This window comes from Myotis yumanensis, unplaced genomic scaffold (assembly GCF_028538775.1).
Source record: "Myotis yumanensis isolate MYYU_CA2020_CCGP unplaced genomic scaffold, mMyoYum1.0.hap1 SCAF_1, whole genome shotgun sequence".
Taxonomy (NCBI): domain Eukaryota; kingdom Metazoa; phylum Chordata; class Mammalia; order Chiroptera; family Vespertilionidae; genus Myotis; species Myotis yumanensis.
Window position 1 is genome coordinate 138,760,941 of NW_027223752.1, and position 71,840 is coordinate 138,832,780.

The 71,840-nt window shown below is 47.5% G+C and overlaps 1 protein-coding gene across 1 annotated transcript; it reads left to right on the top strand.

Moving 5' to 3' along the window:
* The first annotated feature begins 7,837 nt into the window (after window positions 1–7,837).
* On the top strand, window positions 7,838–45,283 carry LOC139017399 (cyclin-Y-like protein 1). Its single transcript, XM_070425804.1, has 9 exons — window positions 7,838–8,033; window positions 20,783–20,982; window positions 28,179–28,276; window positions 31,225–31,260; window positions 33,823–33,874; window positions 36,311–36,430; window positions 40,680–40,846; window positions 43,862–44,027; window positions 45,173–45,283. Exons 1-9 carry the CDS (start codon window positions 7,838–7,840, stop codon window positions 45,281–45,283), a joined length of 1,146 nt encoding a protein of 381 aa, XP_070281905.1.
* The last annotated feature ends 26,557 nt before the right edge of the window (window positions 45,284–71,840 follow it).

The window sequence follows — 71,840 nt, forward strand, 5'->3', positions numbered from 1 at the left end:
GCCATACCCCCTGCCCAGCAGGGCTTGACGGGGGACCTCAGGCTGCACCACCCACCCGGTGCTGGTTCGGGGGATCTCAGACCTTGCCCCCCACCCTGGCACTGGGCCAGGGGACCTGAGGTTGCACACCCCATCCAGTGGGACTTGACAGGGGATCTCAAGATACACCCCCTGCCCAGATGCTGGGCTGGGAATCCTCCGGCTGCTCCCCGTGCCCTGGGCTGGGAGACCTGAGACTGCACCCTCCACCAGGCAGGGCTTGATGGGATCCTGAGGCTGTGGCCCCCCACCAGGCAGGGCATGACGAGGTACCTCAGGCCATGCCACCCGCACTGGTGCCAGGCCAAGGGACCTCAGGACATGCCCCCTGGTCTGCTGCTGGGCCAAGGGACATGAGTGTGCGCTTGGGGACCTGAGGATGCACCCCCTGCCTGGTTCCAGGCCAGGGGACTTGAGGCTGCACCCCCCCCACCTGGTGGGGCTTGACAAAGGTGGGGCTGGCTGGGTCTGGATCTCACCCAATGGTGGTGGGGCTGGCGGGGTCTGAGTCTGGGTTTCTGGCGATTTTGGTAGGCGGGGACTTGACTCAGTCCCACGGTGCACCCCAGACTCTCATAGGAGAAAGACTTTCATATACATTTTACTAATTGTCTTTTATCTCTGACAATGCTATTATAGAGAAAGGGCAAATAGCAATATTAAATTATTTCTTCTAATTAATCCCCTTTTAATGTGCATGAATTTTGTGCACCAGGCCCTTAGTTTCATTATAATCACCTTTAGAATGAAAGTGGTGAGAATTTCTGCCTCCCAAGTTGGTTGTTAGATTTAAAATATAAAGGACTGTAGAGGTAGCACAGGCAGGGACATTTTGAAGCTCTTATTCTTGCCTGGGCAGGGGAGGAGGGTGACTGTACTCAAACTTTCATCTTGCTGTCAATCTTCCTCTTGTTCTCTGTAATCACCCTGTATAATACAGCGGTTCTCAACCTGTAGTCGCGACCCCATTGGTGGTCAAACAACCATATCACAGGGGTCGCCAAAGACCATCCTGCATATCTGATATTTACATTACGATTCGTAATAGTAGCAACACTACAGTTATGAAGTAGCAACGATAATAATTTTATGGATGCGTCACAACATGAGGAACTGAATTTAAAGGGCCAGAAGGTTGAGAACCACTGGATACAACCCAAATTAGAAAGATATGAGGAAACTTGTTACTACATAGCTTTTTCTCAAAGCTTGATTCATGATTGCTTTATTTTTTCCAAAGCCCATAACTTGCTCTACTAACAAGACAAAAGATGTCCAAATGCCTAGCAACCCATTTCCCACTTTTATTTTATAAATAAAAGGTGCACCTTTTATTTATTGTTTCATTGGTTGTTTTTTTTTTCCTTTCTTTTTCTTTATTTCTTTTCATTAAATTTTTTGAGGTGACATTAGTTAACATGCACATTTAGGTTTAACGTGTGGATTACTAAGTTGGTGCACCTTTTAGTAGTGACCAGTCAAGGACTCACCATCAAGGACTCACCATGCGGGAAAGGCTTTTCTCCAGGAGCAAGTGGGAGATACTGCTTTTGAACATCAGTTTCAGTTCAAGGTTTCCAGACACTCAATGCCAAATCTTCTAGCCAGAGATGTCCTCGCAAGTTCCTATAGGTACAACCATGTTGAAAATCAGTGAGCTCCTGCATTTTCCATTCCAACTTAGCCATAATGCCCTGACGTAGCCAGGCAGACCAAGAGATGACAATGGGGCAAGGGAGAGAGAACCCAGACTGTCTCTGCAAAGTCAGAAGCACTGCTTAGAGTTCACGCAAACGGGTCCCGTCAGCATTAATGTGCTGGGTATTTATTTCCTTGTTGGAAACTCAGCTCCCTCATCTATAAGCTGAGGCCATTGGAATGGATTCCCTATATATCTATTTCAGAGCTAATCTCCGGTGTCCTGCATTGAACATTCATCCAAGTGACAGCACTGTGTCTGAAGGTTCTCCTCAGCCTTCTGCTTTATTAACGTTGTAGTTTGTGTTTTAAGAAAAGAATGTCTCCAGTTTGCCTGGGGCCTGTGGACAGCCATGGATGATGGGGACGAATGTGTTAGGGTTGGGGGAGGCCAGGTCCTGGTTTAGTGGCCTAGCTACAGCAAGTAACCAGTGGTGCCGCTCAATTAATCGCTTTGCTGGTCTGAGTGCCATTTTCCTTCACTGTCAGATAAGCCAGAGGACACATAAGGATCGATAACCTTAGTTGCCCCTAGACAGAGCTTTGTTAGCTGGAGAGCGGTTTTAGGTTTCCGCTGTACCCTTGTAACTCTCGTATCCTGTGAGTTTTACACACACACTTGTACCACCTTGTCATTAAGCAAATACATGTTTAAAAATCTGTAACCTAGGAGTTGACGTATTTCCTTCCATTGGCAAAACCTGCGGTTGTATTCCTAGCCCACGATCTATATGCTTCCGAGGGTGTATAGGGCCCCCTTCATTTATTGTCGTCATGATTTTATGAACAAAACTTGAATCTGGCTCTAAGAAAACTAAGTAAAATGACAAAGAAAGCAGCCCATTCTGATGCAGGTCATAAGCAGGAATGAGGAGGCCCAAAGCTGTTCCCCAGCTTGGAGCACTCATTCCACAGCTGGCAGCACAAAGCACAGTGACACTGCCATGTAACCGCACCTTCTTAATTGGGAGTGTTCTTGCAGGGGCAGCCAAGATGTTCCTGTTGAAGGAATGCTGCCGCCACAAAGACAGCCAGGCTGCCAGACAGAATTTTCACTGTCATCGCATGGAAATTGGTTTAGTTAATATAATAAATTCCATCCCCAACTTCATTTTACAGGAAATGCCTACTATCTGGAACCTGTGCACTAATGCCTGGTGATTTTCCACAGGGGTTTGAGCTTCATTTTGTGGGAAAATGTAATGTATGTATGTGTCATATATATATTCTCTCAGATGTGTATGTCTGAGAGTACGGAGGATAGAGGAAACAGAATTTGGAAACTTGGCAGCAACATCTCAGAAGCAAGATGTGCAAAAGATTCTATCTAGATGATAATTTCCCAAGTCTAACACAGTCAATTTCCAGAAACATGGCCCACCTTTCATGTTGACAGGAAGATGGCTCTTTCACTGCAGGCTGTTTTATGTGAATCTTTTTGACCCCTGACCTTGGCGCATCCTCTGCGTGTCTATCTTCGAGATTTGAAACCTGAGTGCCAGAGACATGCTGGCTGTTCACAATCGGCAAAAGCAAAGCGATGTGCAGGATTCCAGGGATAAGTTTTTGTTTTGTTTTGCTTGATTTTTAGAGAGTGGAGGGGAGAGAGATAGAGAGATAGAAACATTGAGGAGAGAGGAACATCACTGGTCAGCTGCCTCCTACATGCCCCACACTGGGGATTGTGTCCACAACCCAGGCATGTGCCTCAACCGGAATCAAACAGACAACCTTCTGGTTCCTGGGACTATGCTCAACCACTGAGCGACACTGGCAGGACAAAGTTTTGTTTAATCGCTTGGTGTAGGCAGGAAGAAAGCATCTCAGAGAGGTTGGGCACTCCCCTGTGGTCACACAGCCAGCAGGGGAAAAGCAGGAACTACAATGCTTTCAATACCTTTGATGGCTCCCAAGCGCTTCCCATCTCTGGCAGGTGAACATGTGACTTTTCCAGGTCGGGAAGAGAAGTTGGGCAGCTGTTAAAGGTAGGGTCTTCCCCAAAGAAGTGACCATAGAAACAGCATGCAGTGGAGGATTTGTCCGGGCCATTCATGGTTTCTGAATTGTGTCATCTGAATCTTTATCCTTTTTAACAAGTGTTAGATTCCAAGAAGGACTGTTGCTGTAGACCCTGCTCTCCGAATGCACCAGCAAGGCAATAATTTTGCAGCGCTGGCAGCTGTACTGAGGGCTCTGTGTTTTACCCCGTCTCTGACCTACCAAGGATTGTGAGGTGGCCAGATGCTCTGCGCTTCCATGGGAAAGACTAAGCAGACCCATTATTTCAATGAAACTCTTGAGTGAAGTAATCACCTTCAAAAAACAGACACAGGATGGGAAGAGGGGATACGGCCATGCAGGTAAGGACCCTGACTGGGCCCAGGCCAGGTGTGGTGAAGGCATGCTCAGTGAGCACAGTGATACCCTGGGCCCTGTGAGGACCCGGGTGGGTGTGACACTGCAGTTCCCAGTGCAGCAGGATAAAGAGGAGAGCAAATAGCCATACGCAGGTTGTGGGCAGTGCCTATCCCAGCAGTGAGGATGTTCTAATGCTAACCTATCTTGAGGGTTCTGGGTGGCAGGTCTAACCCAGTTACAGACCTACTGTGTATCTGTGTGGGCCCCTGGAGGCACTGTGAAGGTGGGAACAGGCTGAGAGGTGGGTCTGAGGGCAGGAGGGAGAAGCTGGGGCAGGTGGGAGATGCTGGGGCAGGAGGGAGAAGCTGGAGCAGGAGGGAGGCCTGAGAGACCACCCCGACACTCCTACCCCCCATCCCATCCCCTGCAGCAGGAATCCAGTTTCCTCCAGGGAACAGGACTGCACACAGGGGGCTGGAAAGGACAGGCGGCCTCTGAGAGAACAGGGCACACCCCTGTCCAGGTGCCCTGCTTGCCCAAGTCCACCAAGCTGGTGCACCCGCAGGTGCAGATCCCATGGCCTCCCCCAGGCTCAGTAGCAGGTCCACCTCAGCCCCCAAGACAAGTGGTGCAGGACCAGCCTCCCCTCCCCAGCATACCCAACAGGCACAGACATCACTCCTGTGGACAGACAGCTTCACTCCTGCGGGGCAACCGAGCCATGGCTTCTGACAAATGGGAGAAAGAGACCCACAGGGACGCCTGGAGTGAGACCTTCGTCCTTTCACCCACACTGGTGGTGGTAGCTCCCCTGGGGCTCTGCTTACCTGCAGGTCCCCGCAGGGCAGGGTGGTCACAGCCACCCCCAGGAGCCTTCCGCCTGGAATAAAGGGAGCACAGGGACCACAGGGTGTCACCACGTGCACAGGCCTCCCTGACCCAAGTGCTCCACTCCCGCAGCTCCTGCCCAGGAGGTCCAGAGCAAGTGCCCAGGGCATCAGACCACATGCTCTGTGCGTCAATACGCGTTCCCTGTGCATCAGAGAGCGTGTTCCCAGTGTCAAAGTGCATGCCCCCAGCGTGGACAGCGTGTGCCCCTGATGTCAAGAGCGCATGTGGCTTCCCCACACCACCAGGCATCTAGAGCAGAACAGAGGTCGCTTCCGCAGGACCCCTTTCAGGACAACATACCAGAGACAGTAGAGAAAGCTGTTGAGCCGGGGGAGCTCCCAGGGCGGAGGGGCCACTGAGCACTGCAGTCCAGGCGCTGGGCCCTTTCTGGGGGCTGGCGGCGAGGGTGGGAAAGGCTTGCACGGTGTGGCGGGCTTGAGCCACCTGGTGGACAGGTCAGGGGTTAGGGAAGAGAAACAGCGGAAAGGGCCATGCAGCATGCAGCAAATTTTCCTGGCTAAAGATTCACGTCTAGAAAACGCGAATTTTGAGGATTATGTCTGCCAAAGTCAGCTGGAAAGCTGGTCAAACCCCACACGGAGGGAGAACCAGGGCGTCCAGGTCTCACATGGAGATTTCCAGTCCCGTCCGCGGGAAATGGGAACTTGGTTCTTACTGAGGAGATGGGATGGTCAGCTCCAGCCTCCAGAGATCACAGGGGCCCTATGGGGCTGGGCCTGCCCACCAGGTGTGCACTCACCTGCCTTCCAGCTCAGGCACAGCTGTGTCCCCACCTGCCAGCCAGGCTCCCCAAGGCTGCCCAGTCCCCCAGCCATCACATGCCTGCCTTCCTGGGGTGCTGGGCCCCTGCCCAGTCTGCCTTGTGCTGTGGGAAGACCAGCGAGGGTTACACTGAGTCCTCCCTGGGGAAGGGGGTCCTAGGCTCAGGGCGTCTGGTCCTTGTGGATTCAGAATTCAGGGAAGGCTGCAGACCCTGGCCCTGGAGGCCGGGCATGTTCTCTGGGCGGTGGCAGGGTCCAAGCTGCTGACTCCTGGCTGGGTGGTTTGCTGCAGGGCTAGGCTCTTCGGGGTGCTATGCACAATGGGAGGAGTCTGGCAGATGTGGATGTGGCAGGGATGTGCCCTTTCTCCAGCCCACAAGCAGATTCTATGGATACCCCCTCTCCTGGATGGAGGTGCGGAGACCTTCCTTCCCAGGTCTGTGTCCACCTGGATCCATGGAGCCTGCCTGTCCAGGAGAAGCCTCAGACACTATGGCAACAGGACGCCTTACCCTGAGCGCCAGGCCCTGGCTCCCTGGGATCTGGCAGCAGTGTTTGGGGCACTGTCAGAAAGTAGAAGGGGGTGGGGAGAGTGGGCTCCAGGTGCTGTAGGGACAGGCTTATGCCCTCTGGCACAGGCTTTCTCCTTGCTGATCCTGGGAAGGGAAGGTGGGAGGAAGGGCGCAGTCTGCAGAAAGAGCACGTGTTCTTAGGTTTCTGGGGCCTGGAGGGAAAACCTTAAATGTCTGGCAATTGAAGTCTGAGTTTTGTTGTGCGCGTCTCTGGCGTTAAGTGCAGGCACTGTTTACAACATAATCTTCAGTGTTGTCTCAAGCTTCCAAGAGCCATCCAAAATGCTATCTAATGACATTCCTAGGACTTTAGACAATAATATTATTAATAGCATCCAGTTAAATCCAGGTTCTAAGGACGTAACTAGATGCTATTTAAAAGAAACTGAAATTCATCAGGTCATTTCCCATTCCACTGTGGTCTCCACATGTTAACATCTTGCTCATTCTTTTTTTTTTTTTTTTTTAATATATTTTATTGATTTTTTACAGAGAGGAAGGGAGAGAGATAGTTAGAAACATCGATGAGAGAGAAACATCGACCAGCTGCCTCCTGCACATCTCCTACTGGGGATGTGCCCGCAACCCAGGTACATGCCCTTGACCGGAATCGAACCTGGGACCTTTCAGTCCGCAGGCCTACGCTCTATCCACTGAGCCAAACCGGTTTCGGCAACATCTTGCTCATTCTTGTCACCAGACATATCTCTTATACTGTTGAATATTAATAATCTCTGTTTCCCTGATTTTTTGAGGTGACCTTTTTCTCCTATTCTTTTAATAAAGGAAAACACTCCCTCTGGCCCTTTGGGGGGGCAACTATTTGATTGAAGGGTTTCTAAATGTCTGTACATTTTGCAATTACTGTACACGTCTTTTTCTTCTTGATTTTTTTCTGTTTTTCTCCAAAACGTGTACAGTAACTGAAAAATGTATTCACTTCTTGGCCATCGCCAAGGGCATTTGCAGGTTTCCTGCCCTCCTGACAACATTTGAGTGTGTTTAGGAAATGCTGTTTGGAGCCCGAGGCTGGGCCACATGAGTGCGCTGGGAGAGGGGATAGAGGGCCTACAGGGCAGGGAGACCAGCATTCTGACCCACTGCCTTCCCTGCCAGGTGGGCACATGGAGGGAACGCTGCCGTGATTGGTCCCTCGTAACCAGGTGACCACAGAATGTGTTCTGGTTGGCTGGGGCCCGCCAGGAGCTCTGCCTTCAGTTGAGAAGCAGTTGTGGCAGGCGGTGGAGCTTTGGCTGTGCTCTCTTCTTGCAGTGGTTGTGATTCTCAGCAGTTGCCTGATCAGCACACCTTTTAAATACTTGAGACTGCTGGCTGTCCTCACAGACTAGTCAACTCTGTGGAGGCGGCAGCAGCTGACAGCTGGGCGGGGGCGGCGGGGGCCCCTGGCTTTGCCCTTTTGGGGGTTGGGCGGGGCGGGGGGTGGTTAGGGGGACTGTTGAGTGAAGGCAGTGACAGCAGCGCGAGTAGAGGTTCCTCATGGGGAACAAATTCAGCTGCTGCCTGAAGCCCAATGCCAGCCCCAAGGTGGGCCAGAGCTTGGAGTGGGTGAATCCGCACCCTGAGTCTGATGCCTGTGAGGTGACTCAAGCTGCCTGGGCACATGAGGACTTGGGTCTCCTGTTCTGCAAATGCCACCCTGTGCTGCGCCTCAGTAACCGGCAAACGCCCAAAGGTAAGGAGTGACAGGGGTTCGCTGATCTCAGTCACACCTCTGGGCTCTGCTGACCCCAGGACCCCCTAGATGGGCACCACCTCAGACTCCTCCTTGCCTTCTTTCTGGCATCCCGAACCTTTATTTCCCCACCCCCGTCATGTCTGGCCAGTTTCTTTCCCTGTTCAGTACCCAACTACCCAGTTCTTTCTTCCATCCCCATTCAGCCTGAGACACTCCAGTTGGCCCATCCTGTTCCTGGCTTTCTGTAGTGTCTCCTGGGACTCCAGGAAGAATTGTGGGTATATTTTCTCCTTTTTCTCAGTGAAAACTTTAACATCCCAACTTCCAAGGTTCCATCTCATCTCCCTATCCTTACCTAGCCTTTTGGTTCTTAGTGAAGGAATCAGGTAGGGCCCAGTGATACCCTTGTTTCCACCTGTTAAGACAGTTGATACTCTGAACAGTTCTGCTGCAAAGATTTTAGGGGTTGTTAGGTAAACTCAAAATCGATAACCGACAGAGAACCTATATAGTGTTATTACATTGGCTGTTTTCAGTTGCCTGGATAGAAGCTATTTATTCCTTCCAACTTATAATTTGAACACAGAAGGAAATGGTGGGAGAGGGAACTCAAAATTTCTCGAATCATGTGAAATGTTACTGCCAGTCCTACAGAGAATAGTTGCCTGTTTGTTTTTTTACTTATAGCAGAACCCAGGGAGTTCTGATTACTTTGATATGTCCACGTTGACACAAAATTTCCTCAGTCTTCCTTCAGTGACCTAACAGACTTCCCTGTCACATTGTTTGTCCCAAAGGAGCGGGTATGGTTCACAATAGTGTTGGTCAAAAGTTTCTAAAGAGAACACACATATGTAGACTTTAGTTTGTAACATAAAGTCTTGGCAGTTAAGATGTAAAATTGTATGCAAGAATGTTTGTCCTCATCCTCTCCCGTACTGCCAGTAGGTTCCTGTTTAACTGTAAGAATGTTGAGGTCAAAGTTCTGAAGACCAGATGCCTGAAGAGGGGTTTGGGGAGTGGAGAAGTGGGAGGAGAGAGGGAGAAGAGTGGAAATATGGTACTTGGTTTAAAATAATTCTGGGTAACAAATATAGCTAATGAAGACTGTGATTTGTGAAGTAGGAAACATACATTTACAAAGATGTTAAAGCCTCTTTGGTCCTTTTTTTTTTTTCATTTAAATGGTAGAGATTATTTCATAGAGAAAACACATCATAGCTCTTATTCTATTTAAACTCTAGTTTAGCTTTTAATTTCTTTAAAAGTTAGAAAAATTAAGCCTAGGGTTTCACCTGGATGGTGGCTATGTCTTTATAACTGAAAAGTACTCCCTGTTCAGTATATTAAAATAGTATGAAAAAACAAGCAACTTATGTGACTTAATGAATTGTACCTTTAAACACAAAACAAGTGAGAACCTGTGAAATTTTCTGTTCACTCTGTTTGGTGCTATAAGGTAAGCCTCTGTCTGAGTGGTTTTATAAACCAGTTAGTAGATGGGTAGTGTTGGATGAGAGACCAAAATAGGACCTTTATATATTTAGGATTTACAGCTCACTCCCATGTATAGCCCATTTGGTCCTTCTAACTGCAAACAAGTCCCGTGTATATTCTTCTATTGCTGATGAAGAAACTGAGACTTAGAGATGTGAACGGATGTGTAACCAGCTGCTGAACAGGACAGGCTGACATGCTGGTGATAGATGTGCCAAATTCAATTTGTTGATGCACACAGCGCTCCTTAGAATGCAGCCTATATGTTATAAACTCTCCACAAAGTGAGCCTATTTAACTTGCTCCAGTCTTGATTATTTCCATTTGATATTATTGTATACAACTCAGAAACAACAATTACCACTCCATCTATGTCTAAAACATCAACAACAACAAACTGATGAACAAAATAGATCCAGAGACATAGAAATATGAAACAGCTGATGAATCTCAGAGGGAAGGCTGGAGTGGGTGGGTGGGTAGGACTAGATCAAGCAAAGAATGCAAGTGAAAACTTTCACATATATGCATAACCCATGGACACAGACAATAGGGGGGTGACGGCCTGGGCGTGGGCTAGAAGGGGACAATTGTGGAAAATAGGGGACATCTGTAATACTTTGAACAATAAAGATTGAAAAAAATCACTTTGATGAAAGTATAAAAAGTCACTGTCGTGAAAGTTTCCCTGTAGATTAAAACATTGAGCTTTTATACTACCCTTTTAAACGTGCCACGATGAATAGCCCCAAGTAAGCCACAGCTAACTAAATAAGTTCATTTTGTGAATGGAGTTAGAATTAGCCAAATGGTAAAGAACATTTGCCAAATATAGCTCATGCCTTGGGCATATTTGATGTAATAGCAGGTACCTGACAGTAATTGGCCACAGTTTAATTTGTTTCTTAACACGGTTTCTGAAATGGGCTGGTAATATCAGCGTGAAAGAGACTGACTATATTTCTAATTGATAAGTAGAAGTGGGGAAACACATAAATAATCCATAGATTATTTAGGTGCAAGTTAGAAAAAAAAGTCTAAGACATAGCCGGGTTTTACTGCACATGTATAGCAAGATTCTGCAATTTTGAATTTTCTGAGTAGAATTTTTATATTGTTGCCTTTACTAAAATCGGCTGATTACCATTACTTAAAATGTCTTCCCATGCCCTAACCGGTTTCCCTCAGTGGATAGAGTGTTGGCTTGTGGATTCAAGGGTCCCAGGTTCAATTCCTGTCAAGGGCATGTACCTTGGTTGCGGGCACATCCCCAGGAGGGGATGTGCAGGAGGCAGCTGGTCGATGTTTCTCTCTCATCAATGTTTCTAACTCTCTTTCCCTCTCCCTTACTCTCTGTAAAAAATCAATAAAATATATTTTTAAAAAAGTCTTCCCAACAGGAAGTGATACAAGTTGATGTGTAGCTATTTTTTAAATTACCAATTTTTCTACTCAGCAAAATTGTATGCCTTTTCTCTTCTTCCTTCAGGTTTAATCCCTTCTGGCCATCCTGGGGCTGGCACAATTTTCCGGAAGAAATGTCAAATGATTGGTAAGTCAAGATAGGATTGAGGTCACAGGTTTTTGTTTGAACAAATAAAAAACATTTCAGTTGTTTACATATGAGGATTGAATTTGTGATCTTACATAGTGCTCAAGCACAGGATCCTGTCCCATATTAGAATTTGAAGCTATTCAAACTCTCTCCCCTATGTAATGCTGCCAGAGTACCTCAGAGGAACAGAGCCCTATGGGGTTCCCAGAAGCCAAGCAGGAGCACCTACAACTATGTCAATTTCCTGTGTCCTGTTTGTTTGAGGATAAGAACCAGAACTGTAGGACTTTAATGCTTCTGCTTGCCTGCTTATTTCCTTAATGTTATGTTCTATCGAGTTTACTTGCTTAAAAAGGCACAAGGATCGAGTCTCAGTTGATTGTGACAGCAGAAGTACAGGCAGGGAAGGGTCCATCTTATTTGCATCCATGCAGCTCAATACAAAGTGGGGGTTTTAACATGCGTTTTCATGGCATGTGTGCATGACTGTCTGGAGCTGATCATTTTGCTTAGGATTGCTGCATTTCTCAGTTTCTTCCAGAGCCAGGGGCTGCTCAGCTGTAGAGACAGGGTGAGAGACTAAAGGAAGTGCTATCCCATGCCCCTCTCCTCAGTCCTAAGGAATGTATGCCTATGATGCCCCTGCCACGTTAAAGGAGGCAGAGTGGGAAGCAGAGTTAAGCCCAAGACCCTCTTTGGAGCTTTTATTTTTCTTCAGATCTTTATTGGAGCAAAATGATTTTGTGTGTTGTACACTTGTTTACTTAGCTTAGCCCCATCATTTTAAAGTTTAAATTGGATTGGTTACTTTGCAGTTGAGTAGAGATGCATTTAATTTCTTAGTAAGATATTCTAGGTGGTTACCTAAGTGGTTCAGGATGCTTGCAGGTGCCTGGCCAGAAACTGGTTCTTAGAGCCCTCAACTGTTAGATCCTGGTGGGTCAAGTACAGAGGGTATCCGTGTAGAATTGGAAACTACGACTGAGTAGTGGCTCAGAGGCACAACAGATAAGTTTTTTTATTAGCCAAGTTTCTCCCCTGGCTTTGCTCTTTGTCCTTTCCTTCTGGACATGAGAGACTTTTATTTGTACCTAAAACAGAATATCCATTAAGTCAAAAGTATAAAACTTAGTTTTAAGATACTGCTTATGCGATTCATCTTGCCAGCTGCTTTAAATTTTAAATTTTGTTGGAAGTTATAAAAGAAATGGAATAAAATTTGGTCTTATCTATATATATAAAAAGCCAGCGACTAGAACACCATAATGGGTGGGATCAGGCCAGTCGTTTTGACACCCACTGTGGCCAGTGAACTGACCAGATTGTGGGGGGGCTGGCTGGCCAACCTCCTGCAGCCCCTACCCCAGGCCCACACCACCCCTGCTGGGCCCCCACCACTCCCTGTGGCCCACAACTCCTCCCCCAGGATGGTCCTGCCCCTGATTGCTCCCCCTCCCCAATAGGGTAAAGGGCTGGCCAGCCAACCTCCTGCAGCTCTAATCCCCAGTCAGCCCACTCCTGATCACCCACCACCACCCTGATCGCCCATGGCCCCTCCCCACAGCCAGCTCTGCCCCTGATCACCGCCCCCCACACATCCAGCCCCTCCCCACAGCTGGCCCTGCCTTCAATCTGCCTCCCCCACCCCAATTAGGGGCGGGCCTTCTGGTCAATCACCCATGGCCCCTCCCCGCACCCAGCTTGGCCCTAATCAGGCCCCAGTCTGGGCAGGCTGGCTGGCCAACCTTCTGCCATTTCCTCCTCTCAACAGGCCCGCGCACATCTGTCCTGATTAGGGCCTGGCCAGCCAGACTCCACCCTTGCACGAATTCCTTCACTGGGCCTCTAGTTTTGTATATTAATAATCTTTCAGAAAATCAGTAACTTCTGTTTTTCTGTGGCATTTGTATCAGTATTGATCAGTTCATTCTTTGTATTCTTAGTGGGAGAAAAGAGGAAGAACAACTATTTCTACCATGTAAGTACATACTCAAAAAGTTATGTAAGAAATTAATAATTTGAATTAAAAATTGTCTGCCATAATTGTTAAAAATCTATTATGAGTCCAGTATCATTAGCATGAACCTGTTTTGGAAGATTTTCTTAATCACTTCTGTTACCTTAATTAACAAGTTTACATATTCAGGAAAGTTTTGGTTTAGTAATGGTCATTTTTAAGGGGTTCTGACCTTTAAGTTAAATGTCAGTAACATGGTTGTGATAAAAAGATCTACCTTAATTTTTTGCCTTAACTTTTAATTTTGTTTTTTTAACAAAAGTAACAACCATATCATAGCTACGGCAATTTTTGTGTTATCTATTGATTTGTTGTTTTAGCAGCTGACAGCTTAGCTTTCTCCCTCCAGTGTGGTGTTCTTTCCCTCCTTCTGTTCTCCCAACATGTATCATGGTTGTTAGTAAATCTGAATCAGTGTTTCTGTTATCATGACTATGCAAATGTTTGTTACCGTTGAGCCCTCTAGTTCTGTGGCTGTGCCTTTTCCTTGTATACCCTTCATTCTTTTGATCAAAAAATGTATACGCACTCTGCATGATTATGTTGGTGTTTATTAACTTACTTGAGGCCCCATGCCTGTGATTCAGGCCCTGGTGGGGGGTGAGGCCTGTGGGGATTGGCCCGCTGTGGGAGCCGCCAAGCGGCACTCCCACTGTGGGAGTGCAGTGACCACCAGGGGGCAGCTCCTGCATTGAGCGCCTGCCCCCCACTGGTCAGTGCACATCATAGCGACTGGTCATTCCACCGTTTGGTCGTTTTCCACATTATGCTTTTATTATATAGGATAGTTCATTTTCAAAATTTGAAAGAATCTTCAGAAGTGAATAATTTTGTGATTACCTGTTTTCAAACTGATGGCCATTCTGGTCCAGGCACTGCTAACAAAACTAAGCAGTGGAATTGCAAATGTCAAGAATTAATATTTTAGTCGATATTTGTGTGCCCTCAATTTGTCACCTATTGCTGGTTTTCTATCTCCCTCTTAAAAAAAAGTCTAGTCAGAGATTAGAATAAGTTTTCTTTATTCAAAGCATAGTCTGACTTTACCTATTATTTTGAATCAATTAAACCTGAAAAGGAGTGAAAATTGAGTTATCATCTGTTAAAATGTGTATTCATTTTTGGGACCCCCTGGATTACTGAAATTTGAGCACTGCTACTCTTCTTCAGAATAATCCAAACCCCTCTCCCTCATCAACATGATCTCAGGTAGTCAAAGGCAGCAGGTAGGCTGGTCTCTCTGATTTCAGAAATAACTGCTTTATATCTAACAATCTAGTAACTTGGCAGAGAAAGATAACTGTTGGACAAAAACTCTACATTTATGCTACATTAACATAATACCTAGTAAGTTTTCATTTTTATGTAGTGAAATTAATTTTTTTAGTGTATTCACTTCTTCTTTTCTATTTTTTTTCCCAAACATGCTGTGACATTTGTCACAGGCCTGTCAAAAATATTTTCCACGTACTGACCACATTTGTTCCATTTGTCATTGGAAGCCATCTCCCTAGCCTTTTTTTATCCTCCTCTACTATGCACTTGTTCTCTGAAGGCCTGCTCTGTGTCTGCTTTGAAGCATATTTCTTTAAAGTCATCTGGGATCTCACATACTGCTCTCTTATGTTGGATCCCCGATTTCTTAGATCAGCGATTTTCAACCTTTTTCATCTCATGGAATGCATAAACTAATGACTAAAATTCTGTGACACTCCAAAAAAATATGTGTCTTACCAATCTAAAAAAAAAATGTATAATTGTGATTCATTCACTTTTGGCATCTATCGTGGTGTTGGTTGTTGTCATTTTGTTATTTGACAATGTAAGGGAAAAGGTCAATGCCCCTGCCCAAATAGTCAGGTATTCCATTTTGTAAATATTCTTGCCACACACCAGTGTGCTGGGTGGTACACTGGTTGAAAATCTTTGTCCCGTGTTTATGTTTTCCTCTGTGTTGTTATTCTCCTTTGTTTCACTGAAGCACTTTTTGCTGGGAAAGGATACATGGGCAGAAATTGTTTGAAGATCTAGCCCCTCTGAAATGCCTCCTACTTAACAAAGCAGAGAATTCTAGGTTGAAATTAATTTTTGCAGTTCTAAAGACATTTCTACTGTTTTCTCATTATAGTGTTGCTCTTAAATATATTGGCAATGTATGATACACTGTATATTTGCAATTTCAATAATTTCCTCCACCCTTTCTTCTCTGGAAATGTTTAGAAGCTTATCTATTCCTGGGATTATGAAATTTGATGGTATGTTTTGGTATGCACCTTTTCATTTAATTGTGGCCATCAAGACTCCAGGTCTTATCTACTTTCAGGGGATATTTTTGTTTCTTTTATACATTCTTTACTCCTTCTTTTTCCTAACAGTCCCATTACTCAGACATTGGAACTCTTAGACCAGTATTCCTGGACAAAGCTCTAAATATTTCCCCCCTCTTATTTCCCATTTTGTCTTTTTCTGCTTCCTGGAGGTTTCCTTGACTTTGTTCACCAACCTCCTTTTTAAAAAATTTTTATTGATTTCAGAGAGGAATGGAAAAATAGAAACATCAATGATAAAAGATAATCATTGATTGGCTGCTTTCTGCACGACCCCTACTGGGGATTGAGCCCGCCACCTGGGCATGTGCCCTTAACCAGAATCAAGCCCGGGACCCTTCGGTCTGCGGGCCAATTCTCTATCCACCAAACCAAATTGGCTAGGGCCACCAATACTTTATAATTCTGTTTTGTTTATCTAGTTTTTAATTGATAGTGTTCTCTTATACCCTGTCATTTTTTATAGCATTTCATTCTTTTACCAATGCAATGTTTTGCTTTTCTGAAGTTTATTTATTTATTTGTTTTTTTGTTTACTAGAGAGCTGGTGTACAAAGTCGTGCTCAGGTGGGGTCCCTCGGTGTTTGGGACGGATGGGGGGTGCGGCTAGCAGGAGGGAGGGACCTTGGGAAGTTGGCCAGCCAGCCCCCCCTTATTGCCAGCAGCAAGCAAGGCACGGTTAAGGCACGGCCAATTCCATGAGGAATCGGGCTCCCTCCTCCCTCCTGTCTGGGTCCGGGGTGAGGGTGAACCAGATTTGAGGATGTCAGGGCCCCAGCTGCAAGGCCTGGGTCAGTGCGCATCATAGCTACAGGATAGTGGTCCAGTTGTTCCGGTTGTTGGGCTTTTATATAGAAAATTTTAATCTTGACCTGAAGATACTTTTCTATTGCTTTTCAGAGAGAGTAGAAGAATGGAGGTAGGAAGCGGGAGAGGGGAGAGAGAGAGAGAGAGAGAGAGAGAGAGAGAGAGAGAAACATCTATGTGAGAAATACATCCACTGACTGCCTCTCAAATGCTCCCCAACCAGGGGAAGGGAGTGAATCTAAAACCCAGGTACTTGCCCTTGACTAGGAACCAAACCCTAGACCTTTTGGTGCAAAGGACAATGCTCTAACTACTGAACATCACTGGCCAAAGGAAGACTGGATCAGGGTGGGGGAAGCCTGCAGGGTGGAAGGGCCCCTGGGGCAGGGGCTGTGGGGTTTGCAAACTGGCCCTGTCCCCAAACTGAGTGGAGGTCCCCAATGGGGGCAGGGCTGACCTGGGCGAGGGGTCGGGGGCAGTTTGCAGGCTGACCTTGCCCCCAATTGGGGTGGGGGTCCGTGCTTGGCAGCGGGACTGGTCTGGGTGAGGGGCTGAGGGTAGTTTTCAGGCCAGCCACAATCCCAATTGGGTTGGGGTCCCCACTGGGGGCGGAGCCGGCCTGGGTGAGGGGCCTAGGTGGTTTGCAAGCTGACGTCATCTCCAATCAGGGTGGGGGGGTCCCTGCTGGGGGTGGGGCTGGCCTAGGCGGGTCCTGGGGTAGTTTACAGGCCATCCAAGTCCCCTGCCTTGTCAGGACAGTCCTGTGGAAGATGCCCGGTCTAATTAGCATATTACTCTTTTATTAGTATAGACTAGAGGCCCAGTGCACAAAAATTTGTGCACTCGGGGGAGATGGGGGGGGTCCCTTAGCCCGGCCTGTGCCCTCTTGCTGTCTGGGACCCCTCGAGAGATAACGACCTGCTGGCTTAGGCCTGCTCCCGGGTGGCAGAGGGCAGGACCAATCCCTAGGTGCAGGCCCTGGTCTGGCTCAGAGCAGGGCTGATTGGGGAGTTGGAGCGCTGCCCCCTGTCATGCACAGAGCAGGGCGGATCAGGGGGTTGGGGCGCCATACCCTGTCACACTCAGGGCAGTTCCGATGGGGAGGTTATGGCTCTACACTGTTAGACAAAGAGCAGGACCCGTGGGGGGTGGGGTTTGGGCGCTGCACCCTGTCACACACAGAGCAGGGCCGATCAGGGGGTTAGGGCGCCGCACCCTGTTACACACAGAGCCGCAGGGCAATCAGGCGGTTGGGGAGCTCCCCCCTATCAGGCACAGAGCAGGGCTGATCAGGGGGTTGGGGCACCTTCCCCTGTCACAAACAGAGCAGGGCGATCAGGGGTTTTGGGCGCTGCCCCCTGTCACGCTGATCCCATTGCCTGGAGGCCTCGCGGCGCCACTGATCCCGGTGCTGGGAGACATATTACCCTTTTACTATATAGGATAGAGGCCTGGTGCATGGGTGGGGGCCAGCTGGTTTGCCCTGAACGGTGTCCTGGATCAGCGTGGGGATCCACACTGGGGTTCCTGGCCAGTCTGGGTGAGGGGCTGAGGGCTCTTTTCAGGCTGGCGGGTGACTGAAGCTCCCAACCGCTCCTTTTTTTCTTTTTCTTTTTTTTTTTTTTTCTATTCTGGGCCAGCTTTAGCTCTGAGGCTTGGCTCCAGCTCTTAGACCTCAGCTGTTGAAAGCAGATATCTGGCTTGTTTGTGTTCTATGATCGAAACACTGTTTCAACTCCAGCTCTGAGATCCCGGCTGGCTGAAAGTAGGTTCCTGGAGTTTGTTTAGCTTCTATATTTGTAACAATGTTTCAAACTGCAAGCTCAGAGGCCGGCAGCAGCAGGAGGGGAACGTTGGAGTCCTCCATCACTGAAGCAAGCAAGCCTAATGTTTGCTTCAAGATGCCTGGCTGCCGGCCACCATCTTGGCTGGCCGTTAATTTGCACATCGCCCTGATTTGCCAATGGGAAGGGTAGCGGAGGTACGGCTAATTACCATGTTTCTCTTTTATTAGATAGGATAGGACAACCCATTTGCTGATACCACAGATTCTAAATTGTTCTATGAAAGTAATAACTAAGAAATATGATGTTCTTAGCATGTAGATTTTAGGAAATGCTTTCAATCTGCTTTTTGTTTATAAGTTCAGATTTTTTAAATTAAATTCATTGGGGTGACATTGGTTAAAATCCTTATTTAGATTTCAAGTGTACATGTCTCTGATACATGATCGCTACATTGCATTGTGTGTCCACCACCTAAAGTCAAATAATCTTCCCTCAGCATATATTTGGTCCCCTTTACCCTTTACTTACCCCCACACCCCTTCCCTCTGGTAAACACCATACTGTTGTCTATGTCTATGAGTTTTAGTTTTATTTTCCACATATGAGTGAGTGCATATGCTCCTTAGCTTTTTCTGTCTGACTTCATTTAGCATATAATACCCATGTTGTGACAAATGGCAGTTCTTCCTCCTTTCTTATGGCTGAGTAGTAGCATCATACACACACACACACACACGCACACACACGCACACCACATCTTCTTTATCCAAACATTTACTGAAGGACACTTTATTTTCATGTTTTGGCCATCAGGAATAATGTTACAATGAACATATACCTTTGCAAATAAATGTTTTTTCAATTTTTCTGGTAGATAACCAAAAGAGGGGTTGTTGGATCATATGGTAATTCTATTCTTGTTTTTGTGAGGTAATTACATACACTTTTCCATAGTGGATGTACAGTTTATGTTCCTACCAGCAGTGAATGAAGGTTCCTTTTTCTCCATAACTTCTACAACACTTGTGATTACCATTCTGCTTTGGTCTGTCTTTCTTGTTGGCTTCCTTCAGATGTGTGGTGGTCCCTGGCTGTCTTTTTATATCTAACAAGAGGCTCAGTACACAAAATTCGTGCACTGGGGGGTGGCGGGGGTTGTCCCTGAGCCTGGCTGCACCCTCTCCAATCTGGGACTTCCCCCTCATCACAATCCAGTACTGCTGGCTCCTAACCAATTGCCTGCCTGCCTGCCTGCCTGATTGCCCCTAACCACTTCTGCCTGCCAGCCTTATCACTCCCTAACCACTCTCCTGCCAGCCTGATTGCCCCCTAACCGCTCCCGTGCCGACCTGATTGATACCTAACTGCTCCCCTTACAGCCCGATCACCCCCAACTGCCCTCCCCTGCTGGCCCAATCGCCCCCAACTGCCCTACAGGCCTGGTCAGCTCCAATTGCCCTCCCCTGCAGGCCTGGTCACCCCTAACACCCTCCCCTGCAGGCTTGGTCACCCCTAACTGCCCTCTCCTGCCTGCCTGTTTGACCCCGAATGCCCACCCTGCCAGCCTGATCGCCTGCAACTGCTGTCCCCTGCCAGCCATCTTGTGACTTCCATCTTGTGACAGCCATCTTGTGACAACGTCGCGTGACACTACCTAGGCTTTTATTATATAGGATATGTTAAGATGAGGCAGTAGGCAGGATTTCAACAGGTACTTGATACTAAGGTTTGAGTTGTCACTTAGACTCTTAGGCATGATAATTTTTCTAGCCTTTGCTATTGAACTTAAATCTGAGGAACCCTGGGTTCTCTGTTCTATTCCATTAGTCTATTTGTCTTTTCTTGTCCCAGTACCAGGCAGTTGTGAGAACCATGTCTTGCTGTTATAGCTTCATTTCTGGTATTGTGATCCCTCCAACTTTGTTCTTCTTTCTCAGCATTGCTGTGGTTATTCAGGGTCTTTTTTTATTCTACATAAATTTTAGAAAAGTTTGTTAAAGATCTTTGAAATGTGCAGTTGGTATTTTAATGGGGATTGCATTGAATCTGTAGATTGCTTTGGGTAGTATGGACATTTTAATGATGTTGATTCTACCAATCCATGTGCATAATATGTTCTTCCATTTGTTTAGATCTTCCTCTATCTCTTTTTTCAATGTCCTGTAGTTTTCTGAGTAGAGGTCTTTTACCTCCTTAGTTAAATTTATTCCTAGTTATCTTAATTTTTTTGGTGCACTGATAAATGGGATTTTTTTTTCATTTCTCTTTCTGTGAGTTCATTAACCTATATAATAAGAGAGAAACATGCAAATTAACCATCTCTCTGCTATGCCCAAGCCACGCCCACAAGCCAATCCGAGTGACTATGCAAATTATCCAACAAGGATGGCGGTTAATTTGCATACGCAGGTGTCAAGTGCCCCAGAAGGCAACGGTGGCCGCAGCCACGGGCTCCTGGGACCTTCACCAGCCCCAGGAGGCACGCCAAGCCACACCATGGGCTCCCAGGACTTTCACCAACTCTGGGACCATCACTTCTGCTATGCTCACCAGCCAATCAGGATGAGTATGCAAATTAACCCAACAAAGATGGCAGGCCTGTGGGCAGCGTGCATGTGCATAGGCACCGAGTGCCTTCGGGCAGGTGTCTCACCCTGGCCGCTCCGTGTCAGTGTGCAATGCGTGGAGGCATGGAGCGGCCGGCCACAGCAGGGCGGGATGCCTGGCTTCCACTCCATCCCAGCCGTTGTGGGTAGGTGAGCAGCACACGCCAGCGTCCCGCCCCGCCCAGACTGCTCTGGGCCTGTGGTCAGTGCGTAAGAAGAGCCTCTGGACAGGGAAGGGCGGCCAGTACTCCCCACATGGTGGCAATGGCAGCTGTGAGCGTGCCATCCGGAGCCTGTGGGTCGAGGTGAAGTGCCAAGAAGTGGCTGCACAAGTCCCACCTCCTGGCCCAGTAGGTGTGTGATCACAAGGACAGCCACCATGGAGGGCCAGATTGATGTCCTCCTGGCCACACCCTGGAGGTTTGCATATCTGCAAAGCCATAGGCCTCCGGTATACATATCCTCTCCTCCCCCCCTTGCATGCGAACATCCCCCAAGGTGTTGTCACCCTTGTGTGCCTGCAACAGTCCTGGAACAAGGCGGACTCAAGTTCTCCCCACCCCTCCACTGCACTTCCATCAACCCTAGCATGCCTAAGACCCCACAGGATGTGCACTCGTCCCCTCCGACACGCTCACGTCCTTTGGAGAGTGGCTGAGTGTTCTGGGTGCTGAGGGTGCGCGCCTGTGAGATGACAGTGAGAGGGTGGAGTGGTGATGCCCTGTTCCCGTGGAGGCCAGTGCAGCTTGAAATCACCTCTGTGGGGCTAATGCAGGTGCCTAGGTGGGAGCAGGTGCAGACAGACACACCTGGTGGGCACGGGCGGCCCTCACTGAGGTGCCTTTGGTCAGCATTCAAGATCAAGAACCCAGAGGAGGCGAAGAGGTCCGTCCTCTCACTGAAACAGTGGGATAGTCGGGGTGATTGCAGAGGAGGAATGTGCACTTTGGGTGCCAGCACCCATGAGCAAAGGCTGGCCTGACTGAGCCTCGCTCGTATGGGTCCTAGCGCACACCTGCCAGGGGGCGGGTGACAGAATGTGCTTTTCTGAGTTAATGAGAGAAAACATTGATTCTCCCGCTCCCCGTGAAGGTGGAAAGTGAAGTGGGGAGACATGTGGAGAGTGAGCGTGGTTCCCTGTCTGGGGGTTCCAAATCCGCTGTTGGTTCCTTTCACCGCTGACTAGAGATAGACAGAGTGTCCTCCCAAAATGTATACACACTTTGAATACCTACTAATTCCAATTGTTTTAAGCATGAGAAGAAAGAAACAACAGTGGAGCTGTCATCTGTTAAAAGTGTAGGAACAAACAGGCAGTCCGACATTCCCCGAGGTCTCCTGGATTGGAGACGGTGTAGGCCATACTGAGGGTCCCCCTTTCCCTCCCACCCCCATGCATGAATTTTTGCACCGGGCTACTAGTCTATACATACAAAGAGCCAGGGTCCATAATACAAAACAGCTGAAGGGACAACCGAACACCACACTTCACATGCAGCAGGCTCGGGTGAGCAGGGACTGGCGAGCGGGTTGAACTGCTGACCTCTCAGAAAACGGGAGAGACAGGGCTGATCAGCTGCTGTAGGTTCTGGTGAGGCCCAGAGAGAGAAGCAGGGTCTGATCCGCAGCCTCCGTGGCAGCTGCTGATCAGCCCTTGCCTCTCTCTCTCTCTGGGCCTCACCAGCAGCCGCAGCTCGCTCTCTCTGAGAGGTCAGCAGTTCAGCCTGCTTGCCAGAAGCCTGGGGTGGCTGCTGTTCAGCCACGCCTCTCTGGTCAGGCCCAGAGATAGGCCCAGAGATGCTGACTGGCATAGAAACTGACCAATCAACCAAATCTGGGTGAACTGAGAAGAGCCAATGGCTGCCTAGGAGGCAGAGCTTTTGATGCTGACTGGCATAGAAATTGGCCAATCAAAACCTAATCTGGGTGAACTGTGAAGGCAGAACTTAAGGTGGGGGCTGAGGAGAGGTTTTAAGGGCAAAGGTTGTTTGGTGTAAGGTGTAAAGTGTAAAAAAGCGGTTCAATTTTTTAATGATAAGTTTGGCTGTACAGTGCATAGGGCTGGCTCTCAATCAAGATACAGTGATTATGTATTTTTGTCTGCCAAGTGCATCTCCTCCTGCTGAAAAAGGCTTCCCTCCCCCCTTTAAGCAATCCTATCCTATATAATTTATTTATACTAATAAAAGGGTAATATGTTAATTAGACTGAGTTGACCCACCATCTTCTGGATGTCCAACTTCCTTCTGGACAAAGCCATGGTGGTAGGGGCCAAGGCAGATGCAGTTAGGGGTAATCAGGCTGGTAGGGGAGTGCAGTTGGGGGTGAGATTACGCTGGCAGGGGAGAGCAGTTGGACGAAACCAGGCCAGCAGGGGAGGGCCATTGAGGGCAAGATCAGCCCATCAGGGGAGGGCAGTTGGGGGCAATTGGGCCAGCAGGCAGAAGCAGTTAGGGGCAATCAGGCAGGCAAGCAGGCGAGTGGTTAGGAGCCAGCAGTCCCAGATTGTGAAAGGGATGTCCAACTGCCGGTGTATGGATTGGGCTTAAACGAGCAGTCGGATAACCCCTAGGGTTTCCAGATTGGAGAGGGTGCAGGCTGGGCTGAGGGACACCACCCCCAGTGCACAAATTTCATGCACCGTGCCTCTAGGGCTGCTATAAAAAAGAAGGAACTTTTACCATTTGCAACAGCACAGATGGAACTGGAGAGCATTATGCTAAGCGAAATAAGCCAGTCAGAGAAAGATAAATATCACATGATCTCACTCATATGTATGATATAATGATGAACATAATTTGATAAACAAGAATAGATCCAGAGACAAATGGCAGCGGGGGCGGAGGGGTGGTAAGAAGAGAAACCAAAAGACTTGTATGCATACATATTAGCATAACCAATGGACACAGACACTGGGGCTGTAGGGGCTTGCCCACCCGGGGTGGGAATGGCAGGGGCAGTCAATTGAGGAAAAAGTAGACATGAAAAAATTTAGACAATAAAAAAGAACCATAATAATAAATAAGTAAATCTAAGGAACCGCTTCCCTTTCTTGAAAAGATTGTAAAAGTCAATCTATTCTACCATTTGTTCTGAATGAGTGAACATACAGTAGGATTTTTGCCTTGTGTATTCTAGTGACCTACTGAAATACCTACAAAGACTATCTTGTCATTAGCATTTAGGTTCTTTGATTCTTTTTTAGTATTTGCATTTTTATCTCTATGGTTTTCTGTGGAGTTTATTGAGTTTATTGAGGTTGTAAGCCAGCAACAGTAAAGTTTTAACCATAAAGAACAATTGTTTTACATATTCAAGCAAGATGAGAGGAACATAATCATCTGGCAGCCAGTATATCCAGGATTTGCTATGAGATTTAATTCTGCCACCATAGTGGGTACTAGATACTTGGTACTGGAAATTTTGAAAAATTGGGAGTAGACCTGGACTGATGGGGAAGTACTCAGTGTTGCTCTGATTGGATCTAACAGTACTATAATGTAAAGTGTTGCTTTACTAAATGAACCCCCATAGACCTGTGAGCCCATGTCTGATTAAAAGTTTTCAGTGTTTTAGCACTATTTTCAAATAGAACACAATGTACATTTATAATGGAAAAAAATTTAAATAGAGGAAATGGAAACAAATATCACCCAAAGTTTTACTAACTAGTCTATATTTTGGTGCATTTATTCCTATACTTTTTACTCCCCCCTATATAGGTTTCTGGTCATAATTGACTTTATTATGGTGTATTATATGCCATATTGCAGCTGTATAGTAGTAAACCTTCCATTTAGTAAAAAAGTATTTGGATGAGTTTTCATATTTTAAGCTGTATTTGTCTGATGAGATCCGAAAAGTAAAGTATATGTTAACGGCATGGCTTAAGAAACATATCAGAGTTTTAGCTATAGTTAAGATATTTCTAGCTTGAAGGAGAATTTATTCCTCCAAATAATGATTGTTTTCAAATTATGCCATCTGGAGCTTCTGGTTACTGAGGAGTCAGTGGCTTTAAAGGGAAGCATCTGAAACAGGCAAATTGATATTTTATCTATAATAATAAAAGTATAATATACTAATTTGACCCCACATCCTCCTGGACAACCAACTTCCAGATGAAGCCAGGGCTGCGAGGGAAGCCTGGGTCCCGGGTGCCAGAGGGAAGCTGGTGCTGGCAGCAAGGGAAAGGAAGGCCTACTCCTGCATGAATTTTGTGTATCTGGCCTCTAGTATAATATAAAGATATTTCTGATTATTGGATACTGGCAGTTTTTAAATGCTCTGTATTTTAAAAGATATCAACCGGATAATCTCCCTTCCTGTCTTTTGTGTATATGAGGGGCACACTGGTGGGAAAGTGTGACAGCATGATGAAAGCTATTTTACAGGAATATGAGGAAGGAAGGCTTATCTGAATTAGTTTATAATAACACAAGAAAACTGATTCAGTAGGCAGTGAGGCAGACACGAACAGAGTAGGAACGATAGGCCAAGTATGTCACCAAAGTAGAAAGCTGTTGGTGCCTAGCAATGGGCAAAACTGGGAAACCAAGTATTGTAGGGTGGGACCTCACCCAATGGTGACCTTTCCTCCCTTAGCATATCACGGGTCATGCAGTTTACAACCCCTGAACTTTCATATCTCTGGTCCCCTCACCTTTCCGCCCCAGCATATGGACACCCTTAAAGAGAAACAAAGGGCCCAGAGAATAGCCTCATACAACTTCCATGCATGCCCTTGCATCCTGACTCCCGTAGCATTAAGCCCTGAGGACAAAAGAGGTTCTGGCCTGATTCTAAAAATCTTAGTAACAAAGCCTCCAGTCTGCTGAGCTTAGAGACAGAGTTTTGGTCAAAGTAGAAGTAATATCTAGGCCTCAGTTGGTTTCAGCTTCAGGCCCAGCTTAGGTCCCCTAAGACCATCCCTAAAATTTCTGCCTTTAGGTAAAAGCCCTTAAGATGAAGGACCCAGCACCTGTGCTCTCTCCCTTGAGCATGCCTGTAGTTTTCCCCGCCCTCTTCTCAGGTGCTCTCACTCTGGAGCATGCCCTTGCCTTCCCCGTCTTGTTCCCCCGGTCGTGTATATTCTTCCTTCCTTACTTCTAAGTTCCAGGAGCCCTTCTTCTGCCTCTGTAACTTGTGTGTTGAGCCCACGCAGCAACAATGGCTCACTTCTACCTCTGTGACTTTCTAAATATACTTTCTCTTATAATTTAAGTTCTTGGCTCTAAATTCTTCCTCAGCAAAACTCAACGACAAAAGTCAAACCTCTGGTGCCATTTTGCCACTAACAAAATGAAGCTTATTAAAATTGTTGGTATTCTGTCATATTAATGAATACTACTATTACTTTCAACTACTTACAGTGACTAGAATTGGGTTTTGGTTTTACTCTAAGAGGATTTTTGTAACATCGTTTGGGCTATTTCCGTATTTGATTATTGCTGTATTGTTGGGCTCTTAAATTAATGGGTACTTCTAAAAGACATGAATATTTCTAGTGTTTTAAAGATAATTTATTCTCTAGCATATCTCAAAAAATCATTGTCATATGTCTGACACCACTGCAGGTAAATTCTAATTTGTATCAGTAGGAGGATTTGCCTTCCAGTTGCAATTGATTTTAGACAATTGGTCAAACACTTGTGGCACGCTTAATTTGCCCCAGATTCTGTGCTGAGAAGGTTGGAGTTATAAGAGGAGTGAAAGTCCTGTCTTCCCTAGAGAAGCTCACTTTTTATGAGAGGGATGCCCTGGAAGCAGTTGATACCATGTAACAAGTAGTAACTCAGGTGTGTGAGTGCAGAGAAAGGGACAGTTGTTTCGTGTGGCTACTGGCAGAGGTGTCCTGGAGGTAGATGGGAAGTGGGGTTAACCTTGCTGAGAAACAGTGGAAGAAAAAGGCCTTGTAGTCAGAGAGAGCATCTGAGTGAGGCAGGGTCCTGATAAGTATCATGTAGCTTAGGAAATCTATATATATAAAAGCCTAACCAACCGAACAACCAGTAGCTATGATGCATACTGACCACCAGGGGACAGACACTCAATGCAGGAGCTGCCCCCTGGTGGTCAATGTGCTTCCACAGCCAACGTCCCACAAACCCTCCCCCCACCAGCCAGCCAGCCTGATGGCCCCGATGGCCTGGCCAATCTCCCGCAGTCTCTCCCTTGGGCCGGGCAAACTCCCATAGCCCCTCCCCCCACGTGACTGGCCAACCCTTTGAAGCACCTCCCGCTGACCAACCAACTTCCCATGGCCGTAACCCAAGGCTGGTTGACCAACATCCCACGTTTCCTCCCTCCAGCTGGCCCCAATGGTCCTGATTGAAACCTCCAATGACCCCTCCCCTGGTCAGCTGGCCCCAATGGCCCTGATCAGGCTGGCTGGCCAACCTTTCATGTCCCGTCCCGCCTGCCAACCTCCCACAGCCCCAATCAGCCCTGATTGAGGTACCCTACTCGTACATGAACTCATGCATTGGATCTAGTATATATATATATATATATATATATATATATATATATATATATATATATAAATAAAAGCCTAAAAGACCGTTACAACCAGTCAACCTGTCGCTATGATGCCCACTGACCACCAGGGGGCAGACACTCAATGCAGGAGCTGCCCCTGGTGGTAAGTGTGCTCCCAAAGCCAACCTCCCACGGCCGGCCAACCTCCCATAGTCCCTTCCCCTGGCTGGTTGGCCCTGATCAGCCCGGATCAGGACTGGGCAAGACAGCCCCAATGGGCCCTAATTGGCGGGCAGGCCAAGGGACCCCCTACCTGTGCATAAATTTGTGCACCAGGCCTCTAGTAGAATTTGTAATATCATGTTAAGTACCGTATTATCTGAGGTTCTCTTTTGAGTAATGTAATAATAGTCTTATTTCAACATGAGGAGAGAGTTAAATTCTCAGAGTTGTTTGATCTATTTTTGGATGTGAGAGAATCTTAAAACAATACTTCTTAATTCTCAAGGTAAGGAAACTGAGGCCCAGAGAGAACTCTGGTCCCTAACTTGTGAGCCGCAGGCCAGCCCCAGCACACACACACCTCTGCCTCAGATACATGTATTTTGTCACACTGTCTCCTGAACTAACATTTATCATTGGCTTTTATGTACTTCAGTAAAAGCTCTTGCTTCAATATTATAGAAGGCAGTATGTCTTAATGTAGAAAATAAATAGTAGAAATAGAAATCTTGGCAGGATTCATTTCTCAAGGAAAAAACACTAAAATCTTATTTTAAATGTTTTACATTGTTATAAAGGGAATTAATCATAGGTGTTTGCCAAGTTGGATTATAGGTAGTATGTCAAGGGCAGCATTTGATGACCCCCTCGTCAATTCTCATCATTGGAAGAGAGAGCATGCAGTGTGTTTACCGTAGAGCTGCACATGGTATTGCACTGAAGCAGTTCATAGGGTATGAGAACAATTGTAATGCTTAATTGTCTGACATTTTAACCAAGGAAAAACACACTTTTATAGGTTTAACATACTGTGATATTTTCCTCTCTTCCCCTTCCCCTTCAGGTGTCCCCTGGTCACCTTAGGGAAAAGTACAGCTCGTGTGCTACAGTATTTGTAGACAGCACTATTTCTCAGTCTGATTTGAAAATCACCTTGCAGTGGTGAGTACAAATAGGGGACAGAACCCTTATCCTGCCCATATGTACTTTCATTTGATTGTCCTTTTCAGTGCTCAGGTTAAAAAACTGGTGTTAATTATATATTGATTTCCACTTCCATTTTAATCTTAGAGTGACTGGAAGAAGGGAAACCCACTTAACAATTAAAAAATCCCCCCAAAAGTGTTTATCTTTACTTGAGGCATTACTGTTCCTGAGACATTGTTGAACCAATGAAAGGAGAGGTGCGTTTTACTGAATGTTTCTGGAATAGAGTATTTCTTCATGAGATACAGGCCTAAAACCATGTGTACTACCCTGGAAGCTGCTCTTGGAAGAAGGGACAGCTTGTCCCCTACTGGCACCAGAGTGTATCTGCAATTACAGTTCATTGGATTGTGTCAGGTTTCCCCCATCCTACTTTCTTTTTTCCTGCACCATTTCTATATTGAAATGCATTCTCCTTCCAGGAAAAATGCATCAAAGCAGTCTAACGGAACAACTTTTCAAAATAATTTCTTTGAGGGTTAAATTTGTTCAACTGAGGTTTTAATTTCATAGATGAATTAAATTTAGTTATATATATATATATATATATATATATATATATAGATATATATTTACACATCTTCAAGAAACTACATTATATCGATCCATATGTAACAAAATCAAAGCAAAATCATGAGAGAGGTGAAGTTTGGGAAACATAGTCACAGTCAGGTTTACGCTTAAGCAAACATAACAGTGTCATGATGATGAAAACTATTCATTAAATTCTGTGAGTTCATAGTCCACAATTGGAGATGCACTTTAAAAACACCCTAATATGAAACTCTCAAGCTTACTTAAGAGCAAACTAAAACCAAAACTTGGATGTAGAGCTTCCTGAATCCCATTGGCGCTGTCCAAGGATCATTATTGGTGTCTCTCCAGGATGAGAGGGTTGACTTTCCAGAACACAGTTTGAGAAATTCTACCTGAAAATATTAAAATCCTCATTCCTGATTTTATTTTTCAGTCCTAAGAAATAATTTATTTATAAACTTAATTTTGTTTATATTGTATCAGCTTTTTGGCTAATTAAATTCTCAGTAACTTCTACTTTAATTATAACAGCCAGTTCACAATCATAATAATGTAAGTTTCTTCTCTCATAACAACAGTTGAGATCAAATTGAGTTTCAGCAAAACTGGAGCCCGTCTCTCTCTAAAGTCCTGAGCTTTGGCACCCAACTCACAATCACTGAGTCTTTTTCTTCAGTCTGGCCACTAAATCCGGGAGTAAAAACCAGTCCTTTCTGGCTGCATTTCATAGCTTCTTTTGAATTAGATGATTCTGGTGTTACAATATATAATTCAAGAGTTGTTTTGAAGATTAGCCTTACTTAGACAAGTGGGTGTTACGCCTTTTCCCTCCAAATTCGTCTAATTTTTGGAAGTACAGTAAATTTTCATTTGCTCTTATCAAGTTTTGAAAATGATCATTCAGTACATTTACTATTGGTAAATTAAAGGTTTAGTTGGAATATTAATAGAGCTCATTAGCTTTTAGGAATGGTTTTGAAAAAATGTTTATTCTGGGGTAATAGTGCATTGTTCTCAATGGGATGGGTGAGCCTTATTAGAATCACTTACGCAATTTTTGTCTAAATGTGTCTCTAAAAACATGCATTCCATTTCTCCTTCCCTAACACACTCTGTCACTCTCACAAGACTTCTGATAAGCTGAGGAGGGATGGAAGGCATTTTTATGTGGAGAAAAGCATTTGGGATGATTTTGATTTTAACTCTACTTCATGTGTTCTCAAACTTTGCTGCACTTTGTCATCACCCGAGAAGCTTCCAAAGTTAACCAATGCCCGTTAAATCAGAGCATCTCAAGGTGGAAGAAGGCAGTTTGTAAAACTCCTCTGATGATCCCAATGCACAGCCAAGCTTGGGAACCACACTGCCTGGGTAGAGGGTAGAAGAAGGAGAACTGCTTCTCACTCTTGGTGGGACCTTGAGCAAGTCAGTTTTAAGCCTTGGTTACTTTCTCTGTAAAATGGGTTGTTGAGTTAAATATCATCACAAGTTCATTGGTTCCTTTCAGCTTATATGCTTCAAATTCTATGATTTTAAAATCATTTTGAAGATGAAACTGTTTGAAGCACTACAGAAGTGCCCATCTTTGATGCTAACAATGCTACAGGCCTTTGTACAACTGCTAATATTCTATAACCTAGTTATAAAATTCAGATTTGCTTTTCCTCAATTATTTGGAGCTTCATTTCTGACATTTGGGGCAAAGAGAAAAAGCATATAACTTGATCTACAGCACTCCTTTGTTTCATGTTACACAGCATCTGGGAATAACATAGGGATATAGGAACTTACGCAGTATGTGAGGACTTACATCTGCTCATTAAAATTTTATTTAAACTAATATGGAAATAAATGTTTTTAATACTACACGGTGTATAATTTTATTTCATTGCATTCTTATATTTGCCATTACATTTTCTTAACAATTATGTAAAAGTGACCTTAAATGATACTCTTCGGTATAGAGCATTTTATTTAACTTTAGGGGAAGAAGGAAAATAGGTGGGCAGGTGGAAAAACTACTGTGGCTTAAATTTAAGCATGTGTGCAAGTAGATCTAACTTGTACAGGATGAAAGGTTCTCTGAGTAGAAAGGCAAAAGATAGGGCAAGAGTGTAATAACTTATATGTTATAATGATCACCCAAAACATGTCTTCTAACAGCATATTCCTTAGCATTTTGGTTTTCCTAATTTTAGTAACTGACAAAGAACTACCACAAGGCAGAAAGTGCTTGGGTGATACTTTCTGAATGAGGATCTCATGGCCACTGGGCAGCTGGGATGGTCTTCCCCCACCACAACCCTTTTAAAACCTGTCTTCAGACCTGACATAAAGTCAATTGTTACTTTTTCTTTTCTCCACAGCCTGGCACTAGCAATATATTACCACATAAAGAGGAGGTGAGTTTTAAAACCAGTCTTGTTATTCTAGCTAATAAACTTACAAGATATAAAGTTAGTGTTAGATTTTAACTATGGATATTATTGGAGTAAGCTATAGTGCTCTTATTACATTGTTGAAATGAACCATTTGTTTTAGTCTTAGTACTCCTAATGCATAAGGTATTGAGGATCCTGAAGAAAATTTGTTTATGTGGGTTATATTAATATTTACTGTATTAGAAATTAAAATTGAGAATTTAAAAATGAATTCCTTGTATGTTGAAACATGGTTTTTATAGCACTGTTGAAATTTTGAGCAGGATACTGCTTTGTTGTGGCGGATTGCCTTGAGCGTTACAGGGTGTTTACAGCTTCCCTGGCCTCTCCTCACTAGATGCCAGTAGCATAATCTTCCCAGGCCCCATTTTGACAACAAAAGCTGTATCCACCATGGCCGAATGTTTCCTGGGGGGCAGAAACACCCCTGAAAGCAAGTCATAGTGGTAACAAAATTCTTTATAAAAGAGAATCATTTTCCACAATAAATTGGTCGAATGGAAATTGTGTCACTTATTTACATTTTGCAAATCTCTTTATGTCTGGTTCAACAGAAGACAGCTGATTCTCACTTACACCCTGTCTTCAATCCTTAGTGATTACCTCAGTCATTTCAATAATTTGTTTTGAATAAACAATATGCAGACCCAGCCTCATGTATCTTTATGGCTAGAAAAGTTTGTATTTTCAAAGCCTTCAGATAATTTTGGATATTCTTTGATACTATACCAGAAGTCTACAGAACCTGTCTTCTGAAATTAGTTACAATGGAATTTTAAATCCTATCCTTGAACTTGTACTAAGGTCTCTGTTAAATTAGTACCTATGCATACATCTTCTATGCTAAATGAATCTCTTAAATTGTAAGTAATTTTCAAATAACATTGTGCAATGGTCATTTGGAAAGTATCAGCTCACATTTCTTTTTACAGTATCAAAACTCACTTTTGTTAGGTAGCATCACATAACCACCAGTCTTCCCAGAAAAAACTTTAGGTATTGAAAAACTGTTAGGTTACATAAAGGATACAAGTTTTCCCCAATCTTGATTTTGAGCTTGATAGCTGGAACTGTGCAATTGGCAAGAAATGTATAAGTTATTTTCCTGGAAGTGACAGACTCACTTTTCAGTCTTGAGTGCACGACACTTGTATTATCAAATAAAAATATTATTCTCTGAGAACAGTAGGGCATTCATCTCACAACTAATTCCAAGTGCTTTTCCTTAACAACCACATTTCAGTATGCAGAAATGCTTAATGCATACTTCCCCTTGCAGCATTTCTCAACCTGTGGGTCACGACCCCTTTGGCGGTCAAATGATCCTTTCACAAGGGTCACTTAAGACCATCCTGCATATCAGATATTTACAGTACAACTCATAACAGTAACAACGTTACAGTTATGAAGTAGCAACGAAAATAATTTTATGGTTGGGTCACAACATGAGGAACTGTATTTAAAGGGCCAGAAGGTTGAGAACCACTGTAGAGTATAAAAAGAAGATTCAACTTTTAATTACATTATTCATTGTCACTGCTTTATCAAAGATGTGCTTAAGTAAAGCATATTTCTTGTCAACAAGTGGCAGTGAAGAATAGAATAACTACTAGCACAGATTGGGACCCCTGCCTTGATTCTTGCTCAGAAACCAGTTTTACTGACTTTGGCTTTTATCCAGTCATTGCAAATGTCAGTGTAAATGCAGGCAGTGCCTTAATATTTCTATACAAACAGTTTTGGCCTCCTGGGTCTCCTGGAAATGGTCTAGTGGAACCACTGAAGCTTGCAAAACACACTTGGAGAACCACTGTGTAAATGAGCAGAGTGTAGTAATGTGGAATATTAAACCTAAAAACCCCCAGAAGACTGGTTTCCCTCACTCAGTTGGTTGGAGCATTGTCTTGTACACCAAAAGCTGGCAGGTTTGATTCCAAGTTAGGGCAGCACATACCTAGGTTGTAGGTTCAATACTGTAAGGCCACATAGCTAGTTTTCCAGTTCCATGTATAGGAGGCAGCCAATCCATTTTTCCCCCTCAAATCAATAGAGTGGTCACTTCTAAAATACAAAGGCAAATTTTTACCTCAGATTATTGTAAAGAATCAAGAAGAATATAATATAGGAAACTAGTAAGAGAAAAAACAGTGGAAAAAAAAAACAGGAATCTCATTCTCACATGAAGAATTGCCCACTACTACTGCGTTGTAAAATGTTCCTGTGTCTGCCAATGAGAGGTTAGAGGACTGGCCATCGATTTGGTTGCCAAGCGTTGCCTATTAGGGAGGGTCAATGCTTATAAAGGCAGCTCTGACAGGTCATTGTAGAAAAAATTTCAAAGAATTTGATGTGCTGAATAAAAAGAGGTCAGAAAATTCCTACGGGATCTAAGAGAAGAATTTGTAGAAGGACTTTCTTTGTTGAAGGTTAAGCTCCCTCCACACCCCTCTACTCCCAGCAGATGTGTTGCTAACACAACAATTCCTGGATTAGTTTTTTTTCAATCACGTTCTTGTTTTCTAGAGATGCAAATAGATCCAAGGACATTTTTGATGAGAGACTCCATCCTGTCACAGTAAGTGCCAGTTGTATTGAGGTTGTCCTTTTCTCTCAGACAGTTGTGCTTATTCCATGCTGATTTGATTCAAAATTAATCACTAGTAAAAAATTACTTTCTCCAGCTTGGAGTTCACATTACCTTCCTTTAAGTTTTCTTCCCCATCACATGTTGTATCTAATTATTTTACAAAAGGAATCTCTATATATAAAAGCATAAGCGACTGTCTAACTGGTAGCTATGGCACGCACTGACCAACAGGGGGCTGACACTCAATGCAGATGCTACTGAGTTGCTGTGACTTGGCAGCTGTGGTTCTCAGGTGATGAACCCGCAATCAGAGAGGAGGGAGTCGATTCTGGGGTGTGTAACCCCGAGAACTGCCCTCTTGCATTCCAAGACCGTTTGGGGGATGTTGGAGAGCGGTTTCAGCCTGATCCCTGCAGGCCAGACCAGGGGAGCCCACCTGTGCACAAATCTGTGCATCAGACCTCTAGTGTTATATAAGAAACTAGAGGCCCAGTGCACAACATTTGTGTACTGGGGTGAGGGGTGCCTCAGCCTGACCTGCACCCTTTCACAGTCCGGGAGCCCTCAAGGGATGTTGGAGAGCTGGTTTTGGCCTGATCCCCGTAGGCCAGGCCGCGGGACCCCACCTGTGCTCAAATCCATGCACCAGGCCTCTAGTTTATAATAATAAAAGTGTACTATGCAAACCGACCAAACAACCAAACAGCAGAACGACCTTCCAGATGAACTTTGGATGACCATGCTATGACACACACTGGTGCCAGGCCTGCCAAGGTGGGTGCAATGTGATTGGTCAGGGGGCCCAGCCATCGCCCCATGATCGCCCTACAGAGGGAGGCCAAGGCCCCAAAGAGGGAGACACATGACTCTGGCTGGCGGGGCGATCGATCGGGGTGGGGTGGCACTCCGTGATCGCCCCAATGAGGGAGGCCCAGGCCATCCTCTGTGCTGTGACCATTTGTGGAGCCCCAGCTGGGTGGGCAGAGCCCCACGACTAATTGTCCTAAAGAGGAAGATCCAGGCTACCCCTACAGACAGCACTGTCGTGTGTGGGCAGGGCCACCCTCTGCAGAGTGATTGATCTGGGGGCCCCTACAATCAATCAACCCACAGAGGGAGGCCCAGCCCACTGGCTAGCAATGTGGTGGTGGGTGTGCAGGGCCAGCCAGTGATCACCCCGCAGAGGGAAATCCCAGGCCAGCCAATGATCACACCCCACGCCTGTTGTCCGCAGAGGGAGATGCCAAGTGATGGGGTAGGGGTTGGCAATGCCACACCAATGGCAAGCAGTGGCAGGAATGGGGGCATGGCCAGCTGCCCGTAGCCAGGAGAAGGTAAGCCCCAATAGGGCCTCATCACCAGTCAAGCCTAGGGACCCTACGTGAGTGGTCCCAGATTGTGAGAGGGCACAGGCTGAGAGCCACCCACCCATGCACGGATTTTGTGCACTGAGCCTCTCATGTTATATAAGAAACTAGAGGCCTGGTGCGTGACATTCATGTACTGGGGGTGGAGGATCCCTCAGCCCAGTCTGTGCATTTTGCAGTCTAGGAGCCCTTAGGGGATGTCTGACTGATGGCTTACATCCTTAGCACTGCCGCGGAGGCGGGAGTGGCTCCTGCCACAGACACTGTGCTCGCCAGCCATCAGCCTGGCTTCTGGCTGAGCAGCACTCCGCCTGTGGGAGCACACTGACCACCAGGGGTCAGCTCCTGTGTTGAGGCTCTGCCCCTTGGTGGTCAGTGGGCATCACAGCGACCAATTTTCCGCCATTCGGTCGATTTGCTTATTACCCTTTAATTATATAGGATAGGTCAGTAAGAACTGAGTTTCAGCTTTGTATAATTAGTGAGCTACAGTGGACAACATGCCTGAAAAACAAAAATGTATATTTTTAAAAGAAAATTTTCAATAGCATCAAGCAATATGAATATTTGTACATAAACCTAATAGATATGTCAGGATCTCTAGAAGACAATTAAACAGCTATTTAAATATTGAATTAATTAGAATGACAAAAATTTTCAAATGTCTTCAGATATGCTCTATAACAATATGTGGCTGGTGAGCACTGTATGCACAGCACAGCCTTAGAGCCTGATGGTTACATTCTCAAAGTTGATTGCAGAGAAGTATGACATGATAACCAACAAGTCTTTGGAGCCTAAAAATAGTTCACATTTAGACAGAATATTGTAGGGGAAGGTGGAAAGGAATATATAAATATTCTGAGGTTGTGCCTGTATTTATCTTTATTGAGTGTCAATATTCAGTCGCTGTTTTTTAAGGTCCCATTATTTATATTTAAAAGGCTAAAATACATGTCAGCCAATCAAAATTATTTTAAGCGGCACATGGGCACAAGTGGAACATGGTTGTTACAAAAGTACTTAATATTTTTCTTCAATGGATGCTTTCTTTCAGGAAGAAAAGGTTCCTGAGGAATTCTTTCATCATAATCCTGATCCCGAATCAATTTACAGATTTATTCGACCTTTCTTCATTGCCTTTAAGGCAACAGGAGGATATGCCATAACAACATTGGTAAGATAGTTCTTCTTTCAGAACTTTATTAAGGGAAACCTATCAAAGGATGTAAAGTTCACACACTTGAGCTTAATAATCACCATGATTTAAAATGTCCTTGCTTTTTTCACCACAAAGCGATTGTTTTCAAAGGCAGCAGGAGGGAGAGGTTTCCAATTTCTCCCTCCAGACCTCAGGAGACATAGGCACATGCAGTGCACACAGGCATACATACAAGGTGTGCTGATGGGGCAGGATGGGGGCAATAACAGAACCTTCTGGGCCCCAGGCAGTGTCAGGTTCAGTGTAGGTCTAAGCTGAGTCGCAGGCCGCATTCCCCAGGCAGTTGTAATGTGTGTCCTGACTGAGAACTAGAGCCCAATGTTCTCTGTTCCTTGGATGATGGGTGTTCATCTGTCCTTGCTGTCCTCTTGTGCCTGCCTGTGATGTTTCCAGGATTCTAGTGCCAGTAGGACCTGAAAGGGCTTTGCTGGTTGTCTGCTCAGCTACAGCTGTGTAAGGGGCTCTGTGTCATTCACCTAGGATTCCTGTGGAAAGAGTGTGTCATTTGGAATGAGTGTTCCATTCTAGTGAGAAGGAATGGGGATTGTATCACTCCTCCCTCGAACAATCCTAAAGGGGAAAGTCTCCTGCTTGGTCTGAGGGAAGAGTACTTAGTGCAGTGCCTCCTCCGTCAGTGTTCAGTCAGAATTTTGGAGAGGCAGCCTGTGCTTCCGAATAGAGACCCCTCAGTGGGCACTGGATTAGACACAGGCTTTTCCACGTATCTGCCAGCCTTCTGGAGTGCTGAGCACAGCTGATCAAAGGCGGGAGTGGTGCTCCCACTTGAAGAGCTAGGGAACTCAGCAAGGAGAGCATCTGGGGTAGAAGAGGGTGAGTGCTTTTCAAACACATTAAGATGATGCACCTGTGAGACAGAGGGGCATCTCTAGAGATCATCCTACTATATAAAAACCCTGAGTTCGTCATAATCGGAGGTTCAGCCAACCGAAAGTCAGTCCTGCAGTCAGCACTTGGTTGCCGTGGTGACCCAGCACTGACTGCTGTGGCTGCAGGCACTATGACCCAGCACTGACTGCTGAGGGGACTGCAAACCAGGCCCAGAGAGAGGCCTGAAGAGAGAATCAGGGTCTGATCCATAGCCTGTGTGGCAGCTGTTGATCAACACTTGCCTCTCTCTTTCTCTCCAAGCCGGGCCAGCAGCAGCATCTCTATTTCTCTCCAGGTCTCCACCGGGGCTGCTCATCAGTGCCGCACTTCTGAGCAGGTTCTGTTGATAGACCCAGAGACACTGACTGGCATAGAAACTGACCAGTCAGAACCAAATCTGGGTGAAGTGTGAGGAGCCAATGGCTGCCTAGGAAGCAGAGCTTTTGATGCTGATTGGCATAGAAAGAGACTAGTCAGAACCAAATTGGCCAGCAGAGGAGGGCAGTTAGGGGTAATCAGGCAGTCAGGCAGAGGCAGTTAGGGGCAATCAGGCAGGTAGGCAGGTGAGCAGTTAGGAGCCAGCAGTTCCAGATTGTGAGGGAGATGTCCGACTGCCAGTTTAGGCCCATGGGATTGGGCCTAATCTGGCAGTTGGACATCCTCCAAGGGCTTCCCAATTGGAGAGAGTGTAGGCTAGGCTGAGGGAACACCCCCCTCCATGCACGCTTTTGATGCACCAGGCCACGCGTTTGAATATGTGGAATTTGAGCATGAATCTGAGCTACTGGCAAGGAATTAGTATTAGCTATTCCAATACCAAGAAAATGTGTGAATAAAAAGTGCATGGAAGCAGGAAGAGTAACAAGAGCAGGTATTTAGTGGATATTTATGGAATGAGCAACTTCTTGTCAGCATTGAGCACTTTGACCTCACTCTCTTTCTGGAACCTCGCTTATCTTCCTTCTATTTTATTGTTTCTCCCTGTTTTCGATATCATCCTAAGCTATGCCTGATGATTTCTCCTTCAGAGCTGAGTCCTTACAGATCTAAGTGCAGAGGATAGAGGAGAGCCATGGTTGAATAAAGTGTTTGCTTTTATGGAGCTTCTGTCCTAGTGAGGAAGAGATAAATATTTCTTTAACTGAGTGTTGTTAAAAGGTGAATATCTCAGGTAGTAGTAAATATCACGAAGGTACAGCAGGGTGACGTGATATCATGCTGAGAGGGGCTTGCTACTTGAGAGAGGTGATCAGGAAGAGCCTCTGTAAGAGATGACATCTGACCCTGGCCTGACTGAACTGAGGAAGATGAGGAGCTCTGGCGTTATGTGCAGAGGGAATAAGTGCCAGCCTCTGAGATGGGAACTTATACTTGGTATTTGAGTAAGAGTGAGGTATGGCCAGTGTGGTCAGAGTGTGGAATGAGGGAGAGAATGTAGGTCATGTGGACCTAGAAGGGCAAGTGCTACCTGATTGGGCCTTGCAGCTTGCAGGCCATGGGAGAAAGTGACATTTTTATTTGTTTGGTGGAAACACTTTGGCAGAGTTGAGCAGGGTGGGGAAGTGCTCTTGATTACAAAAGCTATCCAGGCTGCTTTGGGGAGAATGATGGTAGCTGGGAGTCTGAGTGGAGGCCGAGAAGTCAGGGGCAATAACAGTCACATGGGTGAGAAGTGACAAATAGACTAGGAAGCAGCCTCACTATCAGTGACAGGCAGCGATAACAAGAGTTGCTAACAATTTGCAACAGGTCAACTCAATTGGATGTCTTTGGCCAAGCACTTAGGCAAATGGCAGTGCCCCACATGACATTAGGGAATGTGTGGGGAGTGGGGAGCTGCGGTGAAGAGCTCTGGCTTGTATGTGCACATGCACCGATGACCTTAGCAGTAGTAGTTTCGGTCGAGTGACAGTGCCAGGGGCAGAATACAGTGGGTGAAGGAGAGAGTGGGAGATGAGAAGCAGCTTTAGGGCATTCACTGTGAGCAAACAGAGAAGAGGCAGTCTAGGGATTGTGGGGAGTGGGATGGGTATCACATAAATACATTCATATTGGGGAGAATCTCTGGCACAGGAAAGTGTTCAAGAAGAGGTAATTGTGGGTGGTGTCCTTCAGAAGTGGGATGGGATTGACTTCACTGCTAGAAGAGTTTCAGTGAAAAGAGAAATCTCAATTCCACTGACACAGGAGGGCAAGTGGTATAAATGAATGAGCAATGGCACATTCTAAATCTGTAGAAGTGATGAAGGAAAGTTGAGTGATTTCCAATGTTGTGTATGTCTCTAATTATTCCCAGAAAGTTGACAGTTGAACCTTGTAAGGAGGTTCATTCATAGGATATCTGGGAGCATTTAGCTTTGGAAGATTGGTGCAAACTTTCACTAATAGCACATAATGTTCAGTAACCTTTTGCTTTCTAAAATACAGTTGGGTTTTAACACCTTGGCTAATGTGGGCTGTCAATCTGATAATCTCAGACAGTAAACATATTCTCCTTCAAAGAACCCTTTGACGAAACAGCAAATCACAGCTTGCCTCTATAATCTTTGCTTAGCTGTTAACTTCACCCAGTTCTTTGTAGAATAGACATGTAATACATGTGAAGAAATCATGAGATCTCACCAGTTATCTGGCAGGTTTAGAGGAGAAGCAGGGAGATAGAGACTGGCAGCTCTGCTACCAACTGAAACCAACAGAACTGACCAAGCTTCAGGTTGTGTAAGACAGAGATGGATTTCACAGAATCGTGATGGAGATGTGAGGCTTAGGGGATATGAAATGTCTATCCTTGGTGTGCGTGTGTGTTTCTTACAAAGGCACTAAGTCCAGGAATACCTGACAGTTGTAGAGACCTGCCTCAGACACACCTGTTTGCACTGCCAGTCCTGCTGCACCACACAGCAGCCACTGGGGGGACTCTCTTTAAAAAAATTTTTAATCCTCACCAGAGGATATTTTATCCATTGATTTTCAGAGAAAGTAGAAAAGAAAGGGGAGGAGAGGAGAAATAGAGAGAGAATCATCAGTATGAGAGAGAGACATCTATTGATTGCCTCCCGCATGAGTCCTGACAGGGGCCAAGAGTGGAACCAGCGACTCTTTGGTGAGCAGGCTGGAAATTCACATGGGAAAGTAGGCAGTAGAAGTGTCTGATTTGCAACTGTTTCTTGGCCTCTGGCTTTGGCTGGCCAAGCAGTCTCTCTAGAAGCTATGAATAAAAGGCATGTCAAAAACTGATGAAATCTATCATTCCTGAAATTTCTTATCACAGCACTTAAACTGAACTAGAATCAAAAACCAGTGTTCTACTTTGCAGGTTTACATAGAAAGACTTTTATCTTATGCTGAAATCGACATTTGCCCATCTAACTGGAAACGCATTGTTTTGGGAGCGATTATTCTGACCTACAAGTATCTGCACGATGAGGCTATGTGGAATTTTCACTTCTTCTCATTGCTAAGGGGCATTACAATCAAGAACTTGTGAGTTGGCAAGATTTTGATGAAGTTTCAAACCATTTTCGAATACCTTATTTGCCCCCATAAAGTTTACAAAATAAGAAATATTTTGAAAGGTTCCATTGTGCAGAAGACTGAACTAGGCATAAAATTACATACATTTTTCTATCCATATTTGCTTTGACATTTCATACTCCTCATTAATTAGTATGTCTTCATGTGTTATTATTGTAATAATCTGTGTGATAATTTGGTATATTTCTCTGGTAGCAAAGTTTGTAGAAGCTCAGATTCAAAAACAACAGTAATGTAAATACCTTCAGGCCTTTCTTAACGCTTTCCATCAGTTCAGGTCTTTTATTCCCCCGTTTTCAAAATTTCATTTATTTTCAATAAGACTTTACATTCAATATCTATATATAAAGAAAAACCTAAGCGACCGGCTGCCCAGCCAGTAGTTATGATGTGCACTGGCGACCTGGGCAGATGCTTAACACAGGAGTGAAACCATAGGAATGGGAACATGGAACAGACTGATGAATCTCAGAGAGAATGAGGGAGTGGGAAGTGCGGGAAGAGATTAACCAAAGATCTTATATGCATACTAGAGGCCCAGTGCACAGATTCGTGCACCAGTGGGGTCCCTCGGCCTGGCCTGCAGGGATCAGGCCGAAACTGGCTCTCTGACATCCCCTGAGGGGTCCCGGGTTGTGTAAGAACACAAATCTGTGCACCGGGATTCTAGTTATTTCATATTAGTCTCAGGTGTACAGTATAATGGTTAGAAAATCATGTGCTTTGCAAAGTGTTTTCCCCAGTATTTTTAGTACTGACCTGACACCATGCGTAGTTATTGCAGTATTATTGACTCTCTTTCCCATGGTGTAATTTATATCCCCATAACTGCATTGTAATTGCCAGTCTGTACTTCTCAATTTCTTCACCTTCTTCACCCAGCGCCCCCAAACCTCTTCTCCTCTGGCAACCATCAAAATGTTCCCTTTACCTCTGAGTCTGCTTCTGTTTTGTTTGTTCATTTATATTGCTTTTTAGTGAAATCATATGTTATTTGTATTTCTCTGACTGACTTATTTCACTAACATTATACCCTCTAGGTCAAACTATTCTCACAAATGGCAGGAATTCATTCTTTTTTATGGATGAGTCATAATATTCCACTGCTTTTTTATCCACTCATCAGTTAATGGGCACTTGAGTTGCTTCTACAGCTTAAGGATTATGAATAATACTGCAGTGAATATAGGGTGCATATATCCTCTCAATTAGTGCCCTGGTTTTCTTCAGATATATACCAGGGGTAGAATCACTGAGTCATAGGCAGTTCAATTTTTAATTTTTGAGGAACTTCCATACTATTTCCCACAGTGTCTGCACCAATATACCGTGCCACCAAAAGTGCACGAGGGTTCCCTTTTCTCCACATCCTTGTCAGCACTTGCTGTTTGTTGATGATAGCCATTCTGACAGGTGTGAGGATATCTCATTGTGGTTTTAATTTGCATATCACTGATGATCAGTGATGTTAAGCATCTTTTCCTATCTATCAGCCATCTGTATGCTCTCTTTGGATAAGTGTCTTTTCAGGTCCTCTGTCCATTTTTTAATTAGATTGTTCGTATTTTTGGTATTGAGCTGTATATGTTTTTTATAAGGTGTTGCGTTATATATGTTTTTTATAAATTTTGAATATTAAACCCCCTATTAGATATATCAATGTCACATATGTTTTCCCATCAGTGGGTTGTCTTTTTATTTTGTTGCTGTTTTCTTTTGCTATACTAAAACTATTAGTTTGATATAGTCCCATTCCTTTATTTTTTCTTTTATTTTGCTTGCTCAGGGTAATCTATCAGCAAAGCACTAAGAGAAATATTCCAGATTTTAGTGCCTATGTTTTCTTCTAGGAGTTTTATGGTTTTGACACTTACATTTAGGTTAACAATCCATTTTGAGTCTATTCTTGTATATGGTGTAAGAAGTGGTCTAGCTTCAACGTTTGAATGTATCTGTTCAATTTACCCAACATCATTTATTGAATAGACTGTCTTCATACCATTGAATGAAGTCTCCTCTTTTGTCAAATAGTAATTAAACATATAGGTGTGGGGTTATTTCTGGGCTTTCAATTTTGTTTCATTGATCTATGTTTGTTTTCATGCTAGTACCATGCTGTTTTGATGACTATAACCCTGTAGTGGAGGTTGATATCAGGTAGTGTGATACCTCCAGCCTCTTTTGTTTTTCTCTCAACTGCTGTGACGAATTGTCCAGGGTCTTTTGTGGGTATGTATAAAACTCTGGATTAGTTGTTCTACTTCTGTAAAAGATGGCATTGGCATCTTGATAGGAATTTGGTTGAAAGAGATTATTTGAGGTGGTATGGACATTTTAAAGGTGTTAATGCTTCCTGTCCATGAGCATTGTACATGCTTCCATTGATTTGTCTCTTCCTCAGTTTGTTTTTTGGTGTCTGATAATTTTCCAAGAGTTTTCCCCTCAAAGATAAGAGTGGTGGTTCTGAATGGATCCATTTGTTGCTGTGGTGATGTGCCCAGTCCTTTTGTTGGCACATCTCTATTTTACTAATCCTCTTCCTGCTATCAGCCTGGTAAAATGTCTGCAAGTTCTTCAGGGCTAAGAAACAGCATACATCATTCCTTTCATCTGAGCACTAGAGTGGAGCCCTGAGAGTGAGCAAGAAGAAGAAACCTACAGCTGCACTAATGGGACTCTGATAATTGAGCCCCTAGTCAACAGCTGTTGTGCACAAGAGACATAACCTCCTTCCCTTTGTCCCAAACTCAAAGTCCTTCCCCTTGTCCCAAACTCAAAGGGGACCACAAATGGTTGAGCCTTGTTTGCCTGGTTGAACATTAGTGTATTAGCCCAGCTGGGTAGCCTTTATTTAATTCAAAACTAAACTCAGAGCCAACCTACTATCTTAGAATGACAATATTGAAGAGAACCATGTTGACTAAAATTGCCCTGTGGTGGTTTTGTGTTTTCCTTCTTCCCCAGAAATGAGTTGGAAAGGCAATACATATGTCTACTGCGGTTTCGTCTGTACGTTTCTACCAGTGTCTATGCCCAATACTATTTTGACCTTCGGTCCTTAGCAAGTGACCATGGATTGTTGCGTATTGCATTGTCTCCTCTTCGAAAAGAAAGAGCACTGAACCTAGAGGTAAAGCTGTGGAATCACAAAGTGGGGTTTTCTGTCAGACTCAAAAACCAGTATCTGTGCATAAATCATATTATGTAGAGACTAGGAAAATGAAAAGCTGTTTTAAACTAACACATTGAATAAGACTTATTAACTCTCTCACATCATATTAGCAGTATTTTTATGGTGTATATAAGAATCCTACATTATAAAAATTACCTTTTCTGTGACCACGATTCAGAATAATTTAAATCCATTTTAAACTTTGATGGTTTTTTTTGAAACTGTATTCTATTTTATAACCATACATGAATAATTTCCTACAATTGTATCATTAATCATATCTACAACCATATTCTACTTATCACTCTTAACTCAGTTTGCAAATTCATGTCTTTTCTGTATAGATCACAGTTCAGTACCTTCAGTTTGTTAGACAAAAGTAACCTGAGAGACTGATACTTAGATTGTAGAATATGTACTTCAAACACTGGGTGTAGAAAGTATATGGGTTTTTAATGGCAATTGTAAAGGATGTGCGACAAAATAATATTTATGGCTTATGAATTCTGGGGAGTATACAACAAAATTATAACTAAAATGGACAGTTTTTGTGGTACTTAATAGTCCTTTAGAGTGCGTCTGCCTTAATGTGCAAGTGAAATAGTACCTTGATGGTGCATCAGTCACTAGACCTTTCGAGCTTTCAGTAAAATACAGCACATGCCTGCCTCATTAAAATTTCCTTAGAGTAAACGCTAGCTAATGAAGATTGGATAGAATGTAAATAGCTGAGTAAACAATAACATTTCCCAACTGTATATTTATTATATTTAAGGAACCAAGTGTACAGACAACAGATGATCCTGTTGTTAGGAAGACTGTCACACCTTTGACATCTTGAAAAAACTCAAACTAAAAAAAAATACTGAGTTCCCCTTTGCTCTGTCAATCTAATCAGAGTCCCTAAACTACTTAACTTCGTGGATGAACATAAAATAGGATCCCAAGGACCATGCAGTGTATACGCCAGCTCTCCGAAGAGGCAATGACTATAATCCATATAAAGAAGTGGGACTGTGTGGCTATCAGTGATGCTTTCTCTGTGAAGGCTGCAGCTCCTTTATTTTGAATGTACCTGTGTTCTATCTTATGTCTCCCCCTAGGCCATTTCCAGATATTGTGAAAACAAAAACCTGTGCAGGGTGGCCACAAAAAAATCTGGCAGCTGTGCTAACCTTACTGATGTGCAGCGTGGCCATGCCATCTTATCTTAAGGAGGAATGAGGGCTGTGACATGGTGAGCGCCTCATCTGCAAGGACTGGAGAAGAATCACTGCTTCTGCTCCAATCCCAGATAAGTTCTTTTCTTTTAAGGGAGACGGGGGCGCGGGGAGGGGGAGGTTGACATAATGAGTATCTCACCTACCAAAACAAGGACTGTTGAAGTATAATATTCCCTATTCTGGCAAGTTTAGTATTTCCTCTTAAAAATAAGTGAAAGGTTTTAACCTGATGAGGATCTTTTTTAGCCTATGCTTCATTTATGATCCTTAGTATTTTTCATTTCCCTTTGATTATTTTTATTACTAGAGGATATTACATTTGTTTAATTTTGTTTTCATTTTTGGATACAAAGGAAATGTCTCTCTTAAACTTTTAACAATTTCTAGTTAACCTGCCACTTGACGTTTTCTTTTCAGCTTTGGTCCTCTCACTTAGTAAGTTTAAAGTACCTATTTCTGTATACTAGTATAGTTTCAAATGCTTTAATGTTTACTTTAATAATGTGGAAAATGGATTATTTTACAGTAGAAAATTCCTTAAATATTTATATTGCTTCCTAGAGCAAAATGGCTACTTTTTAAATATATATATTATGTGCTGTTTCCTTTCCTCCGGAACCTTTTGGACATTGTTACCATATATGAATTACTTTAAAATAATTTTAATTATGAGTTTTCATTTCAGTTTTTCTGACTTTGAAGATTTCTCTTTCTTTTTAATTGATGTCAGAGGGAAAGGAAGGGAGAAGGAAAGGGAAAGGGATAGAAACATGGATATGTGAGAAATCTCTACCAGTTGCCTCCCATCCAGTGTCTGGGACTGGGGATCAAACCTGGCACCTGGGTATGTGCCCTGACTGGTCACTGAATCCTGGACCCTTTGGTGCCTGGGAAGACACTCGAATCCACTGAGCCATCTAGCCTGGGTGAAGATTTCTCTTTCAAAGAAATTAAATAACAACTATTCTCATTATAAAAATCATATATTTTGTGCTCTTTAGCCTTTGAAAATTCTTGTGTAACTGGCCTTAAAACTGCCCCAATGAACTAGTGAAGTGTAGATTTCTGGTGGTACAGACGCTGGATACAAAGGGTGGCTGTTCTGTATTACTTTCCAGGACCGCCTTGCTAGGAGGTATTTCCAAGGGCTTAAATTGAGTAAGTGACTTACTCTACCTATAATGCATGCCATTAGCTATCATGTCTAGTAATTGGTTTTAAAGAAATTAGACAACCAGTATCTAGAAAATAAAATTTCATTGTTTGTGATCTACATCTTGCTTTCCCTGTAGGACTGTCTGTGTTGCACTATTGCCTTTTTGAGTTAAAATGTGTCCGTGATGTCAGCATTTTCTCTCCTAACTCTGCAGTTACAATGGCGAATTCAAAAAACACATTAGCAAGGAAGAATTTTACAAATTTGAACACTTCCATGATGTTTCTTCTTGAGTCTTTGCAAGCATAACCTTTCAAAAAATTTAACATGTTTAGAGTTTATAATACAGTTGAAAGAAGTGAGTAGAAAATATTCACTAGGCTAGGATGTGAGTCAAAAGGGTCATTAAGTTGAGTTTAAATATTTTCCAGGTTTTACTGGGTTGCATGTAGGCATATTTAATATTTCATTAAAGTTATCAGAATGTTGGCAGGAATAGTTGAAGTAATTAAAATTTATTGTAAAGATTAGGTGCTTAAAGCCAGTCTCTATATTAAAAAGTAAGGAAATAGTAAGATCTTTTATTGTAACTTTTTTTATTAGTGTCTTAGTATATACTGTATACTTACTGTGTACAGTGATGTAAGTTCCACAGTGATAGATTAAAAGGCTTCATAATACATTAAGTTTGCTACTTCAGTAACTAATTTAAGTGGGCATACTACACTGAATTCCCATTTGAAAAATATAGTTTCGTACTTTTTCAGTTTACTTTGCCTCATTTTTAAAGTGAACATGAATAAAATGAGATTTTAAATTTTTTATATCGTGATATACATTTGAAAAGTTTTGTTAACTGAAAATATGAGAATTTATCTTACATGTCAACATGTGATCATGATTTAAAAGCTGGGCCGAGTGCAATGTGGCACCCCAGGACCGAGGAGCTGCCTTGCCTGCAGCCGTGATCTTGATCCTGACCTCGATCTGAAAGCAGGACCACAGGCAAGGCAGCACTCCAGGACTCAAGGCGGCCCGTGATCTAGATCATGATCAGAAGGCCGGCCACAGGCACGGTGGCACCCTGGGACACAAGAGCCTCCTTGCCTGTGGCACATGATCATGATCGTGATCAGAAAGCCAGGCCTCAGGCACGGCTGCACACCAGGACCCAGGAGCCACTGTGCCTCTGGCCCGAGATTGAGATCAGGAAGGTGGACCACAAGCAAGGCGTTACCCCGGAACCCAGGAGATGCCTTGCTTGCGGCCCGTGATTGTGATTTGAAAGCCGGGCCACAGGTAAGGTGGCACACCAGGACCCAGGATCCGCCTTGCATGCAGCTCATGTTCGTGATCATGATCGTGATCATTATTGGAAAACCAGGTCTCAGGCAAGGCGACTGCCGGGACCCATGAGGCTCCTTGAATGCGAACGGTGATCGTGATGTGAGAACCGGGCCGCAGGCAAGGGGTCCGCAGGAGACCCAGGAGCCACCTTGCCTGTGGTTTGTGATTGAGATCGGAAAGCAGGACCACAGGCAAGGTGGCACACCTGGACCCAGTAGCCGTCTTGCCTTTAGCCCATTATCGAGATTTAAAAGCCAGAACTGCAGGCAAGGCAGCACTAAAGGACTCAAGGAGGCCCGGTGATCATGATCAGGATCAGAGGGCCAGCCGAAGGCACAGCAGCACACCGGGACCCAGGAGCCACGTTGCCTGTGGCCTATGATCATGATCGTGATTAGAAAGCCCGGTCTCAGGCAAGGTGGCACCCCAGCTCCCCGGAACCGCCTAGCCTGTGGCCCATGATCGTGATCATGGTAGAAAGGATAGGCCTCCCGCAAGGCGGCGGCTCGGGACCCATAATCCTACTTGCCTGCATCCTGTGATCAATTTTGGAAAGCCAGGCCCCAGGCAAGGGGTCCCCCGGAGATCCAGGAGCCACCTTGCCTATGGCTTGTGATCATGACTGAGATCGGAAAGAAGGTCCGGAGGCAAGGCGGCCTCTGGGCACCAAGGAGCCACTGAGCCTGCGGCCCGAGATAGAGATTGGAAAGCTGGACCACAGGCAAAGCAGCACCCCAGGAAACAAGCCGGCCCATGATCATGTGATAAAGCTGGGTTGAGTACAAGGCGGCACCCCAAGACCTAGAAGCCACCTTGCCTGCAGCCCGTGATCATGATCATAATCGTGATCTGAAAGGAAGGATACAGGCAAGGCAGAAACCCAGGACACAGGAGCCGCCTTGCCTGTAGCCCATGATCATGATTGTAATTGGAAAGCGCGGCTGCAGGCAAGGGGGCACCCTGGTCCCTGGAGCCACTGTGCCTGCGGCCCATGATCATGATTTGAAAGCCGGACCACAGGCCAGGCTGCACCCCGGGACCCAGGAGCTGCTTTGTCTGCAGCCATGATCGTGATCTGAAAAAAGGACCACAGGCAAGGGGGCAACCCAGGACCCATCAGCCAACTTGCCTGTGGCCGGTCATCATGATCATGATTGGAAAGCAGGGCCGCAGGTTAGGCAGCAACCCAGGATGCAGAAGCCACCTTGCCTGCAGCCCATGATCGTGATCGTGATTGGAAAACAAGGCCGCAGGCAAGGCAGCACCCTGGGTCCCAGGGCCCGCCTTGCCTGCATTCCATGATTGAGATCAGAAAGCCAGACCATAGGCAAGGTAGCACCCCGGACCCAGAGGCTGCCTTGCATGCGTAGCGTGATTGTGATGGTGATGGTGATCGTGATCTGAAAGAAGGACCACAGGTAAGGCAGCACCCCAGGACCCAGAAGCCAACTTGCCTGCGGCCCGTGATTGTGATCGTGATCATGATCGTGATCTTTATCCTGATCCTGATCAGAAATCAAGGCTGCAGGCAAGGAAGCACCCTGGGTCCGAGGAGCCGCCTTGCCTATGGCCCATGATCATGATCGTGATCAGAAAGCCCGGTCTCAGGCATTGTGGCACTCGGGTCCCAGGAGCCGCTTTGCCTGCATCCAGTAATTGAGATGGGAAAGCCGGACCACAGGCAAGGTGGCACCCTGGGACGCATTAGCCGGCTAGCCTGTGGCCCATGATTGTGATTTAGAAGCCGGGCTTCAGGCAAGGGGGCACCCCCCTACCCAGGAGCCGCTATGCCTGCGGCCTGTGATTGAGATTGGAATGCACAACCACAGGCAAGGCGGAACCAGGGACCCAGGAGCTGCCTTGCCTGCAGCTCCTGATAGTGATTTGAAAGCCAGGTCGCAGACAAGGGGTGCCCTGCAGACCAAAGAGCCACCTTGCCTGTGGCTTGTGATTAAGATCAAGATTGGAAAGGAGGACCTCAGGCAAGGCAGCTCCTGGGCACAAGGGTGCCACCCTGCCTGTGGCCCGTGATTGAAATCGGAAAGCAGGACCACAGGCAAGGTGGCCACCCGAGACCAAGGAGCTGCCTGCCTGCAGCCGTGATCATGATTGTGATCCTGATCCTGATTGTGATCTGAAAGCAGAACCACAGGCAAGGTGGCACCCAAGGACCCATCAGCCATCTTGCCTGTGGCCTGTGATTATGATCATGATTGGAAAGCAGGGCCACAAGCTAGTCAGCAACCCAGGACCCAGAAGCCACATTGCCTGGGGCCTGAGATATTGATCGTGACCTCGATCATGATTGTGATCGTGATCATGAACCAAAAGCATAACTGCAGGCAAGGCAGCACTCCGGGAACCCAGAAACTGCCTTGCCTGCAACAGTGATACAGATCATGATTTTGATCTGAAAGCAGGACCACAAGCGAGGCGGAACCATTGGACCCTGGATCCGCCTTGCCTGTGGCCTGTGATCATTATTGTGATCATGATTGGAAAGTAATGCCCCAGGCAAGGAATTATCCTGGGTCCTCGGAGCCCCCTTGCCTGCATCAGGTGATTGAGATCAGAAAGCGGGACCACAGGCAAGGTGGCACCCCAGGGAAAGGGGCCGACTTGCCTGCGGCCTGTGATTGTGATCTTGATCAAAAAGTAAGGCCTCAGGCAAGGTGGCACCCCGGGTCCCAGGAGCTGCCTTGCCTGTTGCCCATGATGGTGATTTGAAAGGCGGGCCAAAGGCAAGGCGGAAACCCGGGACTAAGGAGGTGCCTTACCTGCAGCCATGATCGTGATAGTAATTGGAAATTAAGGCCACAGGCAGGGCAGCAACATGTGTCCCAGAGCTGCCTTGCCTGCTTCCTGTGATTGAGATCAGAAAGCCAGACCACAGCCAAAGTGGCACACGGGGACCAAGAAGCCACCTTGCCTGAGGACTGAGATCGTGATTTGAAAGACAGGCCACAGGCAAGGCAGCACCTCGAGACTTATAAGCCGCTTTCCCTGCAGCCATGATCATGATCTTGAGCTTCATCAGAAAGCAGGACCACAGGCACAGTGGCACCCCAGGACACATCAGCCACCTTGCCTGTGGCCCGTGATCATGATCATGATCAGAAAGCAGAACCGAAGGTCAGGCAGAACCCTGGGTCCCAGGAACGCCTTGCCTGTGGCCCATGATCATGATTTGAAAGCCAGACCACAGGCAAGGTGTCACCCCGGGAAAAATGGGCTGCATTGCCTGCGACCTTTGATCGTGATCTTGATTGGAAAGTAAGGCCTCAGGCAAGGCAGCACCCTGGGTCCCAGGAGACGCCTTGCCTGTGGTCCATGATCGTGATTTGAAAGCCGGACCATAGAAAAGGCAGCACCCCGGGACCGAGGAGCTCCCTTGCCTGAAGCCGTGACAGAGATGATGATCCTGATTTAAAAGCAGGACCACAGGCAAGGGGGCACCCAGGGGCAGAAAGGGGACCATGATCGTGATCATGCTCTGACCTACGGCCTCAGGCATTGCAGCACACCTGGAAACACGAGCCCACTTGCCTCTGGCCCATTATTATGATCATGATCTGAAAGCCTGGCCTCAGGCATGGGGGCACCCCGGGTCCCAGGAACCACCTTGCCTGTGGCCCATGATTGTGATATAGAAGCCAAGCTTCAGGCAAGGGGGCACCCCATGACCCAGGAGCCTCTGTGCCTGCGGACCGTGATTGAGATCGGAAAGCTGGACCACAGGCAAGGTGGCAATCCGGTTCCCAGGAGCCGCCATGCCTGTGGGCCACGACGTGATTTGAAAGCCGGACCATAGGATAGGTGGCACCCCGGGACGAAGGTGCCGCCTTAACTGCGGCCTGTGATTGAGATAGGAAAGCTGGAATAGAGGCAAGGTGGCACCCCGGGTCCCGAGAGCCATCTAGCCTGTGGCCCATGATGGTGATTGGAATGACGGACCACAGGCAAGGTAGCAACCCGGCACCCTGGAGGTACCTTGCCTTCAGCCATGATCATTATCTTTACCATGATCTGAAAGCAGGACCACAGGCACGGCGGCACCCCAGGACCCAATAGCCAACTTGCCTGTGGCCCATGATCATGATCATAATCAGAAAGCTGAGCTGAAGGTCAGGCAGAACCCTGGGTCCCAGGGGACGCCTTGCCTGCGGCCCATGATCATGATTTGAAAGCCGGACCACAGGCAAGGTGGCACCCCGGGACATAGGGGTCGCCTTGCCTGGGGCCTGTGATTGTGATCTTGATTGGAAAGTAAGGCCTCAGGCAAGGCAACACCTTGGTTCCCAGGAGCCGCCTTGCCTGCGTCCCCTGTTTGAGATAGGAAAGCCGGACCACAGGCAACGTGGCACCCGGGGTACCAGGAGCCGCCTTGCCTGTGGCAATTGATGGTTATTCCAAAGCCAGACCACAGACAAGGCTGCACCGCGGTACCCAGGATCTGCAGTGCCTGCAGCCATTTTCGAGTTCATGAGCGTGATTTAAAACCGGGACCACAGGCAAGGGGTCAGCCAGGGACACAAGGGAACCCGTGATCTTGATCATGCTCAGAGGGCCGGCCTCAGTCACTGCGCCACACCCAGACCCAGGAACAGCCTCGCCTCTAGCCCATTATCATGATCGTGATCTGAAAGCCTGGCCTCAGGCATGGGGCACCCCAGGTCCCAGGAGCTACCTTGCCTGTGGCCCATGATTGTGATTTACATGCCAGGCTTCAGGCATGGGGGCACGCCACGACCCAGGAGCCGCTGTGCCTGCAGCCCGTGATTGAGATTGGAATGGACGACCACAGGCAAGGCGGAACCCCGGGACCCAGGAGCTGCCTTGCCTGCAGCCCCTGATAGTGATTTGAAAGCCAGGTCGCAGACATGGGTGCCCCACAGACCAAAGAGCCACCTTGCCTGTGGATTGTGATTAAGATCGAGATCAGAAAGGAGGAACACAAGCAAGTCAACTCATGGGCGCGAGGGTGCCACCCTGCCTGTGGCCCGTGATTGAGATCGGAAAGCCGGACCACCGGCAAGGTGGCAATCCGGGTTCCAGGAGCCGCCTTCCCTGAGGCCCACGATCGTGATTTGAAAGCCAGACCATAGGGTAGGTGGCACCCCGGGACAAAGGTGCCGCCTTAACTGCGGCCCATGATGGAGATAGGAAAGCCAGACAAGAGGCAAGGTGGCACCCCAGGTCCCGAGAGCCGTCTAGCCTGTGGCCCATGATGGTGATTTGAATGACGGACCACAGGCAAGGTGGCAACCCGGCACCCAGGAGTTGCCTTCCCTGCTGCCACGATCGTGATCTTGATCATGATCTGAAAGTAGGACCACAGGCACCACAGGACCCATCAGCCAACTTGCCTGTGGCCCATAATCATGATCATGATCAGAAAGCTGAGCTGAAGGTCAGGCAGAACCCTGGGTCCCAGGAGCCGCCTTGCCTGCGGCCCATGATCATGATTTTAAAGCCGGACCACAGGCAAGGTGGCACCCCGGGACAAAGGGGCCGCCTTGCCTGGGGCCTGTGATCGTGATCTTGATTGGAAAGTAAGGCCTCAGGCAAGGCAACACCCTGGTTCCCAGGAGTCGCCTTGCCTGCGTCCCGTGTTTGAGATAGGAAAGCTGGACCACAGGCAAGGTGGCACCCGGGGTACCAGGAGCCGCCTTGCCTGTGGCCCTTGATGGTTATTTGAAAGCCAGTCCACAGACAAGGCGGCACCCCGGGACCCAGGAGCTGCTGTGCCTGCAGCCGTGATCGAGATCATGATCGTGATTTAAAAGCAGGACCGCAGGCTAGGGAGTACCCAGGGACACAAGGGAGCCCGTGATCATGATCATGCTCAGAGGGCCAGCCTCAGGCACTGCGCCACACCGAGACCCAGGAGCTGCCTTGCTTCTGGCCCATGATCATGATCGTGATCTGAAAGCCTGGCCTCAGGCATGGGGGCACCCCTGATCCCAGGAGACACCTTGCCTGTGGCCCATGATTGTGATTTAGAAGCCGGGCTTCTGCCAAGGAGGCACCCCAGGACCCAGGAGCCGCTGTGCCTGCAGCCCGTGATTGAGATTGGAATGCATGACCACAGGCAAGGCGGAACCCTGGGACGCAGGAGCTGCCTTGCCTGCAGCCCCTGATAGTGATTTGTAAGCCGGGTCGCAGACAAGGGGTGCCCCAAAGACCAAGGAGCAACCTTACCTGTGGCTTTTGATTAAGATCAAAATCAGAAAGGAGGACTGAAGGCAAGTCAGCCCCTGGGCATAAGGGTGCCACAGTGCCTGTGGCCCATGACTGAGATCAGAAAGCAGGACGACAGGCAAGGTGGCACCCCGGGACAAATGTGCTGCCTTGCCTGCGGCCAGTAATTGTGATCATGATCAGAAAGTAAGGCCTCAGGCAAGGTAACAACCAGGGTCCCAGGAGCCGCCTTGCATTTGTCCCGTGATTGAGATAGGAAAGCCCTACCACTAGCAAGGTGGCACCCCGGGTCCTGGGAGCCGCTTTGCCTGTGGCCCATGATGGTGATTTGAAAGCCGGACCACAGGCAAGGTGGCATCCCGGGACCCAGGAGGTTCCTGGCCTGCAGCCATGATGGTAATCTTGATCAGGATCTGAAAGCAGGACCACAGGTTCGGCGGCACCCCAGGACCCATCAGCCTTCTTGCCTGTGGACCCTGATCATGATCATGATCAGAAAGCTGAGCTGAATGTCAGGCAGAAACCTGGGTCCCAGGAGCCGCCTAGCCTGTGGCCCATGATCGTGATTTGAAAGCTGGACCACAGGCAAGGTGACACCGCGGGACAAATGGGCCGCCTTGCTTGGGCCTGTGTTCGTGATCTGTATTGGAATCTAAGGCCGCAGCAAGGCAATACCATGGTCAAAGGAGCCTCCTTGCCTGAATGAAGTGATTGAGATGGGAAAACTGGACCACAGGCAAGGTGGCACCTAGGGCCACAGGAGCAGGCTTGCCTGTGGCCCAAGATGATGATTGCAATCGGAAAGCCGGGATGCAGGCACTCTGGGTCCCAGGAGCCGCCTTGCCTGTGGCCCTTGATGGTTATTTCAAAGCCAGACCACAGACAAGGCGGCACCACGGGTCCCAGGATCTGACGTGCCTACAGCCATAATCGAGATCATGATCGTGATTTAAAAGCAGGACCACAGGCATGGGGGCTCCCAGGGACACAAGGGAGCCCGTGATCGTGATCATGATCAGAGGGCCGGCCTCAGGCACTGAGCAACCCCCGGACCCAGGAGCCAACTTGCCTCTAGCCCATTATCATGACCGTGATCTGAAAGCCTAGCCTCAGGCATGGGGCACCCGGGGTCCCAGGAGCCGCCTTGCCTGTGGCCCATGATTGTGATTTAGAAGCTGGGCTTCAGGCAAGGTGGCACGCCACAAACAAGGAGCCACTGTGCCTGCAGCCCGTGATTGAGATTGGAATGCATGACCACAGGCAAGGCAGAACCCCGGGACCCATGAAATGCCTTGCCTGCAGCTCATGATAATGATTTGAAAGCCAGGTTGCAGACAAGGGGTGCCCCCAGACCAAAGAGCCACATTGCCTGTGGATTGTGATTAAGATTGAGATCAGAAAGGAGGACCACAGGCAAGTCAGCACATGGGCACGAGGGTGCCACCCTGCCTGTGGCCCGTGCTTGAGATAGGAAAGCCAGAGCAGGGCAAGGTGGCAATCCGGGTCCCAGGAGCCGCCTTGCATTGGTCCCATGATAGAGATAGGAAAGCCGGACCACAGGAAAGGTGGCACCCCGGGTCCCAGGAGCCGCCTTGCCTGTGGCCCATGATGGTGATTTGAAAGCCGGACCATAGGGTAGGTGGCACACCGGGACAAAGGTGCCGCCTTAACTGCGGCCCGTAATTGAGATAGGAAAGCTGGAATAGAGGCAAGGTGGTACCCTGGGTCCCGAGAGACGTCTAGGCTGTGGCCCATGATGGTGATTTGAATGACGGACCACAGGCAAGGTGGCAACCCGGCACCCAGGAGGTGCCTTGCCTGCTGCCATGATGGTGATCTTGATCATGATCTGAAAGTAGGACCACAGGCACGGCGGCACCCCAGGACCCACCAGCCAACTTGCCTGTGGCCCATGATCATGATCATGATCAGAAAGCTGAGCTGAAGGTCAGGCAGAACCCTGGGTCCCAGGAGCCGCCTAGCCTGAGGCCCATGATCATGATTTGAAAGCCGGACCACAGGCAAGGTGGCACCCCGGGACAAAGGGGCTGCCTTGCCTGGGGCCTGTGATCGTGATCTTGATTGGAAAGTAAGGCCTCAGGCAAGGCAACATCCTGGTTCCCAGGAGCCGCCTTGCCTGTGTCCCGTGTTTGAGATAGGAAAGCCGGACCACAGGCAACGTGGCACCCGGGGTACCAGGAGCCGCCTTGCCTGTGGCCCTTGATGATTATTTGAAAGCCAGACCACAGACAAGGCGGCACCCCGGGACCCAGGAGCTGCTGTGCCTGCAGCCGTGATCGAGATCATCCTCGTGATTTAAAAGCAGGACCACAGGCTAGGAGGCACCCAGGGACACAAGGGAGCCGGTGATCGTGATCATGCTCAGAGGGCCGGCCTCAGGCACTGCGCCACACCGAGACCCAGGAGCTGCCGTGCCTCTGGCCCATGATAATGATCATGATCTGAAAGCCTGGCCTCAGGCATGGGGGCACCCCGGGACCCAGGAGCCGCCTTGCCTGTGGCCCATGATTGTGATTTAGAAGCCGGGCTTCTGCCAAGGGGGCACCCCAGGACCTAGGAGCTGCTGTGCCTGCAGCCCGTGATTGAGATTGGAATTCATGACCACAGGCGAGGCGGAACCCCGGGACCCAGGAGCTGCCTTGCCTGCAGCGCCTGATAGTGATTTGTAAGCCGGGTCGCAGACAAGGGGTGCCCCAAAGACCAAGGAGCCACCTTGCCTCTGGCTTTTGATTAAGATCAAGATCATAAAGGAAGACCGCAGGCAAGTCAGCCCCTGGGCATAAGGGTGCCACAGTGCCTGTGGCCCATGACTGAGATCAGAAAGCAGGACGACAGGCAAGGTGGCACCCCGGGACAAAGGTGCCGCCTTGCCTGCGGCCAGTGATTGTGATCGTGATCAGAATGTAAGGCTTCAGGCAAGGTAACACCCCGGGTCCCAGGAGCTGCCTTGCATTGGTCCCATGATAGAGATAGGAAAGCCGGACGACAGGAAAGGTGGCACCCCGGGTCCCGGGAGCCGCCTTGCCTGTGGCCCATGATGGTGATTTGAAAGCCGGACCACAGGCAAGGTGGCATCCTGGGACCCAGGAGGTGCCTGGCCTGCAGCCATGATGGTGATCTTGATCTTGATCTGAAAGCAGGACCACAGGCCCGGCGGCACCCCAGCACCCATCAGCCTTCTTGCCTGTGGACCCTGATCATGACCTTGATCAGAAAGCTGAGCTGAATGTCAGGCAGAACCCTGGGTCCCAGGAGCCACATTGCCTGTGGCCCATGATCGTGATTTGACAGCTGGACCACGGGCAAGGTGGCACCCCGGGACAAATGGGCCGCCTTGCTTGGGCCTGTGGTCGTGATCTGTATTAGAATGTAAGGCCGCAGCAAGGCAACACCCTGGGTCAAAGGAGCCTCCTTGCCTGAATCAAGTGATTGAGATGGGAAAGCTGGACCACAGGCAAGGTGACACCGAGGGACACAGGAGCAGGCTTGCCTGTGGCCCATGATGATTGCAGTCAGAAAGCCAGGATGCAGGCAGCCTGGGTCCCAAGAGCCACCTTGCCTGTGGGCCATGATAGTGATTTGAAAACCTGACCACAGGCAAGGTGGCACCCCAGGATAAAGGGGCCGCCTTGCCTGTGGCCTATGATCGTGATCTTGATTGGAAAGTAAGGCCTCAGGCAAGGCAGCACTCTGGGTCCCAGGAGACGCCTTGCCTGTGGCCCATGATAGTGATTTGAAAGCCTGACAACAGGCAACGTGGCACCCCAGGACAAAGGGGCCGCCTTGCCTGTGGCCTGTGATCATGATCGTGATTGGAAAGTAAGGCTGCGGGCAAGGTAGCACCCTGGGTCCCAGGAGACGCCTTGCCTGTGTCCTGTGGTTGAGATAGGATAGCTGGACCACCGGGGTCTCAGGACCCGCCTTGTCTGTGGCCCTTGATGGTTATAAGAAAGCCGGACCACAGACAAGGTGGCACCCCGGGACCCAGGATCTGCCGTGCATGCAGCCATAATCGAGATCATCATCGTGATTTAAAAGCAGGACCACAGGCTAGGGGGCACCCAGGGAACAAGGGAGCCGGTGATCTTGTTCATGCTCAGAGGGCCGGCCTCAGGCAGTGCGCCACACCGAGACCCAGGAGCTGCCTTGCCTCTGGCCCATGATAATGATCGTAATCTGAATGCCTGGCCTCAGGCATGGGGGCACCCCGGGTCCCAGGAGCCGCCTTGCCTGTGGCACATGATTGTGATTTAGAAGCCGGGTTTCTGCCAAGGGGGCACCCCCGGGCCCAGGACCGCTGTGCCCCCAGCCAGTGATTGAGATTGGAAAGCATGACCACAGGCAAGGCGGAACCCCGGGACCCAGGAGCTGCCTTGCCTGCAGCCCCTGATAGTGATTTGAAAGCCAGGTCGCAGACAAGGGGTGCCCCAAAGACCAAGGAGCCACCTTGATCTTTGATTAAGATCAAAATCAGAAAGGAGGACCGCAGGCAAGTCAGCTTCTGGCCATAAGGGTGCCACCGTGGCTGTGGCCCATGACTGAGATCAGAAAGGAGGACCACAGGCAAGGTGGCACCCCGGGACAAAGGTGCTGCCTTGCCTGCGGCCAGTGATTGTGATCGTGATCAGAAAGTAAGGCCTCAGGCAAGGTAACAACCTGGGTCCCAGGAGCCGCCTTGCATTCGTCCCGTGATTGAGATAGGAAAGCAGGACCACAGGCAAGGTGGCATCCCGTGACCCAGGAGGTGACTGGCCTGCAGCCATGATGGTAATCTTGATCTTGATCTGAAAGCAGGACCACTGGCACGGCGGCACCCCAGGACCCATCAGCCTTCTTGCCTGTGGACCCTGATCATGATCATGATCAGAAAGCTGAGCTGAATGTCAGGCAGAAACCTGGGTTCCAGGAGCCGTCTTGCCTGTGGTCCATGATCATCATTTGAAAGCTGGACCACAGGCAAGGTGACACCCCGGGACAATTGGGCCGCCTTGCTTGGGCCTGTGGTCCTGATCTGTATTGGAATCTAAGGCCGCAGCAAGGCAATACCATGGTCAAAGGAGCCTCCTTGCCTGAATCAAGTGATTGAGATGGGAAAGCTGGCCACAGGCTAGGTGGCACCTAGGGCCACAGGAGCAGGCTTGCCTGTGGCCCAAGATGATGATTGCAATCGGAAAGCCGGGATGCAGGCACCCTGGGTGCCAGGAGCCGCCTTGCCTGTGGCCCTTGATGGTTATTTCAAAGCCAGACCACAGACAAGGCGGCACCACTGGTCCCTGGATCTGACGTGCCTACAGCCATAATCGAGTTCATGATCCTGTTTTAAAATCAGGACCACAGGCATGGGGGTACCCAGGGACACAAGGGAGCCAGTGATAGTGATCATGATCAGAGGGCGGGCCTCAGGCACTGCGCAACACCCGGACCCAGGAGCCGCCTTGCCTCTAGCCCATTATCATGACCGTGATCTGAAAGCCTGGCCTCAGGCATGGGGCACCCCGGGTCCCAGGAGCCGCCTTGCTTGTGGCCCATGATTGTGATTTAGAAGCCGGGCTTCAGGCAAGGGGGCACGCCACAAACAAGGAGCCACTGTGCCTGCAGCCCATGATTGAGATTGGAATGCATGACCACAGGCAAGGCGGAACCCTGGGACCCAGGAAATGCCTTGCCTGCAGCGCATGATAGTGATTTGAAAGCCAGGTTGCAGACAAGGGGTGCCCCCAGACCAAAGAGCCACATTGCCTGTGGATTGTGATTACGATTGAGATCAGAAAGGAGGACCACAGGCAAGTCAGCTCATGGGCACGAGGGTGCCACCCTGCCTGTGGTCTGTGATTGAGATGGGAAAGCCGGACTACGGACAAGGTGGCAATCCGGATCCCAGGAGCCGCCTTGCCTATGGCCCACGATCGTGATTTGAAAGCCGGACCATAGGATAGGTGGCACCCCGGGACAAAGGTGCCGCCTTAACTGTGGCCTGTGATTGAGATAGGAAAGCAGAACAAGAGGCAAGGTGGCACCCCGGGTCCCGAGAGCCGTCTAGGCTGTGGCCCATGATGGTGATTTGAATGACGGACCACAGGCAAGGTGGCAAACCCGGCACCCAGGAGGTGCCTTGCCTGCTGCCATGATTGTGATCTTGATCATGATCTGAAAGTAGGACCACAGGCACGGCGGCACCCCAGGACCCACCAGCCAACTTGCCTGTGGCCCATGATCATGATCATGATCAGAAAGCTGAGCTGAAGGTCAGGCAGAACCCTGGGTCCCAGGGGCCGCCTTGCCTGCGGCCCATGATCATGATTTGAATGCCGGACCACAGGCAAGGTGGCACCCGGGGTACCAGGACCTGCCTTGCCTGTGGCCCTTGATGATTATTTGAAAGCCAGACCACAGACAAGGCGGCACCCCGGGACCCAGGAGCTGCTGTGCCTGCAGCCGTGGTCTAGATCATCCTCGTGATATAAAAGCAGGACCACAGGCTAGGGGGCACCCAGGGACACAAGAGAGCCGGTGATCGTGATCATGCTCAGAGGGCCGGCCTCAGGCACTGCGCCACACCAAGACCCAGGAGCTGCCGTGCCTCTGGCCCATGATAATGATCATGATCTGAAAGCCTGGCCTCAGGCATGGGGGCACCCCTGATCCCAGGAGCCGCCTTGCCTGTGGCCCATGATTGTGATTTAGAAGCCGGGCTTCTGCCAAGGGGGCACCCCAGGACCCAGGAGCTGCTGTGCCTGCAGCCCGTGATTGAGATTGGAATGCATGACCACAGGCAAGGCGGAACCCTGGGACCCAGGAGCTGCCTTGCCTGCAGCCCCTGATAGTGATTTGTAAGCCGGGTCGCAGACAAGGGGTGCCCCAAAGACCAAGGAGCCACCTTGCCTGTGGCTTTTGATTAAGATCAAGATCAGAAAGGAGGACCGCAGGCAAGGCAGCTCCTGGGCATAAGGGTGCCAGCCTGCCTGTGGCCCATGACTGAGATCAGAAAGCAGGACGACAGGCAAGGTGGCACCCCGGGACAAAGGTGCCGCCTTGCCTGCGGCCAGTGATTGTGATCGTGATCAGAATGTAAGGCTTCAGGCAAGGTAACACCCCGGGTCCCAGGAGCCGCCTTGCATTCGTCCCATGATAGAGATAGGAAAGCCGGACCACAGGCAAGGTCGCACCCCGGGTCCCAGGAGCCCCTTGCCTGTGGCTCATGATGGTGATTTGAAAGCCAGACCACAGGCAAGGTGGCATCCTGGGACCCAGGAGGTGCCTGGCCTGCAGCCATGATCGTGATCTTTTTTTTTTTTTTTTTTTTTATTTATTTATTTATTTTTTTTTATTCATTTTTTTTATTTTATTTTTCGCTTAAAGTATTACAAAGGGTATTACATAAGTGTCCTTTTTCCCCCCCCACCCTTGACAAACCCCTACCCTCCCTTAACCCCAGTGTCTTATGTCCATTAGTTATGCTTATATGCATGCATACAAGTCCTTTGGTTGATCTCTTACTCCCCTCCCTCCTGCCCCCCAACTCTCTCTGGCCTTCCCACTGCAGTTTGACAATCAGTTTGAGGCAGCTCTGCCTCTGTATCTATTATTGTTCAAAAGTTTGTAATGGTCTTTATTATCCATGAATGAGTGAGATCATGTGGTATTTTTCCTTCATTGACTGGCTTGTTTCACTTAGCATAATGCTCTCCAGTTCCATCCATGATGTTGCAAATGGTAGGAGTTCCTTCTTTTTAACAGCAGCATAGTATTCCATCGTGTAGATGTACCACAGTTTTCTAATCCATTCATCTACTGATGGGCACTTAGGCTGTTTCCAGATCTTAGCTATGGTGAATTGTGCTGCTATGAACATCTGGGTGCATATATCCTTTCTGATTGGTGTTTCTGGTTTCTTGGGATATATTCCTAGAAGTGGGATCACAGGGTCAAATGGGAGTTCCATTTCCAATTTTTTGAGGAACCTCCATACTGCCTTCCATAGTGGCTGCACCAGTCTGCATTCCCACCAGCAGTGCACAAGTGTTCCTTTTTCTCCACATCCTCTCCAGCACTTGTCGTTTGTTGATTTGTTGATGATGGCCATTCTGACAGGTGTGAGATGGTACCTCATTGTTGTTTTGATTTGCATCTCTCGGATGATTAGTGACTTTGAGCATGTTTTCATATGCGTCTTGACTTTCTGAATGTCCTCTTTTGAAAGGTGTCTATTTAGATCCTTTGCCCATTTTTTGATTGGATTGTTTATCTTCTTTTTGTTAAGTTGTATGAGTTCCCTATAAATTTTGGAGATTAAGCCCTTATCAGATATGACGTTGGCAAATATGTTTTCCCACGAGGTGGGTTTTCTTGTTGTTTTGTTGATGGTTTCTTTTGCTGTGCAGAAGCTTTTTATTTTGATGTAGTCCCATTTGTTCATTTTCTCTTTAGTTTCAACTGCCCTAGGAGCTGTATCAGTGAAGAAATTGTTTTGGCATATGTCTGAGATTTTGTTGCCTTTGTATTCTTCTAGAATTTTTATGGTTTCCTGTCGTACATTTAAGTCCTTTATCCATTTTGAGTTTATTCTTGTGTATGGTGTAAGTTGGTGGTCTAGTTTCATTTTCTTGCATATGTCTGTCCAATTTTCCCAACACCATTTATTGAAGAGACTATCTTGGCTCCATTGTATGTTCATGCCTCCTTTGTCAAAAATTAATTGAGCATATTGGTTCGGGCTAATTTCTGGACTCTCTATTCTATTCCACTGATCTATATGTCTGTTCTTGTGCCAGTACCAGGCAGTTTTGAGAACAGTGGCTTTGTAATACAGTTTGATATCTGGCATTGAGATCCCACCTACTTTGTTCTTTCTCAGGATCGCTGCAGCTATTCGGGGTCTTTTTTTATTCCAGATGAATTTTTGGAGAGTTCGTTCTAGATCTTTGAAGAAGGCCATTGGTATTTTAATGGGAAGTGCGTTGAATTTATAGATTGCTTTGGGTAGTATGGACATTTTAATGATGTTGATTCTACCAATCCAAGAACATGGTATGTTCTTCCATCTGTTTATGTCTTCCTCTATCTCTTTTTTCAACGTCCTGTAGTTTTCTGAGTAGAGGTCTTTAACCTCTTTAGTTAAGTTTATTCCTAGGTATCTTAATTTTTTTGGTGCGATGGTAAATGGGATTGTTTTTCTGATCTCCCTTTCTGAAAGTTCACTATTGGTGTATAGAAATGCCTCAGATTTCTTGGGGTTAATTTTGTATCCTGCTACATTGCCAAATTCATGTATTAAGTCTAGTAGCTTTTTGATGGAGTCTCTAGGGTTTTGTATGTATAATATCATGTCATCTGCAAATAAGGACAGTTTTACTTCCTCTTTTCCAATTTGGATGCCTTTTATTTCTTCTTCTTGCCTAATTGCAATGGCTAATACTTCCAGTACTATGTTGAACAGGAGTGGTGAGAGTGGGCATCCCTGTCTTGTTCCTGTTCTTAGGGGAAATGGTGTTAGTTTTTGTCCATTGAGTATGATGTTGGCTGTGGGCCTGTCATATATGGCTTTTATTATGTTGAGGTATGATCCTTCTATTCCCACCTTTCTGAGAGTTTTTATCAAAAATGGGTGTTGGATTTTGTCGAATGCTTTTTCTGCATCAATTGATATGACCATGTGGTTTTTTTCTTTCAATTTGTTTATGTGATGTATCACATTTATTGATTTACGGATGTTGTACCATCCTTGCATCTCTGGGATAAATCCTACTTGGTCATGGTGTATGATCCTTCTGATGTACTGCTGGATCCGATTTGCTAAGATTTTGTTGAGGATTTTGGCATCTATGTTCATGAGGGATATTGGCCTGTAATTCTCTTTCATTGTGATGTCTTTACCTGGTTTTGGTATTAGGGTGATGCTGGCTTCATAGAATGAGCTTGGAAGCGTTCCTTCCTCTTGAATTTTTTGTAGTAGTCTGAGGAGGGTAGGTTTTAGTTCTTCCTTGAATGTTTGGTAGAACTCCCCTGTGAAGCCGTCTGGCCCTGGGCTTTTGTTTGCTGGAAGCTTTCTGATGACTGCTTCAATTTCTTCCATAGTTATTGGCCTATTGAGGTTTTTAGATTCTTCCTGATTGAGTTTTGGAATGTTGTATTTTTCTAGGAATTTGTCCATTTCCTCCAGGTTGTCTAGTTTGTTGGAGTATAGTTGCCCGTAGTATTGTTTAACAATCATTTGTATTTCTGTGGGGTCTGTTGTTATTTCGCCTCTATCATTTCTGATTTGGTTTATTTGGGACCTCTCTCTTTGCTTCTTGGTGAGCCTGGTTAGGGGTTTGTCAATCTTTTTTATCCTTTCAAAGAACCAGCTCTTGGTTTCATTGATTTTCTGTATTGTTTTTTTGGTCTCTATTTCATTGATTTCTGCTCTAATCTTTATTATCTCCTTCCTTCTGCTCACTCTGGGGTTTTCTTGTTGCTCTCTTTCTAATTCTTTGAGTTGTAGAGTTAGATGATTGACTACCATTTTTTCTTGTTTTTTGAGATAGGCCTGTAGAGCTATAAACTTTCCTCTCAGGACTGCTTTCATTGTGTCCCAGAGGTTTTGGATTGTTGTGTTTTCATTGTCATTAGTGTCCAGGATGTTTTTAATTTCTTTTTGATGTCATCGGTAACCCAATCAATATTTAATAACATGCTATTCAGCTTCCAAGTGTTTGAGTATTTTGGGTTGTTTTTATTGTAGTTTATTTCTAACATTATACCATCGTGGTCTGTGAAGAAGCTTTTTATGATTTCAATCTTCTTGAATTTGTGGAGACTTTGCTTGTGACCCAATATGTGGTCTATTTTTGAATATGTCCCATGAGCACCTGAGAGGAATGTATATTCCGCAGCTGTGGGGTGAAGTGTTCTGAAGATGTCAATTAAGTCCATCTGATCTAGTGAGTCATTTAGGATTGCTGTTTCTTTGCTGAGTTTTTGTCTAGCGGATTTATCCAGTGATGTCAGTGGTGTATTAAAGTCCCCTACTATGATTGTATTGTTGTCGATCTCTCCCCTGATATCTTCCAGAAGTTTTCTTATGTATGTGGGTGCTCCTGCATTGGGTGCATATATGTTTACCAGGGTTATATCTTCTTGTTGTATTGATCCCTTTAGTATTATGAAGTGGCCTTCCTTATCTCTGGTTATGGCCTTCACTTTGAGATGTATTTTGTCAGATATAAGTATTGCTACCCCAGCTTTCTTTTCCTTTCCATTTGCGTGAAAGATATTTTTCCATCCCTTCACTTTCAGTCTGTGTGAGTCCCTTCTAATGAGGTGGGTCTCTTGTAGACAGCAGATGTATGGGTCATGTTTTTTTATCCATTCAGCCACTCGATGTCTTTTGGTTGGAGCATTTAGTCCATTTACATTTAAAGTTATTATTGAAAGGTATTTGTTTGTAGCCATTTCTTTTTTTGTGTGTGTGTGTGGCTGTTTTCTTTCTGAGCTTGATATTTCTTCTTTTTACACCAGTCCCTTTAGCATTTCTTGCATGGCTGGCTTGGTGGTGATAAACTCCCTTAGCCCTTTTTTGTCTGTGAAGCTTCTTATTTCCCCTTCAATTTTGAATGATAGCCTTGCTGGATAGAGTATTCTTGGATTCAGTCATTTGCTTTGCATCACTTTGTAGATTTCCGTCCATTCTTTTCTGGCCTGATGTGTTTCTGTTGAGAAATCATTTGATAATCTAATGGGAGATCCCTTGTATGTTACTTTCCGTCTCTCTCTTGCAGCCTGTAAGATTCTCTCTTTATCCTGAACATTTGCCATGGTAATTATGATGTGTCTTTGTGTGGGTCTTTTTGGGTTCACCTTGTTTGGGACTCTCTGGGCTTGTGTGACTTTTATCTTCCCCACCTCAGGGAAGTTTTCTGATATTATTTCTTCGAATAGGTTTTCTAATCCATGTTCATCTTTCTGTTGTTCTGGCACCCCTATTATTCGTATGTTGTTTCGTTTCATGTTGTCCCAAAGCTCCCTTAGGCTCTCCTCCTGTCTTTTAATTTTTTTCTCCATTTGCCGTACAGTTTGAGTGTGTTTTGCTTCCTTGTCTTCTAATTCACTAATTCGGTCCTCCGCTTCTCCCAGTCTACTGTTGATACTTTCAATGGAGTTTTTTATTGAAGCTATGTCACTCTTCATTTCTTCTTGGGACTTACTTAAGTTGTTGATTTTTTCATCTGTTTCTTCTAGCTTCTTGCATAAGTAGTTGAGTTTTTCATCTGTTTCTTCTTGCTTCTTGAACATCTGGTGCATGTACTCTAGGAACCTTATTCTGAATTCTTTTTCCGTCATGTTGCATATCTCTGTCTCACTTAGCTGCTTTTCTGGCGAGTCCTCCTTTTCTTTCCTTTGGGGGTTTCTTTGCCTACCCATGTTTGATCTCGCTGACATATGTAGATGTTGAGATGTTCAGTGGCTGCTCCCTGGGTGGCAGGGGCTCCTTGGGTTGTGGTTGCTGCTCAGACGGTTGCGGTAGCAGCTGCTTTCCAGTTGGCAGCAGCTCCTCTGGTGGGTGTTGTTCACAGCTGTGTTGGCTCTTCTGGCTGGTGGGGGGAGGCTTCACGTACAGCTGCTGTTCCACAGACAGAGGGTGTGGTGATCAGGAGGCTGTGGTGATCAGGAGGCTGCGGTGATCAGGGGGCTGCTGTTGCTTGGATCTGCGGTCTGGGAAATGCTCCTCTCTTACCAGCACTGCATGGTCTGGGAAACGCTCCTCTCTTATGGGCACTGCATGGTCTGATCAGTTCCTCAGGATGCCCCCTTTAGTCTCAGTTCTCCGCAATCACAAAATCCAAATCTCAAATCTCCTGGCGCCAGCAAACCTGCGGAACTCCTTACCCTGGTCAGGGTCTGTGTCTGTCCCAAGAGACGCGGCTGTCTGCCATGCGGTCTCCCTCCGACCCTCTGGGCTCAGGTCTGGCAAACTTTCCTGCCCAGATCCCTGGTTTTTAACCTTTCCAGGGGAGGTCTGCCCTTCCCGGCTGCAAACCGACTCACCAGCTGAGTAAATTTGCCAATTCGGGGTGGGTGTTATTAGTTTCAGCTGCTTACTCCGTTTGCTCCAGGACAAGACCTGGGACGCGTCTGCCTATATCGCCGCCATCTTGCTTCTCCCCCATGATGGTGATCTTGATCTTGATCTGAAAGCAGGACCACAGGCACGGCGGCACCCCAGGACCCATCAGCCTTCTTGCCTGTGGCCCCTGATCATGATCTTGATCAGAAAGCTGAGCTGAATGTCAGGCAGAACCCTGGGTCCCAGGAGCCGCCTTGCCTGTGGCCCATGATCGTGATTTGAAAGCTGGACCACAGGCAAGGTGGCACCCCAGGACAAATGGGCCGCCTTGCTTGGGCCTGTGGTCGTGATCTTGATTGGAATGTAAGGCCGCAGCAAGGCAACACCCTGGGTCAAAGGAGCCTCCTTGCCTGAATCAAGTGATTGAGATGGGAAAGCTGGACCACAGGCAAGGTGGCACCGAGGGACACAGGAGCAGGCTTGCCTGTAGCCCATGATGATGATTGCAGTCGGAAAGCCAGGATGCAGGCACCCTGGGTCCCAAGAGCTGCCTTGCCTGTGGTCCATGATCGTGATTTGAAAGCCTGAACACAGGCAAGGTGGCAGCGCAGGACAAAGGGGCCGCCTTGCCTGTGGCCTGTGATCATGATCGTGATTGGAAAGTAAGGCCTCAGGCAAGGTAGCACCCTGGGTCCCAGGAGACGCCTTGCCTTTGTCCTGTGGTTGAGATAGGAAAGCCGGACCACTGGCAAGGGTGCACCCGGGGTCTCCGGAGCCGCCTTGCCTGTGGCCCTTGATGGTTATTTGAAAGCCGGACCACAGACAAGGCGGTACCCCGGGACCCATGATCTGCCGTGCCTGCAGCCATATTCGAGATCATGATCGTGATTTAAAAGCAGGACCACAGGCAAGGGGGCACCCAGGGACACAAGCAATACCTTGATAGTGATCATGCTCAGAGGGACGGCCTCAGGCACTGCGCCACACCGAGACCCAGGAGCCGCCTTGCCTCTGGCCCATGATCATGATCGTGATCTGAAAGCCTGGCCTCAGGCATGGGAGCACCCCGGGTCCCAGGAGCCGCCTTGCCTGTGGCACATGATTGTGATTTTGAAGCCGGGTTTCTGCCAAGGGGGCACCCCAGGACCCAGGAGCCGCTGTGCCTGCAGCCCGTGATTGAGATTGGAATGCATGACCACAGGCAAGGCGGAACCCCGGGACCCAGGAGCTGCCTTGCCTGCAGCCCCTGATAGTGATTTGAAAGCCGGGTCCCAGACAAGGGGTGCCCCAAAGACCAAGGAGCCACCTTGCCTGTGGCTTTTGATTAAGATCAAGATCAGAAAGGAGGACCGCAGGCAAGGCAGCTCCTGGGCATAAGGGTGCCAGCCTGCCTGTGGCCCATGACTGAGATCAGAAAGAAGGACCATAGGCAAGGTGGCATCCAGGGACAAAGGTGCCTCCTTGCCTGTGGCCCGTAATTGTGATCGTGATCAGAAAGTAAGGCCTCAGGCAAGGCAAAACCCTGGGTCCCAGGAGCCGCCTTGTCTGCATCCCGTGATTGAGATAGGAAAGCAAGACCACAGGCAAAGCGACACACCGGGACCAAGGTGCTGCCGTGCCTGCAGCCGTGATCGATATCATGATCGTGATTTAAAAGCAGGACCACAGGCAAGGGGGCACCCAGGGACACAAGGGAGCCCGTGATCATGATCATGCTCAGAGGGCCGTCCTCAGGCACTGCGCCACACCGAGAACCAGGAGCCGCCTTGCCTCTAGCCCATTATCATGATCTTTATATAAAAGTCTGGCCTCAGGCTTGGGTGCACCCCAGTTCCCAGGAGCCGCCTTGCCTTTGGCCCATGATTGTGATTTAGAAGCCGGGCTTCTGGCAAGGGGGCACCCCAGGACCTCGGAGCCACTGTGCCTGTGGCCCGTGATAGAGATTGGAATGCATGACCCCAGGCAAGGCGGAACCCCTGGACCAAGGGTCTGTCTTGCCTGTGTCCCCTAATCATGATTGTGATCGTGATCGTGATTGGAATGTACTGCCACAGGCAAGGCAGCACCCTGGGTCCCACGAGCTGCCTTGCTTGTGTCCCGCGATTGAGATCGGAAAGCTGGACCACAGGCAATGTGGCACCCCAGGACAAAGTTGCTGCCTTGCCTGTGGCTCGTGATAGAGATTGGAATGCACGACCACTGGCAAGGCAGAACACCGGAACCCAGGAGCTGCCTTGCCTGCAGCCCCTGATAGTGATTTGAAAGTCAAGTCTTAGACAAGGGGTGCCCGGCAGACCAAGGAGCCACCTTGCCCGTGCCTTTAATTAAGATCGAGATCGGAAAGGACTGCAGGCAAGGCAGCCCCTAGGCACAAGGGTGCCGCCCTGCCTGTGGCCCGTGATTGAGATTTTAAAGCAGGACCACAGGCAAGGTGGCACCCTGGGACCCAGGAGCTGCCTTGCCTGCAACTGTGATCTTGATTGTGATCGTGATCCTGATTGTGATCTGAAAGCAGAACCACAGTTAAGGCGGGACCCCAGGACCCATCAGCCATCTTGCATGTTGCCTGTGATTATGATCATGATTGGATAGCTGGGCTGCAAGCTAGGCAGCAACCCAGGACCCAGAAGCCACCTTGCCTGAGGCCTGTGATCGTGATCGTGATCGCGATGTGCAAGCATGGCTGCAGGCAAGGCAGCACCCCGGGACCTAGGAACTGCCTTACCTGCAGCCGTGATCCTGATCGTGAACTTGATCTGAAAGCAGGACCACAGGCAAGGTGGAACCCCTGGACCCAGGGTCTGCCTTGCCTGTGTCCCCTAATCGTGATTGTGATCGTGATCATGATTGGAAAGTAATGCCACAGGAAAGGCAGCACCCTGGGCCCAAGGAGCTGCCTTGCCTGTGTCCCATGATTGAGATCGGAAATATGGACCAGAGGCAAGGTGGCACCCCCGATTCCAGGAGCCTCCTTGCCTGTGGCCCATGATTGTGATTTGAAAGCGGGACCACAGGCAAGGTGGCACCTCGGGACAAAGTTGCTGCCTTGCCTGGGTCCCATGATTGAGATAGGAAAGCCAGACCACAGGCAAGGCGGCAACACGGGACACAGGAGCAGGCTTGCCTCTGGCCCATGATGATTATTGTAATCTGAAAGCCGGGATGCAGGCCCCCTGGGTACCAGGAGGCACCTTGCCTGTGGCCCATGATCGTGATTTGAAAGCCAGACCACAGACAAGGCAGCACCCCAGGTCCCAGGAGGTTCCTGGCCTGCAGCCATGATGGTGATCTTGATCTTTATCTGAAAGGAGGACCACAGGCACGGCGGCACCCCAGGACCCATCAGCCTTCTTGCCTGTGGCCCCTGATCATGATCATGATCAGAAAGCTGAGCTGAATGTCAGGCAGAACCCTGGGTCCTAGGAGCCGCCTTGCCTGTGGCCCATGATCGTGATTTGAAAGCCGGACCACAGACAAGGCAGCAACCCAGGTCCCAGGAGGTGCCTTGCCTGCAGCCATGATCGAGATCATGATTGTGATTTAAAAGCAGGACCCCAGGCAAGTGGGCACCCAGGGACCCGAGGGGGCTCGTGATCGTGATCATGCTCAGAGGCCCTGCCTCAGCCACAGGGGCAAACCGGGACCCAGGAGCCGCCTTGCCTCTAGCACATTATCATGATCATGATCTGAAAGACAGGCCTCAGGCATGGGTGCCCACGGTTCCCAGGAGCTGCCTTACCTGAGGACTGAGATCTTGATTTGAAAGCCAGGCTGCAGGCAAGGCGGCACCCCAGGACCCATCAGCCATCTTCCCTCTTGCCCGTGATTATAATCATGATCAGAAAGCAGAGCCAGAGGCCAGGTAGGACCATGGTTCCCAGGAGCCGCCTTGCCTGTGGCCCATGATTGTGATTTAGAAGTCGGGCTTCAGGCAAGGGGGCACTCCACAAACAAGGAGCCACTGTGCCTGCAGCCCATAATTGAGATTGGAATGCATGACAACAGGCAAGGTGGAAACCCGGGACCCAGGATTGCCTTGCCTGCAGCTCATGATAGTGATTTGAAAGCCAGGTTGAAGACAAGGGGTGCCCCCAGACCAAAGAGCCACATTGCCTGTGGATTGTGATTAAGATCGAGATCAGAAAGGAAGACCACAGGCAAGTCAGCTCATGGGCACGAGGGTGCCACCCTGCCTGTGGCCCGTGCTTGAGATAGGAAAGCCAGACCAGCGGCAAGGTGGCAATCCGGGTCCCAGGAGCCGCCTTGCCTATGGCCCACGATCATGATTTGAAAGCCGGACCATAGGGTAGGTGGCACCCCGGGACAAAGGTGCCGCCTTAACTGCGGCCCGAGATTGAGATAGGAAAGCAGAACAAGAGGCAAGGTGGCACCCCGGGTCCCGAGAGCCGTCTAGGCTGTGGCCCATGATGGTGATTTGAATGACGGACCACAGGCAAGGTGGCAACCCTGCACCCAGGAGGTGCCTTGCCTGCTGCCATGATGGTGATCTTGATCATGATCTGAAAGTAGGACCACAGGCACGGCGGCACCCCAGGACCCACCAGCCAACTTGCCTGTGGCCCATGATCATGATCATGATCAGAAAGCTGAGCTGAAGGTCAGGCAGAACCCTGGGTCATAGGGGGCGCCTGTCCTGCGGCCCATGATCATGATTTGAAAGCCGGACCACAGGCAAGGTGGCACCCCGGGACAAAGGGGCCGCCATGACTGGGGCCTGTGATCATGATCTTGATTGGAAAGTAAGGCCTCAGGCAAGGCAA

Excerpts from the sequence above, each read along its gene's own strand:
- LOC139017399 (XM_070425804.1), top strand. The coding sequence starts at position 7,838 with ATGGGGAACAAATTCAGCTGCTGCCTGAAGCCCAATGCCAGCCCCAAG. Across the intron at positions 28,277-31,224 it reads TTGAAAATCACCTTGCAGTG|CCTGGCACTAGCAATATATT; the intron begins GTGAGTACAAAT and ends TTTTCTCCACAG. Across the intron at positions 44,028-45,172 it reads AAAGAGCACTGAACCTAGAG|GCCATTTCCAGATATTGTGA; the intron begins GTAAAGCTGTGG and ends GTCTCCCCCTAG.